Source organism: Chlorocebus sabaeus, chromosome 14, assembly GCF_047675955.1.
Source record: "Chlorocebus sabaeus isolate Y175 chromosome 14, mChlSab1.0.hap1, whole genome shotgun sequence".
Taxonomy (NCBI): domain Eukaryota; kingdom Metazoa; phylum Chordata; class Mammalia; order Primates; family Cercopithecidae; genus Chlorocebus; species Chlorocebus sabaeus.
Genome location: NC_132917.1, coordinates 103726073 through 103798161, shown reverse-complemented (window position 1 = coordinate 103798161; position 72089 = coordinate 103726073). Strand labels below are relative to the sequence as shown.

General features: G+C 37.6%; 2 long non-coding RNA genes across 2 annotated transcripts; one reads left to right on the top strand and one right to left on the bottom strand.

Moving 5' to 3' along the window:
- Positions 1–28059: 28059 nt before the first annotated feature.
- Positions 28060–29711, bottom strand: LOC103241158 (uncharacterized). Its single transcript, XR_005242153.2, has 3 exons — positions 29634–29711; positions 28662–28727; positions 28060–28425 (listed from the first exon to the last, which is right to left on the bottom strand). It is a non-coding gene; the product is annotated as an uncharacterized lncRNA (long non-coding RNA).
- Positions 29712–42216: 12505 nt separating this feature from the next.
- Positions 42217–50989, top strand: LOC140713450 (uncharacterized). Its single transcript, XR_012095526.1, has 3 exons — positions 42217–43316; positions 47497–47571; positions 50521–50989. It is a non-coding gene; the product is annotated as an uncharacterized lncRNA (long non-coding RNA).
- The last annotated feature ends 21100 nt before the right edge of the window (positions 50990–72089 follow it).

The following is a 72089-nucleotide window of genomic DNA, read 5'->3' as shown; positions in this document are numbered from 1 at the left end:
AAGCAAAAGGGGAGACCCCTTATAAAACCATCAGTCCTCATGAGATTTATTCACTACCATGATAACAGTAGAGGGGAACCACCCCCATGATTCAATTATCTCCCACAGGGTCCCTACTACAAAATGTAGGAATTATGGGAGCTACAATTCAAGATGAGATTTGAGTGAGGACACAGCCAAACCATATCAGGACCTGAACTTTTGAGTTAACACTGGAATGAGTTAAAACTTTCAGGTTTATGGAGATGGAATTAGGATATTTTGTATGTAAGAAGGATAGAAGTTTGTGGCAACTTGTGGTTAAATAGTCTGGTTTGAATGTATGTCCCCATCGAAACTCATGTTGAAATTTAATTACCATTATAATAGTTTTAAGAAGTGGGACCTTTAAGAGGTGATTAGGCTATGAGGGCTCCATCCTTTGAGTAAACTTATGCCATTATAAAAGGGCAGGCTCAGCCCCCTCTTTCACTTTCTCTTTGTCCTTCCACCTTTTGCCATGTTATGACTTAGCAAGAAAGCTCTCATAAGAGGCTGGCATCGTGATGTTGGACTTTCTGGTCTCCAGAATTGTAAGCTAATAAATTTCTGTTCATTATGAATTACCCAGTCTGTAGTATTCTCTTACAGCAACCAAAAACAGACTACTACAATAGTATTCTTAGTTTGACTTCTTCAAATTTGCAATTTTTAAAAATTTTCTATTTTTCCATAAGTTGTTGGGGTACAGGTGGAATTTGGTTACATAAGTAAGCTCTTTAGTGGTGATTTGTGAGATTTCGGTTGACCCATCATACAAGCAGTATACACTGCACCATATTTGTAGTATTTTATCCCTTGCTCCTCTCCCCGTCTTCCCCCCATGTCACCAAAATCTACTGTAATATTCTTATGCCTTTGCATCCTCATAGCTTAGCTCCCACATATCAGTGAGAACATACGATGTTTGGTTTTCCATTCCTCAGTTACATCACTTAGAACAATAGTCTCCATTCTCATCCAGGTCACTGCAAATGCTGTTAATTCATTCCTTTTTATGGCTGCATAGTATTCTATCATGTATGTATATCCCCAGTAGTGGGATAGCTGGATCAAATGGTAGTTCTATTTTTAGTTCTTTAAGGAATTCTACACTGTTTTCCATAGTGGCTGAACTAGTTTACATTCCCACTAGCACTGTAGAAGTATTCCCTGTTCACTGCATCCATGCCAACTTCTACTGTTTTTATGTTTTTTTATTATGGCCATTCTTGCGGGAGTAAAGTGGTATTGCATTGTGGTTTTGATTTGCATTTCCCTGATGATTAGTGATGTTGACCATTTTTTCATATGTTTGTTGGCCAATTGTATATCTTCTTTTGAGAAATGTCTATTTGTGTCCTTAACCCACTTTTCGATGGGATTGTTTGTTTTTTCCTTACTGATTTGTTTGAATTTATTGTAGATTCTGGATATTAGTCCTTTGTCAGAGGTATAGATTGTGATGATTTTCTCCCCCTCAGTGGGTTGTATGTTTACTCTGCTGACTGTCCCTTTTTCCATGAAAAAGCTTTTTAGTTTAATTAGGTCCCAGCTATTTATCTTTGTTTTTATTGCATTCGCTTTTGGGTTCCTGGTCATGAAATCTCTGCCTAAGCCATTGCAAAAGGGTTTTTCCAATGTTATCTTCTAGAATTTTTATAGTTTCAGGTCTCAGGTTTAAGTCCTTAATCCATCTTGACTTGATTTTTGTATAAGGTGAGAGATGAGAATCCAGTTTCATCCTCCTACATGTGACTAGCCAATTATCCCAGCACCATTTGCTGAAGAGTGTCCTTTCCTCACTTTATATTTTGGCTTCCTTTGTTGAAGATCAATTGGCTGTGAGTATTTGGGTTTATTTCTGGGTTTTGTATTCTACTCCATTGGCCTATGTGCCAATTTTTATACCAGTACCACAATGTTTTGGTGACTGTGACCTTATAGTATAGTTTGAAATCAGGTCATGTGATGTCTCAAGATGTGTTCTTTTTGCTTAGTCTTGCTTTGTCTATGCAGGCTCTTTTTTGGTTTCATATGAATTTTAAAATTGTTGTTTTCTAATTCCAGGAAGAATGATGGTGGTATTTTGATGGGGATTGCATTGAATTTGTAGATTGCTTTTGGCAGTGTTGTCATTTTCACAATATTGAATCTATCTACCAATCCATGAGCATGGGATGTGTTTCCATTTGTTTATGTGGTCTATGATTGCTTTCAGCAGTGTTTTGTAGTTTTTCTTGAAGAAGTCTTTCAACTCCTTGGTTAGGTATGTTCCTAAGCATTTTTTTTTTCTTGTAGCTATTGTAAAAGTGGTTGAGTTCTTGATTTTATTCTCTGCCTGGTCGCTGTTGGTGTATAGAAGAGCTACTGATTTGTGTACATTAATCTTGTATCCAAAAACTTTGCTGAATTCTTTTACCAGTTCTAGGAGCCTTCTGGTGGAGTACTGAGTGTTTTCAAGGTAAATAATCACATTGTCAGCAAACAGTGACGGTTCGATTTCCTCTTTACCGCTTTGGATGTCCTTTATTTCTTTCTCTTCTCTGACTGCTCTGGAAAGGACTTCCAGTACAATGTGGAAGAAGAGTGGTGAGAGTGGGCATCCTTGTCTTGTTCCAAAATTAAAAGGGAATGCTTTTAACTTTTCCCTATTCGGTATTATGTTGGCTGTGGGTTTGTCATAGATGATTTTTATTATATTAAGGTATGTTCCTTGTATGCAGATTTTGCTGAGAGTTTTACTCACAAGGTGATGCTGAATTTTGTCAGATGCTTTTTATGTACCTATTGAGATGATCATGTGATTTTTGTTTTTAATTCTGTCTCTGTGGTGTATCACATTTATTGACTTGTGTATGTTAAACCATCCCTGCATCTCTGGTATGAAACCCACTTGATCATGGCAGATTATCTTTTTGATATGTTGTTGGATTCAGTTAGCTAGTATTTTGTTAAGGATTTTAGCATCGATTTTCATCAAGGATGTTGGTCTGTCATTTTCTTTTTTGCTTATGTCCTCTCCTGGTTTTGGTATTATGGTGATGCTGGCTTTATAAAATGAATTACGTAGGGTTCCTTCTTTCTTTATCTTGTGTAATAGTGTCAAAAGTATTGGTACCAATTCTTCCTTGAATGTCTGGTAGAATTCTGCTGTGAATTTGTCTGGTCCTGGACTTTTATTTGTTGGTAACTTTTTTACTACCATTTCAATCTTACTGCATGTTATTGGTTGTTTAGGGCATGTAATTCTTCTTTATTTAAGGTATGAGGGTTATATTTTTGAGATTCATCCGTATTGCTTCATGTATTAATACATTGCTATTTTTTCATTACTGAGTAGTACTCAGATCTTGTTGATGAACCTCTTGAATTTTGGGGGGTCAATATGAATATTGCAATCATCACAAGCATTAGTGTGGACATGTGCTTTCATGTGTCTTGGTGAAATAACTTGAAGCAAAACTTAGGTTAAAACATGGATGATAAAGGCAATTATGATGATGTCTCAGAGACAAATGAGAAACATGTTATTGAACAATGGAGAAAAGGTCATATTTGTTTCAAAGTGGCAAACAACTTGGCTTAATTGAGTTTATTCCCTGGTGTTCTGTGTAAAGTAGAACTTGTGAGTGATGAAATTGGATATTTGGCTGAGGAAATAATCTAAGCTAAGTGTTAAGATGTGGTCTGGTTTCTCTTGATTGCTCATAGTAAGATGTGAGAAGACAGAAATCACTTAAAAATGGAACGGCTAATCAAAAGGAAGCAGAGCTTGAAGATGTGCAAAATTCTTAGCCTATTCATATTGTAAAGAATAAGAAAGTTGTTCAGTAGAAAAGACCAAGAGTGTGATCAAATGACCACCTCATAAGGAGGTTAGTTAGCCATCTAAATGGAAGCCAGAATTTGCTTTCTATGACAATAGAAAAAATGCCTCTGAAGGTAATTCAGAAATCAGAAGGGCTGTTCTTCTTATTACAAACCCAGAGTGATAAAGCCCAGTCAGCATGGAGCCATTGCAGAAACCCTCAGTTAAGGCACTATCCAACAAAATCATGGAGACATAGCTACCTTTCTGACTCATACTGGCAGGGACATGGCATGTGATTCCAGCCCAAGGGAGACACAATCACATGACCCAGGCATAGAACTGCTGCAGGGGCAGGGGTGCCCAGAGACGTGTAGACAGAGCCCCCACCACAGTGTGTCCAGAAGGTAAAACACCCTTAAATTCATATGGAATTGCAAGTGGTTCCAAATGGCCAAAACAATCTTGAAAATGAGTACAATTAAAGGATTTAATATTTCTCAATTTCAAAACTTAATACAAAACCGCTGTAATCAAAAGTACATGGTAAGTATAGACATATAGATCGATGGAATAGAATTGAGATTCCAAAAAATTAACATATACATCTATGGTCAATTGGTTTACAAGAAGAGTGTCAAGACCATTCAGTGGGGAAAGAATATTCTCTTCTGCATAAGTTGCTGGGACCACTGGATATACACATCCAAAACAATGAAGTTGAACCCTTTTTTTACACTCTATACAAACTTAACTCAAAATGAGTTAATTATCTAAATATTAAAGCAAAAACTATATAATTCTTACATGAAAATATAGGGGTTAATCTTCATGGTTGTGGATTAGGCCATGGATTGTTAGATATTATACCAAAACCACAAGTAACAAAAGATACAGATGTACATATATGTAAGTATTTACATATAGATACCTATATATGTACATCTGTATCTTTTGTTATAGAATAGTGGTTTTGCACAAATATATAATATGTGTGCATATGTGTGTATGTGTGTGTGCATATATATATATATATATATGTACACTGCAGATTAGTTGTTTCTATAGCCTGAGGTTAGGGAGTTAGGGAGGAGTTGGGAGTGACTGCTTAATAGATATAAGGTTTTATTTTGGGATGATGAAAACAGTTTTGAACTAGATGAAAGTAGTTGTTGAATCACATTATGAATGTACTAAATGCCACTGAGATATACATTGTTAAATGATTAATTTTATGTTATTGAAATTCATCCCCTTAAAAAAATATGGTTTATGGTAGGATAATAAATGAGATAGACAATTTGATATAAAAGTTAGTTTTAGCTGGGCATATAATTTTTAAAGATGTTTTTAAACACAATGTGCCCTTTATTACTATTTACTTCATTTCTGAAAACAATGGATTGATAACTCATTAAAATACTAATTTTATCAAATAAATACTTGTATAGACCAATCTTAGAAAAATAATTTTTAAAAAACCTGACACTGAAAAAAGTTAGATCAGCATCCATAGCCTCAGGCTGCATGTCCACTCCAGTGTCAGACTGTTCCTGGCAGCACAACAGTCCCAGTTTGCTTCTGCAGACCTAGGAAATAGGTCTGTTCCTACAATCCCAGTACCTAGGCCTTCACTAGTGGATCCAGTTTCCAGGCCCATAATTGCACATCCAGGCACTGAGGAAGGTCCTGTAGTCCCAGGTACCATGTCCACCCAACTTCTGACCTAGACACCAGGTCATCCAGCCCAAACAATTTCTGGCAGCAATCTCATCTCATGGACCCCATTAGCTGGCCTCCCCAAATTTTTAAACAGGCTGATGGGTGAAGGCCTTTCTCAGTCAAAGCCAGTGTGCAAAGACTTGAAGAGGTGCCTACATCTTTGAATGCACAGAGACTAATGCAAAATGAAAAGAATCACGGTCAGGAAAACATGAAACCTCCTAAGGAACAAAATAATGCACCAATGACCAACTCTAAACAAATGGAGATCTATAAACTGCATGAAAAGTACTCAAAATGATCATCATAAGTAGTGCAGTGAGCTTCATGAGAACAAAGATAAACAATTAAATGAAATCAGGAAAATAATAAATGAACAAAATTAGAAGTTGAACAAACAGATTAGATATCATTAAAGAAAGAATCAAACAAAAATTATGGCACAAAGAACACAATGACTAAACTAAACATTTCCATAGAGAACTTTAACAGCAGATTCAATCAAGCAAAAGAAAGAATCAGTGAGCTTAAAGACAGATGGGTCATATGAAATTATCCAATCAAAGGAACAGAAAGGAAAAAGAACAAAAGGGTAAAAAGTTGTTTACAGGAATTTGGGAGATCATCAAGTAAACCAATATACATATTATGAGAATCCTAAGAAAAGAAGAGAAAGAGAAAGGGGGAAAAACTTATTTAAAAAGATAATTACTAAACTTCCTAAATCTGGAGAGGAAAATGAACATCTAGAATGATGAATCACAAAGAGTACCAAAGACATCTTTCCAAAGACATATTATAATCAAATTCTCAAAAGTCAAAGATATAGAGAAAATTTAGAAAGCAGCAAGGTAAAAATGACTTATCACTTACAGAGGAACTTCTAATATATTATCAGTGGATTTCTAAGAAGAAATTTTGCAGGCCATGGGAGAGTGGAATAATATATTTATAGTTCTAAAAGAAAAAAAAATCTAACAACCAAGAATACTATGCAGAGAAACTTTCCTTCAAAAATGGAGGGGAGATAAAGACATTCCCAAACAAACAAAAACTGAGAGAGTTCATCAACACTATACCTGCATTGCAAGAAATAATCAAGGGAGCTCTTCAAGCTGAAACAAACAAAAACAACCTCACAAATGAGTAATACGAAGACATATGTAAATATAAAACTCACTAGCCAAAGTAAGTACATTGTCAAAATTAGAATATTTTAATACTGTAATGAAGGTTTGCAAATAAGTTTTAACTCTAGTATAAAACATAAAAGACTAGTATAAAGGTATTAAAAATAATTATAGTAGTTTGTTAATGGATACACATTATATAAATATATAAACTGTGACATCAAAAACAAAACATGAGAGGAGAAGAAATTAAATTGTAGAGATTTTATTCAAAGGTTATCAATTTAAAATAGAATGTTATGAATATAAGTTATTTTATGTTAGCCTCCTGGCAACTACAAAGAAAAAAACCTGCAGTAGGTGCACAAATGATAAAGAGAAAGAAACTAAATTCTACCTCTACAAAAAAATTACAAAGGAAGACAGCAAGAGGGGATGAAAGAAGCAAAGGAACTAAAAAACAGTAAGAAAACAATCAACAAATGGGTGTGGTGGCTCACACCTGTAATCACAGCACTTGGGAGACCAAGGCGGGTACATGACCTGAGGTCAGGAATTTGACACCAGGCTGGCCAACATGGCAAAACCCCCTCTCTACCAAAAATACAGAAATTAGCCTGGCTTGGCAGTATGTGCCTGTAATCCCAGCTACTTCGGAGGCTGAGGCAGGAGAATAACTTGAACCCAGGAGGCGGAGGTTGCAGTGAGCCAAGATTGAGCCACTGCACTCTGGTCTGAGCAACAGAGTGAGGCTCTGTCTCAAAAAAAAAAAAAAAAAAAAAAAAGCACTAAACATGGAAAGGAACAACCGGTACCAGCCATTGCAAAAACATGCCAAAATGTAAAGACCATCAAGGCTTGGAAGAAACTGCATCAACTAACGAGCAAAATAACCAGTTAATATCATAATGGCAGGATCAAGTTCACACATAACAATCTTAACCTTAAATGTAAATGGACTAAATGCTCCAATTAAAAGACACAGACTGGCAAACTGGATAAAGAGTCAAGATCCATCAGTCTGCTGTATTCAGGAGACCCATCTCACACGCAGAGACATACATAGGCTCAAAATAAAGGGATGGAGGAAGATTTACCAAGCAAATGGAGAACACAAAAAAGCGGGGGTTGCAATACTAGTCTCTGATAAAACAGACTTTAAACCATCAAAGATCAAAAGAGACAAAGAAGGCCATTACATAATGGTAAAGGGATCAATTCAACAGGAAGAGCTAACTATCCTAAATATATATGCACCCAATACAGGAGCACCCAGATTCATAAAGCAAGTCCTTAGAGACTTACAAAGAGACTTAGACTCCCATACAATAATAATGGGAGACTTCAACACTCCACTGTCAACATTAGACAGATCAACGAGACAGAAAGTTAACAAGGATATCCAGGAATTGAACTCATCTCTGCAGCAAGCAGACCTAATAGACATCTATAGAACTCTCCACCCCAAATCAACAGAATATACATTCTTCTCAGCACCACATCGTACTTACTCCAAAATTGACCACATAATTGGAAGTAAAGCACTCCTCAGCAAACGTACAAGAACAGAAATTATAACAAACTGTCTCTCAGACCACAGTGCAATCAAACTAGAACTCAGGACTAAGAAACTCAATCAAAACCGCTCAACTACATGGAAACTCAACAACCTGCTCCTGAATGACTACTGGGTACATAACGAAATGAAGGCAGAAATAAAGATGTTCTTTGAAACCAATGAGAACAAAGATACAACATACCAGAATCTCTGGGACACATTTAAAGCAGTGTGTAGAGGGAAATTTATAGCACTAAATGCCCACAAGAGAAAGCAGGAAAGATCTAAAATTGACACTCTAACATCGCAATTAAAAGAACTAGAGAAGCAAGAGCAAACACATTCGAAAGCTAGCAGAAGGCAAGAAATAACTAAGATCAGAGCAGAACTGAAGGAGATAGAGACACAAAAAACCCTCCAAAAAATCAATGAATCCAGGAGTTGGTTTTTTGAAAAGATCAACAAAATTGACAGACCACTAGCAAGACTAATAAAGAAGAAAAGAGAGAAGAATCAAATCGACGCAATTAAAAATGATAAAGGGGATATCACCACCGACCCCACAGAAATACAAACTACCATCAGAGAATACTATAAACACCTCTACGCAAATAAACTGGAAAATCTAGAAGAAATGGATAATTTCCTGGACACTTACACTCTTCCAAGACTAAACCAGGAAGAAGTTGAATCCCTGAATAGACCAATAGCAGGCTCTGAAATTGAGGCAATAATTAATAGCCTACCAACCAAAAAAGTCCAGGACCAGATGGATTCACAGCTGAATTCTACCAGAGGTACAAGGAGGAGCTGGTACCATTCCTTCTGAAACTATTCCAATCAATAGAAAAAGAGGGAATCCTCCCTAACTCATTTTATGAGGCCAACATCATCCTGATACCAAAGCCTGGCAGAGACACAACAAAAAAAGAGAATTTTAGACCAATATCCCTGATGAACATCGATGCAAAAATCCTCAATAAAATACTGGCAAACCGGATCCAGCAGCACATCAAAAAGCTTATCCACCATGATCAAGTGGGCTTCATCCCTGGGATGCAAGGCTGGTTCAACATTCACAAATCAATAAACATAATCCAGCATATAAACAGAACCAAAGACAAGAACCACATCATTATCTCAATAGATGCAGAAAAGGCTTTTGACAAAATTCAACAGCCCTTCATGCTAAAAACGCTCAATAAATTCGGCATTGATGGAACGTACCTCAAAATAATAAGAGCTATTTATGACAAACCCACAGCCAATATCATACTGAATGGGCAAAAACTGGAAAAATTCCCTTTGAAAACTGGCACAAGACAGGGATGCCCTCTCTCACCACTCCTATTCAACATAGTGTTGGAAGTTCTGGCTAGGGCAATCAGGCAAGAGAAAGAAATCAAGGGGATTCAGTTAGGAAAAGAAGAAGTCAAATTGTCCCTGTTTGCAGACGACATGATTGTATATTTAGAAAACCCCATTGTCTCAGCCCAAAATCTCCTTAAGCTGATAAGCAACTTCAGCAAAGTCTCAGGATACAAAATTAATGTGCAAAAATCACAAGCATTCTTATACACCAGTGACAGTCAAACAGAGAGCCAAATCAGGAATGAACTTCCATTCACAATTGCTTCAAAGAGAATAAAATACCTAGGAATCCAACTTCCAAGGGATGTAAAGGACCTCTTCAAGGAGAACTACAAACCACTGCTCAGTGAAATCAAAGAGGACACAAACAAATGGAAGAACATACCATGCTCATGGATAGGAAGAATCAATATCGTGAAAATGGCCATACTGCCCAAGGTAATTTATAGATTCAATGCCATCCCCATCAAGCTACCAATGAGCTTCTTCACAGAATTGGAAAAAACTGCTTTAAAGTTCATATGGAACCAAAAAAGAGCCCGCATCTCCAAGACAATCCTAAGTCAAAAGAACAAAGCTGGAGGCATCACGCTACCTGACTTCAAACTATACTACAAGGCTACAGTAACCAAAACAGCATGGTACTGGTACCAAAACAGAGATATAGACCAATGGAACAGAACAGAGTCCTCAGAAATAATACCACACATCTACAGCCATCTGATCTTTGACAAACCTGAGAGAAACAAGAAATGGGGAAAGGATTCCCTATTTAATAAATGGTGCTGGGAAAATTGGCTAGCCATAAGTAGAAAGCTGAAACTGGATCCTTTCCTTACTCCTTATACGAAAATTAATTCAAGATGGATTAGAGACTTAAATGTTAGACCTAATACCATAAAAATCCTAGAGGAAAACCTAGGTAGTACCATTCAGGACATAGGCATGGGCAGAGACTTCATGTCTAAAACACCAAAAGCAACGGCAGCAATAGCCAAAATTGACAAATGGGATCTCATTAAACTAAAGAGCTTCTGCACAGCAAAAGAAACTACCATCAGAGTGAACAGGCAACCTACAGAATGGGAGAGAATTTTTGCCATCTACTCATCTGACAAAGGGCTAATATCCAGAACCTATAAAGATCTCAAACAAATTTACAAGAAAAAAAAGCCCCATCAAAAAGTGGGCAAAGAATATGAACAGACACTTCTCAAAAGAAGACATTTATGCAGACAACAGACACATGAAAAAATGCTCATCATCACTGGCCATCAGAGAAATGCAAATCAAAACTACAATGAGATACCATCTCACACCAGTTAGAATGGCGATCATTAAAAAGTCAGGAAACAACAGGTGCTGGAGAGGATGTGGAGAAATAGGAACACTTTTACACTGTTGGTGGGATTGTAAACTAGTTCAACCATTATGGAAAACAGTATGGCGATTCCTCAAGGATCTAGAACTAGATGTACCATATGACCCAGCCATCCCATTACTAGGTATATACCCAAAGGATTATAAATTATGCTGCTATAAAGACACATGCATACGTATGTTTATTGCAGCACTATTCACAATAGCAAGGACTTGGAATCAGCCCAAATGTCCATCAGTGACAGATTGGATTAAGAAAATGTGGCACATATACACCATGGAATACTATGCAGCCATAAAAAAGGATGAGTTTGTGTCCTTTGTAGGGACATGGATGCAGCTGGAAACCATCATTCTTAGCAAACTATCACAAGAACAGAAAACCAAACACCGCATGTTCTCACTCATAGGCAGGAACTGAACAATGAGATCACTTGGACTCAGGAAGGGGAACATCACACACCGGGGCCTATCATGGGGAGGGGGGAGAGGGGAGGGACTGCATTGGGAGTTATACCTGATGTAAATGACGAGTTGATGGGTGCAGCACACCAACATGGCACAAGTATACATATGTAGCAAACCTGCACGTTGTGCACATGTACCCTACAACTTGAAGTTTAATAATAATAAATAAATTTAAAAAAAAAAAAAAAGAAAAGAAAAAAAGAAAAGAAAAAAGAAAATAATTAACAGAATGAAAGCCATAAATTCTCACCTATCAATAAGTGCTTTAAATATAAATGTACTAAATTCTCCAATGAAAAACATGAAGTGGCTGGAGAGATAAAAGCCATGATCCAACAATATGCTCCCTATGAATCACTTTAGCTTTAAGGATAAACACGGGCTGAAAATGAAGGAGTTATAAAAGCTATTTCATGCAAATGGTAACCAAAAGAGAGCATCGGTGGATATACTTACAGCAGACAAAATAGACTTCAAGTCAAAAACTATCCAAAAAGTCAAAAAATATCATTATATCAGGATCAAATCATCAAGAAAGTATAACAATTTAAGATATATATGTACCCAACATCAAAGTCCTTTATATATACATATCTAATACATATGTATAGTAACTATAATATATATAGCAAAAGTAAATGTTAGCAGAACTAAAGGGAGAAATAAACAGCAATATAATAATAGTGGTGGAATATAGTATTCCACTTTTTACAATGTGTAGGTTATCCAGACAGAAAACAGCAGACATGAAAAACACTATAGGTCAAATAGACCTAACAGATAGATACAGAACATTCCATCCAACGGCAGCAGAATATGCATTTTTTTCGAGCTCATATGGAACATTCTCCAGGATAAATCACATGTTAGGCTGCAAAACACGTCTCAGCAAGTTTTAAAAGATTAAAATTATACCAAATATCTTTTCTGACCACAATGGTATAAAACTAGAAATCAGTGACAGGAGGAAAATTGGAAAATTGACAAATATGTAGAAAATAAACAACCCACATCTGAAAAACCAATGGGTCAAAACAGAAATCAAAGAAAATTTTAAAAAAATTATGTTGAGACAAATGAAAATGGAAACACTACATACCCAAACTTATGGGATACAAGAGTTCTAGAGGATAGTTTTCAAAAATGCCTACATTAAGAAAAAAAGAAAACTCAAATAAGCAACCTATCTTTACACCCAAAGGAACAAGAAAAAAAAGAAGAAAATAGGCCCAAGTTTGGTAGAAGGAAAGCAATAATAAAAATGAGAGTCAAAATAAATATAATAGAGACAAAAATAAAAGACCCATAAAATTAAAAAAAAAAAAGATTTAAATTTTTGAAAAGACCAACAAAACTGACAACCCTTTAGCTAGACTAATAAAAAAGGGAAAATATTCAAATAAATTATAAATGAAAGAGAAGACATGACAACTGATGTCATAGGAATACAAGGGATCATGAGAGACTCCCATGAAAAACAATAGTTCAACAGATTTGAGAAACTAGAAAAATAGATAAATTCCCAGAAACATACAATCTACCAAGTCTGAATTATGAAGAAACATAAAATCCGAACAGACCAACAATGAGTAAGAAGATGGAGTCATTAATAATTTTTCTTTTTTTCCCAAAAAGCCCAAGACATAATGCCTTCACTAGTAAACCCTATCAAACATTTAAAGAATTAATTCCATTTCATATTAAATTCTTTCAAAAACTTAAAGAGTAGGAAGTATATCCAAGCTTATTTTATCAGGCAAGCATTATCCTGATACCAAAGCCAGACAGAGATACTAAAAGAAAAGAAAATCATAGGTACAAAAATCATAGATACTAAAATATTCAACAAAATGCTAGCAAATTGAATTCAACAGCTTATTAAAAGGATTATACACCGTCGTCAAGAGGAATTTATTCCTGAGATCTAAGGATGCTTCAAAATATGCAAATCAACAAATGTGGTACACCTCAATAACAGAATGTAGGATAAAATACATATGATTATCTCAATAGCTGCAGAAAAAGCATCTGACATCCTTTCATGATTAAAAACAAAGTTCTCAACAAATTGCATATAGAAGGAATCTACCTCAACACAATAAAGGCCATATTGGACAAGCCCACAGTTAACATCACACTCATTGGTGAAAAGCTGAAAATGGTTCCTGAAAGATCTGGGAACAGGAGAAAGATACATACTCTCACCACTTTTAATTTAAATAATACTGGAAGTCCTAACTAGAGTGAGGTAAGAGAAAAATACAAAGGGCATCCACATCAAAAAGGAAGAAGTAAAGTAGTTTTTGCATATGGATAACATGATCTTATATATGAAAACCTTAGATACCTACCAAATACTGTTAGAACTAATAAACCTATTTAGTGAAGTTACAAGGTACAAAATTAACACACCAAAACCAATTGCTATACAGTAGCAATTATCTAAAAAAAAAAAAAATTCCATTTACAATAGCATCCAAAAAAACTCACTTAGGAATAAATTTACCCAAGAAGATAAAATATCTATACATTGAAAACTATAAAATATTAATGAAATAAATTGAAGAAGACACAAATAAATGGAAAGATAGCCTAAGTTCACAGATAAAAAGAATTAATATTGTTAAAATGTTCACTACCCGGAGCAATTTACAGATTCAATGTAATCTCTATGAAAATTCCAATAGTATTTTTCAAAAAAACCTTTTTAAAAAATCCTAAAATTCATGTGGAACCAGAAAAGACACAGAATTACCAAAGTTATCTTTGGTAAAAAGAGCAAAGTTGGAGGCATCACATAACCTGATTTCAATATATAATATAAAACTATAGTATTTAAAATAGTATGATACCAGCATGAATAGACATACAGACCGACAGAACAGACTAGAGAACTCAAAAAGAAGCACGTGCTTTTGTGGTCCACTGATCATTGGCAAAAATACCAATAACACACATGGGGAAAGGATTATCTCTTAAATAAACTGATGGGCAGTTTAAAATAAAAATGAGTGTTGGGGAAGGTTAAAAGAATGAAATTGAACTCTTATTTCATACCATACACAAAAATCAACTCAGAATGGATTTAAGACTTAAATATAAGATCTTTAGCTGCAAAACTACTAGAAGAAAACTTTTGAAAAAAGCTTCTTAATATTAGTCTGGGCAATGATATTTATTTATTTATTTATTTATTTATTTATTGTACTTTAAGTTCTAGGGTACATGTGCACAATGTGCAGGTTTGTTACCTATGTATACATGTGCCATGTTGGTGTGCTGAACCCATTAACTGTTCATTTGCATTAGGTATATCTCATAATGCTATACCTCCCCCATTCCCCCACCCCACAATAGGCCCCAGTGTGTGATGTTCCCCTTCCTGTGTCCAAGTGTTCTCATTGTTCAATTCCCACCTATGAGTGAGAACATGCAGTGTTTGGTTTTCTGTTCTTGCGAGTTTGCTGAGAATGATGGTTTCCAGCTGCATTCATGTCCCTACAAAGGACATGAACTCATCCTTTTTTATGGCTGCATAGTATTCCATGGTGTATATGTGCCACATTTTCTTAATCCATTGTGTCACTGATAGACATTTGGGTTGGTTCCAAATCTTTGCTATTGTGAATAGTGCTGCAATAAACATATGTGTGCATGAGTCTTTAAAGGAGCATGACTTATAATCCTTTGGGTATATACCCAGTAATGGGATGGCTGGGTCAAATGGTATTTCTAGTTCTAGATCCTTGAGGGCTCGCCACACTGTCTTCCTCAATGGTTGAACTGTTTATAGTCCCACCAACAGTGTAAAAGTGTTCCTATTTCTCCACATCCTCTCCAGCATTCTAATGATCGCCATTCTAACTGGTGTAAGATGGTATCTCATTGTAGTTTTGATTTGCATTTCTCTGATGGCCAGTGATGATGAGCATTTTTTCATGTGTCTGTTGTCTGCATAAATGTCTTCTTTTGAGAAGTGTCTGTTCATATTCTTTGCCCACTTTTTGATGGGGCTTTTTTTTCTTGTAAATTTGTTTGAGATCTTTATAGGTTCTGGATATTAGCCCTTTGTCAGATGAGTAGATGGCAAAAATTCTCTCCCATTCTGTAGGTTGCCTGTTCACTCTGATGGTAGTTTCCTTTTCTGTGCAGAAGCTCTTTAGTTTAGTTAGATCCCATTTGTCAATTTTGGCATTTGTTGCCATTGCTTTTGGTGTTTTAGACATGAAGTCCTTGCCCATGCCTATGTCCTGAATGGTATTGCCTAGATTTTCTTCTAGGATTTTTATGGTTTTAGGTCTAAATTTAAGTCTCTAATCCATCTGGAATTAATTTTTGTATAAGGTGTAAGGAAGGGATCCAGTTTCAGCTTTCTACACATGGCTAGCCAGTATTCCCAGCACCATTTATTAAATAGGGAATCCTTTCCCCATTTCTTGTTCTTGTCAGGTTTGTCAAAGATCAGATGGTTGTAGATGTGTGGTATTATTTCTGAGGGCTCTGTTCTGTTCCATTGGTCTGTATCTCTGTTTTGTTACCAATATAATGCTGTTTTGGTTACTGTAGCCTTGTAGTATAGTTTGAAGTCAGGTAGCGTGATGACTCCAGCTTTATTCTTTTGGCTTAGGATTGTCTTGGCAATGCGGGCTCTTTTTTGGTTCCATATGAACTTTAAAGTAGTTTTTTTTCAATTATTTAAAGAAAGTCATTGGTAGCTTAATGGGGATGGCATTGAATCTATAAATTACTTTGGGCACTAGGGCAATTTTCACAATATTGATTCTTCCTATCCATGAGTATGGAATGTTCTTCCATTTGTTTGTGTCCTCTTTTATTTCATTGAGTACTGGTTTGTAGTTCTCCTTGAAGAGGTCCTTCACGTTCCTTCTAAGTTGGATTCCTAGGTATTTTATTCTCTTTGAAGCAATTGTGAATGGGAGTTCACTCATGATTTTTTTCTCTGTTTGTCTGTTATTGATGTATAAGAATGCTTGTGATTTTTGCACATTGATTTTGTATCTTGAGACTTTGCTGAAGTTGCTTATCAGCTTAAGGAGATTTTGGGCTGAGACAATGGGGTTTTCTAAATACACAATCATGTCATCTGCAAACAGGGACAATTTGACTTCCTCTTTTCCTGATCGAATACCCTTTATTTCTTTCTCCTACCTGATTGCCTGGCCAGAACTTCCAGCACTATGTTGAATAGGAGTAGTGAGAGAGGGCATCCTTGTCATGTGCCAGATTTCAAAGGGAATGCCTCCAGTTTTTGCCCATTGAGTATGATATTGGCTGTGGATTTGTCATAAGTAGCTCTTATTATTTTGAGATATGTTCCATCAATACCGAATTTATTGAGAGTTTTTAGCATGAAGGTTGTTGAATTTTGTCAAAGGTCTTTTCTGCATCTGTTGAGATAATCATGTGGTTTTTGTGTTTGGTTCTGTTTATATGCTGGATTACATTTATTGATTTGTATATGTTGAACCAGCCTTGCATCCCAGGGATGAAGCCCACTTGATCATGGTGGATAAGCTTTTTGATGTGCTGCTGGATTTGGTTTGCCGGTATTTTATTGAGGATTTTTGCATCAATGTTCATCGGGGATATTGGTCTAAAATTCTCTTTCTTTGTTGTGTCTCTGCCAGGCTTTGGTATCAGGATGATGTTGGCCTCATAAAATGAGTTAGGGAGGATTCCCTCTTTTTCTATTGATTGGAATAGTTTCAGAAGGAACAGTACCAGCTCCTACTTGTACCTCTGGTAGAATTCGGCTGTGAATCCGTCTGGTCCTGGACTTTTTTTGGTTGGTAGGCTATTAATTATTGCCTCAATTTCAGAGCCTGCTATTGGTCTATTCAGGGATTCAATTTCTTCCTGGTTTATGCTTGGGAGAGTGTATGTGTCCAGGAATTTATCCATTTCTTCTAGGTTTTCTAATTTATTTGCATAAAGGTGTTTATAGTATTCTCTGATGGTAGTTTGTATTTCTGTGGGGTCAGTGGTGATATCCCCTTTATCATTTTTTAGTGCATCTTTTTTATTCTTCTCTCTTTTCTTCTTTATTAGTCTTGCTAGTGGTCTATCAATTTTGTTGATCTTTTCAAAAAATCAGGTCCTGGATTCATTGATTTTTTTTGAAGGGTTTTTTTGTGTCTCTATCTCCTTCAGTTCTGCTCTGATCTTAGTTATTTCTTGCCTTCTGCTAGCTTTTGAATGTGTTTGCTCTTGCTTCTCTAGTTCTTTCAATTGTGATGTTAGGGTGTCAGTTTTTGATCTTTCCTGCTTTCTCTTGTGGGCATTTAGTGCTATAAATTTCCCTCTACATACTGCTTTAAATGTGTCCCAGAGATTCTGGTATGTTGTATCTTTGTTCTCATTGATTTCAAAGAACATCTTTATTTCTGCTTTCATTTTTTTATGTTCCCAGTAGTCATTCAGGAGCAGGTTATTCAGTTTCCATGTAGCTGAGTGGTTTTGAGTGAGTTTCTTAATCCTGAGTTCTAGTTTGATTGCACTGTGGTCTGAGAGACAGTTTGTTATATTTCTGTTCTTGTACATTTGCTGAGGAGTGCTTTACTTCCAACTATCTGGTCAGTTTTGGAATAAGTGCGATGTGGTGCTGAGAAGATTGTATATTCTGTTGATTTGAGTGGAGAGTTCTGTAGCTATCTATTAGGTCTGCTTGATGCAGAGCTGAGTTCAATTCCTGGATATCTTTGTTAACTTTCTGTCTCATTGATCTGTCTAATGTTGACAGTGGGGTGTTGAAGTCTCCCATTATTATTGTGTGGGAGTCTAAGTCTCTTTGTAAGTCTCTAAGGACTTGCTTTATGAATCTGGGTGCTCCTGTATTGGGTGCATATATATTTAGGATAGTTAGCTCTTCCTGTTGAATTGATCCCTTTACCATTATGTAATGACCTTCTTTGTCTCTTTTGATCTTTGTTGGTTTAAAGTCTGTTTTATCAGAGACTAGAATTGCAACCCCTGCCTTTTTTTGTTTTCCATTTGCTTGGTAGATCTTCCTCCATCCCTTTATTTTGAGCCTATGTGTGTCTCTACATGTGAGATGGGTCTCCTGAATACAGCAAAGTAATGGGTCTTGACTCTTTATCCAATTTGCCAGTCTGTGTCTTTTCATTGGAGCATTTAGCCCATTTACATTTAAGGATAATATTGTTATGTGTGAACTTGATCCTGTCATTATGATGTTAGCTGGTTATTTTGCTCATTAGTTGATGCAGTTTCTTCCTAGCATCAATGATCTTTACATTTTGGCATGTTATTGCAGTGGCTGGTACTGGTTGTTCCTTTCCATGTTTAGTGCTTCCTTCAGGATCTCTTGTAGGGCAGGCCTGGTGGTGACAAAATCTCTCAGCATTTGCTTCTCTGTAAAGGATTTTATTTCTCCTTCACTTATGAAACTTAGTTTGGCTGGATATGAAATTCTGGGTTGAAAATTCTTTTCTTTAAGAATGTTGAATATTGGCTCCCACTCTCTTCTGGCTTGGAGAGTTTCTGCTGAGACATCCGCTGTTAGTCTGATGGGCTTCCCTTTGTGGGTAACCCGACCTTTCTCCCTGGCTGCCCTTAACATTTTTTCCTTCTTTTCAACTTTGATGAATTTGACAATCATGTGTCTTGGAGTTGCTCTTCTCGAGGAGTATCTTTGTAGCATTATCTATATTTCCTGAATTTGAATGTTGGCCTGCCTTGCTAGGTTGGTGATGTTCTTCTGGATAATATCCTGCAGAGCATTTTCCAACTTGGTTCCATTCTCCCCGTCAATTTCAGGTACACCAATCAGATGTAGATTTGGTCTTTTCACATAGTCTCATATTTCTTGGAGGCTTTGTTTGTTTCTTTTTACCCTTTTCTCTAAACTTCTCTTCTCACTTTATTTCATTCATTTGATCTTCAATCAGTGATACCCTTTCTTCCAGTTGATCAAATCGGTTACTGAAGCTTGTGCATTTGTCAGTTCTTGTGCCATGTTTTTCAGCCCTATCAGGTCATTTAAGGACTTCTCTACATTGGTTATTCTAGTTAGCCATTCGTCTAATCTTTTTTCAAGGTTTTTAGCTTCTTTATGATGGGTTCGAACTTCCTCCTTTAGCTCAGAGAAGTTTGATAGTTTGAAACCTTCTTCTCTCAACTCATCAAAGTCATTCTCTGTCCAGCTTTGTTCCCTTGCTGGTGAGGAGCTGCATTCCTTTGGAGAGGGAGAGGCACTCTGATTTTTAGAATTTTCAGCTTTTCTGCTCTGTTTTTTCCCCATCTTTGTGGTTTTATCTACGTTTGGTCTTTGATGATGGTGATGTACACATGGGATTTTGGTGTGGATGTCCTTTCTGTTTGTTAGTTTTCCTTCTAACAGTCAGGACCTTCAGCTGCAGGTCTGTTGGAGTTTGCTGGAGGTCCACTCCAGACCCTGTTTGCCTGGGTATCAGCAGCGGAGGCTGCAGAAGAGTGAATATTGCTGAACAGCAAATGTTGCTGTCTGATTGTTCCTCTGGAAGCTTCATCTCACAGGGGTACCCGGCCATGTGAGATGTCAATCTGCCCCTACTATGGGGTGCCTCCCAGTTAGGCTACTCGGGAGTCAGGGACCCACTTGAGGAGGCAGTCTGTTCGTTCTCAGATCTCAAACTCCATGCTGGGAGATCCACTACTCTCTTCAAAGCTGTCAGACAGGGACATTTAAATCTGCAGAGGTTTCTGCTGCCTTTTGTTCGGCTATGCCCTGTCCCCAGAGGTGGAGTCTACAGAGGCAGGCAGGCCTCCTTGAACTGTGGTGGGATCCACCCAGTTCGAGCTTCCCAGCTACTTTGTTTACCTACTCAAGCTTCAGTAATGGCAGGTACCCCTACCCCAGCCTTGCTGCCGCCTTGCAGTTAGATCTCAGACTGCTGTGCTAGCAATGAGGGAGGCCCTGTGGGTGTAGGACCCTCCGAGCCAGGCATGGGATATAATCTCCTGGTGTGCCATTTGCTAAGACTCTTGAAAAAGTGCAGTATTAGGGTGGGAGTGACCCGATTTTCCAGTTGTTGTGTGTCACGGTTTCCCTTGGCTAGGAAAGGGAATTCCATCACCCCTTGCACTTCCTGGGTGAGGCAATGCCTTGCCCTGCTTCGGCTCTTGCGAGGTGGACTGCACCCACTGTCCTGCACCCACTGGCCAACACGCCCCAGTGAGATGAACCCGGTACCTCAGTTGGAAATGCAGAAATCATCCATCTTCTGTGTCGCTCGTGCTGGGGATTGTAGCCTGGAGCTGTTCCTGTTTGGCCATCTTGGAGATTTTGTTTGTTTGTTTGTTTGGATTAAACCTCCAAAGCATTGGCAACAAAAGCAAAACTAGACAAATGAGAAACTTCCATGACAAAAGAAACAATCAGTAGAGTGAAGGGAATGGGTAAAATATGTATAAACTATACATCTCACAAGGGTTTAATATCCAAAATATAGAAGGGACTCAGCTCAATAACAAGGAAACAAAGAACTCAGTTAAAAAACAGGCATAGAACATGAATTTAGATTGTCTAAAAGAAGACATACAAATGGGTGGAAAGTATGACAAAACACTCAATGTCACTAATCACCAGGGAGGTGGATGCAAACAAAACCACAGTGAGATATCACCTGATACCTGTTAGGATGGCTATTATCTAAAAGACAAATAGTACCAAGTCTTGGTGAAGATGTAAAGAAAAGGGAACATTTGTACACTGTTCATGGGAATGTAAAATAGTACAGTGATTATAAAAAACAGTCTGGACATGCCTTAGAAAAATAAAATAGAATTACCATATTATCTAGCAACCGCACTTCTGGGTATATATTCAAATCAAGTGATATCAGTATCTTGAAGAGATATCCTCTCTCTCATATTTGTTGCAGTATTACTCACAATATTCAAGATGTAGAATCAACCTAAGTGTTCATTGTCAGATAAATGGATAAAAGAAATGTGCTGTATATATACATATATAAAATGGAATACTATTCTGCCTTAAAATAGAAGGAAAACTCTGTCATTTGTAACAACATGAATGAACCTGGAGGACATTATGCCGAATGAATCAAACCAGGTACAAAAAGACAAACACTGCATGATATGACTTATGTAAGGAATCTAAAAAAGTCATACTTGGACCAGACGAGGTGGCTCACACTTGTAATCCCAGCACTTTGAGAGGCTGAGGTGGGTGGATCACGAGGTCAGGAGATCAAGACTAACCTGGCTAACACGGTGAAACTCCATCTCTACTTAAAATACAAAAAATTCGCCGGACATGGTGGTGGGCGCCTATAGTCCCAGCTACCCAGGAGGCTTAGGAAAGAGAATGGCATGAACCCAGGAAGCACAGCTTGCAGTGAGCCGAGATCACACTACTGCACTCCAGCCTGGGTGACATAGCAAGACTGTCTCAAAAAAAAAAAAAAAAAAAAAAATTCAAACTTGTAGAAACAGGGTAGAATGGTAGTTACAGGTGGGTAAGAAGAAGGGTAATAGTGAGATGTTGGTCAAAGTATCCAAACTTTCAGTTACAAGTATATTAGTTCTGAGGATTTGATATACAGCATAGTGATTACAATTAATAATATTGTATTGAATAGTTCAAATTTCCTGAGAGGATAGATCTTAAATGTTATTACCATACACACACATAAAGGCAACTATGTGAGATGATAAATATGCTTATTAGTTTGATAGTGGTAATCATTTCACAGTATATACATATCAAAACATCATGTTGCACACCATACATATATAAAATTTTTATTTGACAATTATATCTCAAAAAAGCTGGGGAAAAGATAATGAACAAAGTTATTTTAGGAAGTGAGAAGATATCATTATATATCATGGAAATATGTTATTCAATTTAATTATCAAACATTTGACTTCATATACAAGGATCTCTCATTTTGTAAAATATTAAGACTATTGGGCCGGGCGCGGTGGCTCAAGCCTGTAATCCCAGCACTTTGGGAGGCCGAGACGGGTGGATCACCAGGTCAGGAGATCGAGACCATCCTGGCTAACACGGTGAAACCCCGTCTCTACTAAAAAATACAAAAAACTACCCGGGTGAGGTGGCGGGCGCGTGTAGTCCCAGCTACTCCGGAGCCTGAGGCAGGAGAATGGCGTGAACCTGGGAGGCGGAGCTTGCAGTGAGCCGAGATTCGGCCACTGCACTCCAGCCTGGGCCACAGAGCGAGACTCCGTCTCAAAAAAAAAAAAAAAAAAAAAAAAAAAAAAAGACTATTTCTCTTTTTTTCAGAAAAAGTCATTGTACTGTGACAAACATTATAGATATTTAGAATCAGACAATGTAGGAAGGTGTATCCTATTTTGATCCAAAGATAGATCCAAAGTAGTAAAAAGTTCCTTGTAGGTTTCATCAGTGTTCTTTTATTTGGAAGAAAGTGGTCTAAATACTCACTCTTCTTTCAGTGTTCTTATCATTTTAAAATATATTAGAATAATGAGGCTAGCCCAACTATATTTTATCCAACACACTAATCTGGAATCATATTATTTAGGGAGCCATAAGGCCCAATGAAAGAAGACACTACCTATGTTTTCAAGAGGGGAAAGAAGAAAGTGAGAAGTAATTCAATTAAAGCATATATATATTTACAAATGTCATACCACATACCTGACAAGTTCATGGATATTCAGCTTCAGAGATGACTGATATTTCAGTGTCAATTGAAGTCAACAGGACTAGCATCTCTTCATTTCCCTTGATTCTGCTCTCTTGCATGTAGTGGCTATCAATTGCACCAGCCTACACCTATGCTTATTACTAGAAGAAAAACGCTGTCACTCCCATTCAAGTCCAGAATTCTAGAGGCTGGAAACCCTAGGAAATAAATCCCTAGATCCTCCAGAAAAGAACACAACCTACCACCCCCTAAATTTTGGCCAAAGTCACGTGAACGTCTCACCCACAGAATGGTAAGATAATAAATTTGTTTTGTTTTTTTTTATTTTATGCTTTAAAACATATCACTTTCATCTTATGTTCTTTAAGTAAGTGATAATTTGTTGTGGCAACAAGAAAAAAAGAAAGAAAAACCAACACAATAGTATTTTAGTCATTTATAGAGATATAAATTTGTATTGAAATTGGGAGTGGGTGGGTACGTATGAATGGGAGTACTAACAGTCTGGCCATTCATACGATAAATAGGGAGTCATGGGATAGTCACCCACAGCACTCCAGGTCCCTCCCAGCATTTGAATCCTTAGACTTTACTCATATGATCTCCTTTTGTTGATATTTTCCAAAAGATAACATCAAGAGAAAAAGAAAATAGTTTCAGGAAGAAATAGAAAGTTCAGGGTACAAATGGTCACTGGTTACTAGCACAGAAAGAGAATCAATATAAACATCATTTCCTTCTTACATGCTAGGACATATCCAATGCCTTATCTCATTTAATATTTCCAAAAACATTCAAGAAGGTTGTATTATTCGTACTTTTACCAGTAAATACGGAAACACAGAAAGACTCTTTTACCAATGTTACAAGCTAGTAAAGATTAGAGTCAAGTTTCAAATCCAGATTTTTCTGAATTCAAAATTCTTGCCAGATCTCCTCTACTAGAGCTGCCTTCCAGGGAAACTAAAGTGATGAACTTGTGACTCCATTTGATGTGATTATGCTTTTTCCTCAGACATGCTCACACCAAACAAGGAGTTAGTATACATGGAGAGGCAGATCTTTTCTAGTGCTTTAGAAATCTCCTTTTTCTCCACTCACAAACCAATCAACTTCACATACCCTCAGCACCATGCTAAGTGCTAAAGACAAGCATCTGAGAGAAAAACAAGGCACATTTTCTTCTTTAAGAGACCCGAAAATATTTGGAGAGACAAGAAAGGGGGGAACTTGAAGAATGTAATTGAACACTAAATAATACTGTGCTATCACCAAAATGGCAGATGTATACATATGTAACAAACCTGCACGTTGTGCACATGTATCCTAGACCTTGTAAAGTATTAAAAAAAAATTGAAAAATAAGATAAAAAACGAATCAGTACTGTGAATAATAATAATAATAATAATAATAATACTGTGCTATATGTTCCTAGAAGGAAGAAATTAGTGTGATCTGAGAGTATCAAGAAAGCCTGCACAGAGTGGGAAGGACTCGGCCGACTCCAGGTGAGGCTGAATCCCTGTTGTGCCTTCAGACAAGTGTGGAGCACACTTGCCTGAGAATCAGATGGATACTAAGCACTTGCTAAGTGGAGGGAGGCATTCCCTTGCCCTCAGGGCACTCAAGACACTCACAAACATTGTATGAGTTTGTGACAAACCAGAATTCATCTTGGGATGTGATATGTTTACATCAAATAATTTACATAAAAATTGGGGAAGAGAGAGTATTATCAATCCTGACGTTGTAGGACAGGTTCATTAGACTCAATATTATGTCATGGTTTGTCCTTTGTTTTTTAACAGTTTCATGCCTGCAATATTTCAAACTTTGTCAGTTTCATTGTGTTGTTCAAAAAGCACCAACTTGACAATTTCTATGTAAGCTGAAGCCCAGAGGCAGGCACCCCTGGGGTTCTGATGACTCAGAAGTAGTGCTTATTGGCAGAAATGAAGGGAATTGGCTAACCTTTATGCCATTCCAGTTTCACTTCCACATCCAGAGGATAATCCTTTGATGGTATGAAATCGATTTTGAATTTGTTCATTTGTAAATTCCTCTGTATAAACATTCAGAAACATCCTCATTGAATTTTACTCACCTAACTTGTGTATATTGGATATATTCAGCATCCTAATCTGAGAGTAGTTAATTTAACATGAAATGTATTTCAGAAAATTGGTCTCTTCATGCCTGTGGCCCTTACAGACTTCTGTCCGTTTCTTGTTTGATGGGTTTGATTCTATTTTTTTTTTCTAGGGGAACCAACCTCGTTTGTCTGTCAGTTGTCTCTCTTTTCCGCACAGCATCAAATCTAACATCTTCTGCTTTCTCTCATTTGGGATAATTTCACTGAAATACAGCTCATGCTTATTTTTTTATTACCTTGAAACAACAACAACAACAACAACAAAAAACCTGTTGCCCAAGAAGCTCAGCCTGCCTCCTGAGCCAGCCTTCCCCATGCACTCAGACCCAGAATACATGACATAAGAATGGAAGGTGCCAGTGACATGATGTATTCCCTGTGGGCAGCTATTCTACTTAATTTCCTTATCTAGAAAGACAAGTTTGCAGAAATTTTAGATCAGTCACAGCTAAAGCAGTTTATAGGCAGCCAAAGCCAGAAGGGGTTAAGAACAATCTCTGAAGTCTGGTTGGGCAATGGTGCAGGGAAAAAAAATAAAATAAAAAATAAAAAAACTTACAAAATGTTGAAGGTGTTTAAATTTGTTTAATACATGTCTTTTTCTTTGAGGTAACTGCTTTATATGTGGTTGATGTTTTAAAATTATGCCTATTGAAATGTAAAATAATCAGAATTTTCCTGCCCTATTCTTATTTGAATAAATCTTATTACACATTGCTTTTACCCATGACTAGGTTATTGCAGCGCCGAGTCAATATCATTCACATGATTTGGATTAAATTATAGCAGTGCAGGTCTCTTTTCTTTCTTTTCCTTCTCTCCTGAATATAAACTCACTGTGATTTTTCTTTGGCTGGCATTTGCTCCTTTGACTTTCCCCCATATTCAAGAGATGGTGTATGCTCCAAACACATAACATTATCAACTTTAAGGGCTGCAATTGATTGAATATTTTGACAAATATACCCCTCTAATTCCTGAAGCCATATGGACGTGCAGGATGCCATATGGAATAAAGTACTCTGCCTCATGAAATGATCCAAAAGCATTTTTTTTATTAGCGGTTATTTCCTTGAACTGAAAACTGATTAAATTTTGAATATTCCATCACTGGGGATAGTAATCTAGCCAACTCTGTATTCTTAGCAGCCTCTCTGGGGATGGAAGTATACTGCTGAAGTGAAAGTCCTTGACAGGGGTCGCCACATTTTTTAAAATGTCAGGGGAAAGGTTACTTCTGTATTATTTGTATATCCATTAAGATGTTTGCTGTAGGAAGCAACAGAAAACCCTCAATTAGCTGTCTTAAAAGTAGGAGGAAATGTGGTTGTTTTGTATAACAGGAAGCCTCAGGCATGGCAGTGAAAGGGTTGGTGAAATCTGAGGCTCCAGAATACCAAGAACCAGCACTCTGTCTGCCATGACTCTGTCCTCCCTGCCTGCCGGCTTCATTCTCCGGCTGGCTGCCCTCATGGTTGTGGGGAGGCTACAGCAATCTGGGCAGGAAACACACATGTGGCAGTGTCCAGTGGAAGCTAATTCATCAGCTCCTGCTGACAGTCTCTTTTATAAGAAAAAATTCCCAGAAATCATTCAACAGGAACACCCTCACAACTCCTTCTGTGTGTGTCACGTGCCTGTTCTGACCGTTAGCATGTCCAAGGGAGGTGGGATTCCCTTGACTAGCCTAATGTAGCATGTGGATGCAGAAGAAAGACGTTAGACAACCCCCCCCCCAATTAAATTGGTGGTCTCTTAGAAAGGAAGTTAGAAGCAAGAGCTCAATGTGGAGTCTTGTAACCAACAAAGTTTGCTACATGCTAATAATATTTCCTTGTACTTAAAAAATTGACTTGGCCATTCCACCTCCATGAGATCTACCAAGTAAATTCTTTTACATGGGAGAAATAAGTGGAGTCACCTCCAAAGACCATCAGGAAAATATTTCATTGAAATCTGAGGCTGCCCAGCCATGGATATTTGTTGAAGTCTACCTTTCCAGGACTCTGAGGACTATTTCTTAGAGAAAATCTTACTGAAAATAACTTGTAGTCTTTCTTCTTCATTGCTAAATGGCTGTAGAAGTATTTTCAAACCACTAATCTCTAATTCTAATTCTCTGCAATTCTATTTCTATTTATAGAATGTAATGCTTTTTTCTTCTACGAAGTATTAATGAAGATGGAAAAGCAAAATTAAGAGCATCTAATCCATTAGCCATTCAGAACTGAAGCTTGTTTCAAAAAAGTAGATACAGGACATCCCATGCAGCTTAGAACATGAATGTCCTGGTTTCATGTTGACCCCATTGAATCAGGAAAGTGGTGTCTTGAGCAGAATCCAGATTTTTTTCCTAACATTTGCAAATAGTTTGGACTGGCTTATCTCAGGCAATGAAAGGCCTGTATGTGGAATTCCTAATGTCTGCACAAGTTCTTTCTCTGATTTGCTGAGTGAACTACAGCAACTTACTCCATCAGAAACTCAGAGTTCTTATCCATCCGGTGGTGGTGAGTGAAAGTGGTATTCAGTGATTTCTAAAATTTCATTTAACTCTGACTCTGTGATTCTCAGTTGAGTTAAAATAAATTGAATCTCCAAAAAGGTCAGATGAAAGCGAATCATGGTGTCCAACCAAGTCTCAAAGCCATAGCTAATAATCATTGATATTAAATATTTAACTATAGCTCCTAAGCAAATATTGGAATAGAAATCAAATTTTCGGTGAACTACACTTCACAATTAATAGATTACAACCTGGAATGGATTTCTCAAGCCCATCTTTTCTCAAACATTAAAAGGTTATTGTTTTTTAATATCCCAAATCTGACTTCCTTATTGTTGGCTACAAAGTGTTCTCTGGTAGGAAGTCTAGGTTTTAGAGATAAATATACAAAACAAATAAGAAAAGGCATTAGAGTTTCTCTTTCCTTGTCTAAGATGCCATTGAACTTCAACCTCTAAAATCTAAAGTAACAAAGAGCATTTTTTATAAGTATATGAGAAAAAGAGGCAGTATGTTTATAACCTACTTACATCATCTGCTCTCAATTTTTCATTCGCAATTCATTTTGATTCATCTTCATCCTATGTATTGAAATTCTTTTAGCCCATTAACACTCTTTCTTTCAAAGGTCTGTAAATGAACATAATTAAGGAACATATTTTTGTAAGCCCTAGCTTCTGAAATATTCATTATTAACCTGCTGGCTACACTTGTCCTTTTTTATATTTATATAATTAATTAATTCTCTCTCTTCTAATCCACACAATTTCAAAAAAAAAACATTAATACTCTTCAGGTTTTGACTTGTCTGTTTCTCCTTTCTGCAGTTAAAGGAAATAGTTTTTGTGAATCAGAATTTCTCTCACCTTTCCATTTTCTAGTAGAGTTGAAGCACTTGAGGATAGTGACAGTTGGACAATTTTTCTAGTTTGCTAGAAAAAGAAAAAATGACAATACATTTAGAAGAGCTTGGGAAGAGAAGTAGTTCTAAATATAAATGTTCCATGATAGCAACATATAAGATGCATGGTCCAGACGTCAGTTCTAGGATATTCGTGGGGGCAGGTTAGTGCCAGATCCAAGTAATTTAAATTGCTGCTCTTATATAGCTTTGAATTCTGGCTGATGAGACCCACCCATTAGTTTTTCACAGATGAATTATATAAGAAAGTCTTATACAATTTCCAGATTGTAATTTTTCTGTGTTAGAAAACAAATTGCATCAAGGCTAGTAATGAAGTCACATACGAGCCAGGATCCACCAGTGAGCGGCAACTATTTAGTATCAGGATCCTCACAACCTAGAAGACATCCTAAACTGTCTAGAGTTACCAAGAAAGAATTGAAAGTTTGTTTTAGCTGTTTTTAGTAACAAATTATCTGCCTTTGATATTTTCAACCAAATAAAATAAATATTTTTTAAATGAAAATGAGAAGTAGAAAACTTGGCACCACTTTTTCAAAGTGTTCCCAGATCTCAAGTCTTCTGAAATGACTAAATTACAATGGAAAATCAATTTCATGCTGGTTTACTCTGCAAAAGGCCTTAACTGGATAGCTAAGAAACATAAAAACTGGAAATGGTCATGGTGACACCAAAAGCTGCAGCTGATTTTCCTGTGTAGGAGTTTCCATATTTATAAAAGTCAGTGAACTTTTACACAGATTTGCTGATTCTAATGAACTGCTTTGACAGAATTAGGTCTGAGAGTGGTTGTCAGAGAGCAATCTGAGGCTACCCACTGAAAGTTGGGCCTCTTGTTTAAAATCTCAAAAATAATATCCATGCTGAGAAAGCAGCTTGACACTGTGCATCTATTGTGTGTCAAAATACTTACAATGTTTTAAAAATTGTATATCTCTAAAAATGCCTGGAAGAGGCTTATGTTCTCTTTCCTTATTCCAACCAAATGTTCCACCTGTGGAAGACAACTGAAAAAAAAATAAAGGAGATAATATCAGATACGTAAAGTGTTCTTTAAAAAGGAAAACAGATTGATGTGATATAATGTATATGTGCTTGTTTGTTTCATTCGGATGGTGGTGGATCAGCTCCAGTTGCATGGCTGACCTTTGGACAAGGTGACAGGAGTGATGACACTTGAGCTGAGTCTTAAATGACAAAAATGAATAAGCAATTGGCATATCCAGACAAAGGGCTTTCCAAAAAAAAGGGAACAGCTGGTACAAAGACCTAAAGACTAGGAAAAAAATGTTGATGTGTTCAAAGGCAGCAAGAAAAACGGCGTGGAGTGAAGGTTGAACTTGAGGGAAGTGTTGTAGGAGAAAGAAAGGATGAGTCCACGTCCAGGTTGGTGAGTTTGAAAGCTCTGCAAAAGAGTTTGCTATAATTCTAAGAGTAGCAGTGAGCTGCAGGAAAGTATCAGGTAGGAGGATGAGTCATGTGTTCAAAAATACTTCTGACTTTATTGGGGAAAGTAACTTATAGAGGAGCAAAAATAAGAAGGGATTGGTTACAAGGCTATTGCCTATTACTGAGGGAAGAAATAATGGTGTGTTGGATTGGGTGGTAGAGGCAGAATTGATCAGACATAGATTCAGGACATATCCCAAAGATATTTTTGAAAGGACTTGCTGATGAGTTGAATGTGGAGAAATGGGAGGAGAGGTAGGATCATGCATGATTCAGAAGCTTTGTCTTGAGTACTCTCTGTGGAGGTGGTAGGTTAGTTGCTGTGGGGAAGGCTGAGCATGTTGGGAAGTGAGAATCGGGAGCTTTCTTTTGTATATACAAGGTTTAAGATGCTAATTTGACATCAGAGTAAACATTTCAAGTAAGTAGTTAGATATATGACTCTGGAAATTTAGAAAGAATTTAGGGCTAGAATTTTAAGTTTCCAAGTTTTCAATACTTAGAAGGAACGCACACTCAAGGAGCTGCTGGAAATGAGCTAGGACATGAAGGGTGATTGCACAACAAACTAAAAGCAAGATGACAGCAAAGGAGACAAACACAGACTGTCCTAGGCAAGAGGAGGGAAATCAGGTCACATGATAGTACAGCTAAGAGATGAAGGAGAGAATGGTCAACGAAATATCAACAAACAAGTGACCAATGGGTGGCAATGGGGGTCACCAATGGGTAGCAATGGGGGTCACCAATGCCCATGATGAGAGCACTTTTAGTGAAGTAGAGGGAACAGAAATTTGATGGAAATGAACTAAAGAGAGAATGTGAGGTAAGAAGATGGAGTGGACTACTATAGATCATTTTTGTAAGTTTTTGGTTTTATTCTTTTATTGTTTTGCTTATTTTAACTCAAAAAAGTATCCAAAATAAGGTTGTAGCTGGAGACAGGAAGTCTGGATTCAAGGGAGAGGTTTTGATTTTACTTTTAAAGACCAGCCATTATGGTAGATACATTTACATGCTGATGGGAGATATTAATAATGCACCAAATAAGAAGATACTTGCTGGTTCCTCCCTTTCAAAGGAAGAAAATAAAACTAAGTGACTTGGAGGGAAAAGGTACCGCAGTGGGTACTGGGTGCATTGCAAGATCAACCTGCAGCTGCATAGCCCTTCAGAGATGACACTGCAAATGATGGAAACACTCTGGAGACTGAGGGTTCTGGAGTAAGAGATTTTAAGGCCAAGCTTAGAGATACGTACAAGATACACACGGCACAACACAATTTTATCAACACAGCAAAATTTTCTGGTTGAATTCATCCGTTAATTCCTTGATTTAATTAATTCATTCAACAAATACACATTAAGTACCCAGTATGGTCCGTTTACTCTGTTAAATACTGAAGGTAGAATAGTAAAACAGACATAGTTCCTATCTTTTTAAATACATTTCATTATATTGCTTAAATGTGGACCATGTCTTATGATACACATACATGCATGCACTAAAACTATATATATTTCATATGTATAAACACTAAAACTATTTATAAAAATATAAATATATGTAATATATATGACTATATATAGTTTTATATATAAAACTAAAACTATATATATTATATCTATAAAACTATATATGTATGTGGCATTATTTTGGCTGAAATTCTGTAACAGCCTATGTGTCCTAAAATTTGAAAATGTGGATTTGCTTTAAATGCTTAGATCTAGGACTAATTATCATAGGCACTCACCAGATTACTATAGGAATTATTTGGATAGCCCATGAAAATTGAAAAGTTTGTCAAACTCTTGAATCTTAATCTAAATAATAAGGGACCTCAAAGTAAATTCAAGATGGAAATACATAAATATATGTTACCTGCGCTGTGAGGCCTCCTCTGCCAAACGTCCTTAATGGCAGAGGTAAGAAAGAGCTACACATTCACTCATTCCTGGTCAGGGGAGATGTACCACCTAGGTTCGGTCTGACTTCAGGGAGGTCCACAGAGTGCATAGTCTCACTGTGACCAAGAGTGAAACTGAATCTCCATGAGCAAAGGGGGTGAAGAGCTTGAGAAGCCAGTAAAAAGCCTATGGAAACTGCGTATTGGCAGGGATATGAGGTGACCTGAGATGTTATTTCTGGTGGCAACTGGGAAATTTTGGGAACTTGAGATCACCTGAGGCCTGTCGGTATCTACGATGTGCCTGTTGCAGATTCTTGATTTTCTGATGTTGCTTTCTCGGATGTAATTTTATGCTGAAAAAAAAAATAACTGCTGTCTCTTGTTCAAGTGCCTATTCATAACCACATACATGGTTATGAAACGATTAATCAGCAACCTGTGTTGCTGGGGCCAAGGAAAGTGTGTGTCGTGGAACACAGGGTGAACTATGCGAAGTGATTTGGAGGAACAGAAGGGAGGCTATTCAAAAGCCAACTTGCAACTGGAAGTTTTCGTTCTCTGACAAAAATAATCCTGTTTCCAAGGCCCTTCTGTACTCTTCTGTGTAGACAAAGAAAGAAACATTTCTACTTGCTAATTTGAAACTTGTTGTAGCAGAGAGGTATATTACTGTAGTTTCCAAAATTATAAGGGTACATGCAGAGGTTAACAGGAACAACAAGGTTAGACCTGCAGAAATAACTACAGTCCACAAAAGTCTTTGCTGTTAGAATAACAGCAGCCAGGGGCATGAAAACGAGAAGACATAAAACATAACGAAATATCAGAGACAATCACCAGCACAGTAATGAGAGAATCTCAGAAAGAAAAATGTGAGGATAGAGAAGAAAAAGAGACACAGCTCCTTTAGCTACTGTTCTCTAACTCTTTACCTAGTCTCTATCAGAGGACAGTTAACACCAGTATTGACAACATAAAATCTGCAGAGTATTCATGATGACCAGTTATTTCTGTATATGTCTATAGATATGTGTCACACTTCATCTTGTTATCCGTTAGTAAATTGTACTTGTTTCGCCATAGTTAGGTCAGTTATTCTCAAATGTGCCTTTAAAAAATAAGACATTGGCTAAAACCAACACTATTTTATTTTATAAAATACTTTGTTTATTTGGTAAGGAAGTTTGCTTTCTTCTTAGATATACTTATTATTGAAATGCACTTATTGGCTGGACGTGGTGGCTCAGGCCTGTAATCCCAGTACTTTGGGAGGCTCAGGCAGGAGGATCTCTTGAGCTCAGGAGTTCCAGACCAGCCTGGGCAACATAGTGAAACCCCATTTCTACTAAAAGACAAAAATTAGTCAGGCGTGGTGGCATGTGCCTGTAATCCCAGCTACTGAGGCTGGAGAATTGCTTTAACCCGGGAGGTGGAGGTTGCAGTGAGGCAAGATGGTGCCACTGCACTCCAGCCTGGCGACAGAGCAAGACTTCGTCTCAAAAAAAAAAAAAAAAAAATTTATTTATTAAATGCCTAATTGGAGAACTCTTTGGACTCCTACCTACTGAAAACTAGTAATTTAAGAATATATTAAATTAATACAATTTACCATTTTTAAGTTTACCTCCTCACTAACTCTTCCACAATGTTTATAAGAGTTTTGAATATTATTCATTTTGTTCAAATAATTGATAGTTATAAAAATAAAATATTGAATTTATAAAAACACTAAATTAAATGATAAGTATAAAATGAAAGGTAAATGCTACAAACTTTCTAATTTAAATAACACAAGCAAACAAACAGGCAAGCATTACATAGACACATAAGAAAAGCAGAGATAATCTATGTTCAATGTTGCTCTGGGCTTCCTGGTAGCAAAAGCAAAGGGGTCTATTAAAGAGGTGGTCTAATTTCTCTGTTCAATAATATAAAATGAATATAATCTGAGAGAGTTTCACACATCAGTGCATAAATGTGGGCCTCTGAGATGTATAATGAGGAAGACCTGTAAGCATGTTTTTCCAAGATGCAGAATTATTCTTATATGCCCTGTTTTTCTATCATCTCATTCTATTAAGCGTTTTCTGGTTTTAGTCTCAGTGAACAGAGAGCCACTCAAGTTTGCTTAAGTAAACAAAATTTAAGTTTGCTTAAGTACTGGCAAATTGAAAGTTGGCCTCACTGGTATCTAAAAATGTGAGACCTATACATATTTCAAAACATCATGTTGTACATAATTAACATATATATATATATATATATATATATATATATATTTTTTAGACAGAGTTTCGTTCTTGTTGCCCAGGCTAGAGTGCAATGGCATAATCTCAGCTCACCTCAACCTCTGCCTTCTGGGTTCAAGCAATTCTCCTGCCTCAGCCTCCCGAGTAGCTGGGATTACAGGCATGTGCCACCATGCCTGGCTAATTTTGTATTTTTAGTAGAGACAGGGTTTCTCCTTGTTGGTCAGGCTGATCTAGAACTCCCAACCTCAGGTGTTCCACCGGCCTCAGCTTCCCAAAGTGCTGGGATTACAGGCATGAGCCACCGCACCCAGCCTAACATATATACTTATTTGTCAATGAAAAAAAAAAATGAGGCAAATGTGGTTGGCTGTCCAGAGCCTGGACATTTAATTTGGTAACCAAGGTTAATGTCTTCACATAATGTCATCTCTGCATCTCTCTTTCTTCTGACTTCATTTCACTCTGTACATCTATCCATTTGTCACTCTCTAATCCAAGGGTATCTGATGTTTGATTATCTTACGCTTTGCTGAAAATCACTATTTCTATGGAGCCTCCAAATGACTCTTCAACTCAAGTAACTCTGTCTCTTTCAGTTCAAATTTCTGGGAGTCAGTGGTTTTATAGGATTTTATTGATTCAGGCACCCATTCCTGGTCCAATCAGCCATGGCTGAGGACTGGGGAATTAGAGGCCTTCGAAGTGGGATTACCTTTCTAGGGGCTGTAGAAAGAAGACAGAATAAGACATATCTAATAATAGCTTTCAGTAAAATATAATAACAATATAAGAAAAAGAGGGCATTTTTGGGAGTTGGTTAATCTTACATTGTTATTGAATTATTACTCCAAACACACTTTGCAGCATGAATTACTCTAGGAGCATAGTGCTGTTACATTTCTAGATTCTATGTGCAGCCTTTACGTAGTCTGCATGTTTTAATGTAATAGGCAATGTCACAAGACAGCAGGTCAGCTGAAGATGTGGCTGGACTCTAGGAGACGGTCTCTCTTCTCAAATCAACCTTTGGCAAAACCAATGAGTCACACTGGATTATTCACCTCCAGAAGCCTGGACAATGCTGTCTGCCTTGATCCCCATGTACACTCTACTAGCTATCAGCTCTGTTATTGCACCTCTGGCATTCATCAAAAGCAGGGGCGTTGAAGCTTGACCATCGTTAAATTGAAGGAGACAGCCGGCAATTCTATATTTCAAAAATCCTTATTGATGGTCTACTATGTGCTAAACTTTCTGCTAGGTTCTGGGATCACCAAGATAAACAAAACACAATTCCTTCTGAGTATCTCCCAGGTACTGAGCAGAGAGAAGTACCCAGATGATAAATGTTGTGTAATGTGATAAGTGTGGTAAAAGTACTGTGGACAAAGTGCCATGAGACAAGAGAGAGGAAATATAATTAAGAGAGACTCCTCTTCCTTTTGTGTATTGTTGTAGAAGAATTCAAAAAATAATTTCTAAATAGTTGAGGAATTATAAACTGAGTGATCATTAGAGAGGTTTTTAGTGTTTTCTATTTGTTTTGTAATGGGTTATTGAGTTTGTAGTACATATGGCTCCAAATTGAATCAGGACCTCCAAAACTTTCCTCAATTTATGTGTTTCTAAAATACTGTGATTTAGACCTATGTGTTTTAGAAAAAATACAATGCCTTTAAGAAGGCTGTGATTTTCTACGTGTTCTTTTATTTTTTGCTTTTGGAATAAGCTCTTATCTTTTAAGGGAGAAGAATTTAATTTACCAAATTTCAGAATATGAGTAACACCCAGGTACTGAGCAGATAATTTCGGAATATGAAATTTGGTAAATTAAATTTTGTGGCATCTTCTAGGGATAAGACGTTGACTTGTACACCTAGAAGTGTTCACATAAATATACAATTGTTTATATTTAAAATGCTATTCCTCAGATGTCTGAATGCACCTGGATTAAGTTATAGTATCGGGACCAATTCTATGTCCACTTAAAATTGTAATAATCATTTTGCAAAAAATACATACAGATACAGACTTCAGTCAAGGGATTAGGCTGAGGGTATGAGGTCTGCAGAAGAGGCTATGGTTCACAGCTGACTAATTTCAGGTTGTTAAGTGCTTATCGGGACGCCACCAGAACATGCTCCCTGGCTTCCAATCTCCTTTCCCATCACCATCTAGACAGATCCAGCCTCCAATATATGCTTTATTCACATGGCAATTTGAATCAGAGTGTTGCTTATCTTGGATTTTGTTTCTTACACACTAACTAGATGTGGGAAAAGAGGCAGACAGCCAAATGTCTGTGGGACTCAAATGCCCATCTGGAAAACGAGTGGTAGACTAAGCCAGTAGCCTGTAAAATTTTTATTTTTTTTTGATAGGCACCTCATCAGATTAATAAAAAGTGCATCCTCTTAAATGCAAACTTATTTATTCTAACTTGTGGGAAAGTACTACCACATAGCTACATTATATATATTATAAACTATATGTGAAACAGAAAATAAAATAATCCCGAGATACATGTACATGTAAATTGTTGGTAACATTTTAGTTCTTGCCTTGGGTGATTAATTCATGTATACTCATGAATCATGCCTGTTTCGTATATCACACAATAAAGTATAATTAAAATGAGAGGGGACCTTGCATGAACCAAGGTCGACAGAGAGTCCTGTATTTAAAATAAATTAACCTATTTCTATAGACTTGATTCTCTAAACTTAGATTTTTAAAAGCTTGAGATGATGAAAAAATTGTACAATATTTTTGAATGTCTTCCTAACCATGATTATGTCATCCTATTTTATCTAAAAGACAACACACACTTAGAGTGCAATTCAGCATTACTGAATTGGATGCAGATCCGTATGTTAAATAAAATTTTTAAAGACTTATTTATCTCCTTTTTTTGCAAGCCTCTTCATTTCACGTTTTAAAATGTCATGACTTATGCTATATGAGCTCTTTCCTCAATTGTTTCAAATGGGCTTATCTTACCAGTGGCATCTGAAATCAGTGACTTCTTTACAAGAATAATTTAAATCACTTGTCCATTTTGTGCTGGTTAGTCTAGCTGAAACTACATAATCTAGTTCCTAAATCTGCTTAACTAGGTGTACATAAACTCTACCATATAATGATATATAAGGCAATTCTGTGATTAAAATCATCCTGTACCTGGCTTCACATGGAAGAACTCCCTTTTTCTCCCTCAGTTTACCATGGGAACCACATGGGATTCATACAGCACTGATATGCAAATGGAAAGCAATAGTGTTGTTATACTGGTTGTTAAAGATTTGAATCACTTTCATACTAGATGTAAATAGTCACTTTCCCAAGCTCCTCAAAATAACCACCACTCTGACCCTTCCTCTAAACCCTCATGTCTCCCCAAGATACAGCAACTAAAGAATTAACATCTGCATCTCTGTGGGTGGTGTCCATCCTGATTGGTCTGATGAGTGTGCAAAGTTGGGGGAGACAGCCCTGGAGCTCTGACATTCAGACTAGGTGAGAGCCTCGGAGAGAGTTTATATAAAGTTTTCTTTATTTGTGTAAGTAAACATAAATAGATAAGAATTAACTATCATATCCTCTCCCCAAAAACCTTCTTTCAGACCTCCGGACTTGACAGTATCTAAGATTCCTTTGAGATTACCAAGGAAAAAAAAATCTCCTGTGTTTTTTATAATCGACAAATGGAACTCTTCAAATTCATAATTACATTTTTGCATAATGTTTCATACATAAACTTCTATTTTGGAGACAACTTTTCAGAAATATAGCTGTTCTAAACATATTTACTGATACTTTTGTTCATATAAACAGATGTAGGGAAACTAAAATATGATGTCTAAATTCACATCTAAGCTTTGTCACTTAGTCTTATCAACTTGATAAGAGGAAACTCAATGTCACATAATTAAGGGTAATATTGAATATGTGAATTCTTCAGCAGCTGATCATATTTATACATTTAGACTTTCTATTTGCCTGCACACTTCGTGGGCAATTTTTCTAATTCTTTTGAATTAATTTAATGTCACTGCTTGAAATAGCCTAGGATATAGAAAAATGTCAATGATTGGCATTTCATTTTCTTTAAACAAATAATAAAGCACTTGTATTGAAACACTCTACGTGATGGCTGCCAGGAATCAGTGCATTACTCCACAGGTAGAAACCAATTGATCCTCAAGTGGGCAAGTTGGTCTTACCCCAATTTTGAGCAGAAATATGTTGTATCATCAAAACCTTTGGGGCAGTTGTCATGACTTGAGCATAGCAGGATGAATAAAACGCTCCCAGAAAAAAATCATTATATTTGGAACTTTTTCTTTTTAGTGAAGGAATAGAAACAGGTTTATTGAAGTTCATCAAAACTTCTGGTTTTTTTTTTTTTTTTTAAGAAATACATGTTGCTGTATCCTATTGAATTCTGGCATCTTAAGAGAGGACTAATAAAGAGTATAAACATTTCTCTCTGTGCAAACATGTATGAGATTCAGAAAAATGATAGCTCCAAAAGCACTAAGAACATCAAAAGCAGTGTTTAGTCCACATAACAAAACAAAACAAAATCAAATGAAATCATTGATATCTAGAACAGTTTCGTTTTAATGAAACAAATCATATACATCGTCGTGGATTACATAGATTCTGGATTAGGTTTGCATTTTAGCTGCTATTTTGATATCCCTAAGCGGATGGATGAGAGAAAGTGTGGAGTGGTACCAAGCACCCACATGACAAAGGGAGGCTGGAGAAAAACAAAACGAAACAAAAATCCAAACCACAATGATAATAAAGAATGGATCTGCCAAATATCTTATTGCAGTATCTCACTTGGTCCTTTCAACTATTGTGTTAGGTATTATGATAGATCACATTTTATTAAGGTTCATGAAGACAAAATATATCAGTTGAGGGTCTAACAGGTAGTAAACGGTAGAACAGGGATTGAAATTCGGATCTATCACATCAAGGTTTCTGCCCCTAATCTGGATTGTATCCTGAAAGGGAAAGCAAGATATTTATGGGCACACTTTGTGCCAGAGACTTTGCATACAATGTTCCATTTCATCTCCACAGCATTCATCTTTCTCAACACTACTGGAAGTTAAAAAGTATATGTTGAAAGAATAAACGTAATAACAGAAAAGAGGGCATTTTATGTCTGGGAAAAATAATGGCGGAAGAGAAGGAAATAGGAACAAAAGGCAGAAGCCAAAGATCAGAACAGAGATAACTGCGCTAAATATAACATCACCATCCTCAGTCCAGGAGGAATATTATTTCTACTGTTTGTGGGATAAATATTCTAGAATTATTATTTAACGCTTAAGGGACAGGATTACCCCAGTAGATATGAAGATTTGGGGGAATACCCAAACCTCTGGGTTCAAAGAAAAAGACATCTAGGTGGCAAAAGTCTGACACACGTCTCCTCAGAGGCATTTTAATCATTGTGGTTCTGTTTTCTTTGACAAATAAAGCAATAAAGCATTTTCTCCTAATAAGTTCAATTGGAATTAACACAGGAGGTATCAACCCAAATTTCAGAATGACACTTTTTTTTTTTTTTTTCTTTTTTTGACAGAGTCTCACTCTGTCGCCCAGGCTGGAACAGAGTGTTGCGATCATGGCTCACTGCAACCTTAAACTGCTGGCCTCAAGTAAGTCTCTCTGCTGAGCCTCCTGAGTAGACAGGACTAGAGGCAAGGACCACCACACCCAGCTAATTTTCTTTTTAACTTTTTTTGTAGAGAGAAGGCCTCACTCTATTGCCCAGGCTGGTCTCAAACTCCTGGCTTTAAGTCATCTTCCCTCTTTGGCATCCCAAAGTGCTGGGATTACAAGCATGAGGAACTGTACCCACCCAGAATGACACATTTTTTAGAATAGTAGAGAATATCTAGAAAAATATTATTCTTCAAAGTAGTCAATTTTTTAAAAAGTACAGCAACATTGCAGGAGTTAATTGCAGATGCCATCTGGTTCCATTTCTGTATAGTATGACCTCCTATCGATTGTAGTAGTTAGGCTATGTTGGGTGCAAGTAACAAGAAAAGTAGAGCAGGCTAAACAGTCAGGAGCTTAGTTCTCGCCTTGACGAACCCAGTGGAAGGTAAGTGCTGGCACAAGTTTGTCAACCTCCTGATGCTACTGGGGGCCCACAGAACAGGGCAAGCTGCATGTCCAGCAGTGCATACATGCTCAACATCAAAAGAAGGAGACAGACAGAAAGACAAAGTGGTTTTGTCTGGAGAGATTTTTGTCTTTTTATCAGGAAGGAAACCTTCCTCCCACCCGTCTCCTGGAACACCACCCTTTGTTCCTCCATGCTTCTAGTGGATCTCGTCTTGAGTTCAAATTGTCCACACTGTCCCATGCTCACTTGTTACCCAGTCACTGGCCACAGGGAAGGAAATTTGGGTAACAGAGTGATATCATCAAGAATCCTCCCAGACCCGGCTCACCTTGGCTTCAAGGGATCTCAACCAGATGCCTAACAAATCAAAGGTGCATTGACGAGGATACCTGCAGGTGGGATAGGATAGCTGGCTGCGGTGAAACCACTAAGACGTCTGCATGTCGATGACAGAATTATTATTTCACAAGGAGGAGTTGTTTGATTGAAATCAGTGTAAGCCTCTTTATCCAAAATAATAGAACAAAAAACTTCATTTTAAAACATCCATATTTTCCTGTACAAGTAAAACAAATAATGAGGTCGCATTTATTGAGGGCAATTGGAATAAAAATGTAACTTAAGACTCGAGATTGTATTTCCTTTCAAATGACAATATGCGTATTTCAGACCACATTTTAATCTGCAGTTTTGAAATATGCAAAGTGCTTTTTGTACTAAGAAAATAGAATGATTAATATAACTACTACACATACTACATCCTTTTTCTAGTAAAACATCAGTTTTCTTCAATGTAGTCAGTGTTGCACCATTATTTTAAAGGCCATGGACAGTAACAATATGTTTTTGAAAACTAAATCCTAGATGGCGGTGACAATGTGTAAATGTACTCATTTATATATAATGAAATGTTGAATTCCTAAAAGGCAGCTCTAATTAAATGGAAGAGGGAGAAACTCCACTGTTTGGTCGCATTCATTTGTCATACATCTCAATAAGACACAATTACTTATTTAATGTTTTAACGATTTGGTTAATGCTGTGCCACCCTTATTATAAATAACTAACATGGTAACATCAGAGGACAATGTTAAGAAAAGGGAGAAATATTTCAAATTGCATGTATTTAAAACAATGCTAGTTATAATTTAATCATCTCAATTCTGTGACATTAATAATTTATCAGAAGCTGCAGCCTGGGTAGCAGCTCAATATGTGTAATTCATCTCATGGAGTCACTGCTGATGGTCAGTTAACCTAATAAGTACAGAGTGATTCAGCTTCCTAAAAGATAATTTAGTAACTGTCCAGCAGTTGGTTCCTTTAGAAATTTCATCATCTGTCATCTTCTGCATAAAGTTCCGGTAGAATTGTGCTAGGAATGGTGGGGCTTGGATTAAATACTGAACTGCATTCAGGTAGTTCTTGTGTAAATAGTCAGTGTCACTGTCAGACGTTTTCTGACAGCAGCATATCAAGAAGTCACAATTACCGGGCTCTGTTAGGGTAATATGGTTTTATTCTCAAACTATGTGAAAACATCTCCTTCTTCGAAGACCAAAACTGACTTGTTTTCTTAATCCCATAGCCCTCAGCTTCATAGAATTTCATGTGCTATTTATTCTGGGCATCAATCATCAAATGTCCCTTGTGATTTAGAAAGCATATGTATGTCAGAGTCAGAATTTTCTTATAATATCAAAAGCAAGGAGGTGGATGGTGGTCTACGTATTTCACTAGTAGACTTTGAGGCATAGGAGAGCATGAATCAGAGCGAGAAACCTAAACAGAAGGGAGGAACAATTCAAAACAGAAAACTAAACTTTAAGATTGTATGTGTGCGCTGGTGAGTGTGCGTGTCCATTTATAACATAGTATTCTACCTTGGTAACGAGTTGCCAATTAAGCAATTTTGCTACTAAGGAAACAGTCCTAACTTGGAAACATGTTACTTTCATTCCACAGCACAAGGGGAAATCTAAGTCAAGATCAGCAACAGCATCTTTCCTAGACTAAGATAATCATCAGGTAAATCTGCCATGAGAAATCACAGTGTATTACCATTTCTCATTCTTAAGCAAAGATCAGCAGCAAACAACAGGACACTATCTCATGTAGCGAGTTATTTGGGTTGGGTTTTACCTAATAGTCTGAAAAAAGCATTAATCCTTTGCTTCAGTCCTGAATTTAGTGGCTGGGTTGAGTTCCTGTTCTCTGGCATGAATACAGCATAACAGACAAGGCATCCTTCTCATCCCGACCTTTCCTGAGGCTGCAGGAGTAAAGGCGACTGTGAGCTGTGACTGCTTGATTGGTTGGGAGTATTTATGAATGGATTTTTTTTTTCTCAGTCCTTGAGCCAGTTCATTCACACCTGCGTGTTTCTAATCTCAGAAAACTGCTGAGTTTTGTTCTTAGAAACAAAGGTATCCCCTAGGACCATAAGTAGTTACTAAGTCATGACTTCTGTCATGCCCTTGAATACATCCATCGTTTTTCTTCCCATCACAGATCTGTGCTGTTTTTTAACTTGAGAGGCTGATCCATGAGAGTCCAATGATTTGGACTCTCAAATCATTTTCCTGTTGATTTACTTCCTTATGACTTGGGACCTATGCATAAATAACCCTTTTATTGTCATTAAAATCTTTTTCACGGCATTGTAGTATTTATAATCAATATGTTGTTTATGATTTAGAAAACTCTTTGGAATTATTTTATGAGATTTAAAGAGAAACCTCATGCCATTTTTTTTTTATTTGTCCAGAAAAAAAGAAAAAACAAAAAAGGAGACGGTGGGGGAAGGAGAGGATGCATACTTTAAAAATGTAAGTAGTTATATGGGAGAAAGGAAGTGCAGGAGCAGGGGAGAAATGTGTGAAATACAAACAAAAAGACAAAAATTGATTCTGTGAAGAATGAAGTGAATTAAAGCAAGCAAGGAGAGCCGCTTAGCAGAACAGGCTGTCCTCCACGTACGAGGATCTTGCCAGTGAACTTTGCAAGAGTCTCTAAAGTAAGAACAGAGATATAAATGCCCACCAGGAACCAGACACAAGGAAAACACTTTTTTTTTTTCCAGGCAGAAAAAGAAAGAAACGATATGTTTAACACGCACCGACCGTCTATACAGTGCCAACTGCGTTCAAAAGCTCGTCTCTCAAATGAAAACCATGCTTGCTTGGACTCTGCAGATCAAACAAAGCTGTTTGAAGATAATTATGCTCTAATCCATCTGTAGTCTCCTTGTAGGTGTTTGGGAAAGTGAACTCAATTTTCAATAGGAGAATCTTCCCTAATACCTCGGGTCAATAGGATTGCTGGCGAGAGACCCCATTTGAAAGGAACTGGGTACGGATCGAAGGCCCTTGCTAGGTGGTGGTGGATTTTTATGACGTTTGAGTCTTCACTTTACTTTTGCTTTTCTCTCAAAGCCAAGAACAGAAAGAGATCATGTCTCTTCGTTGTAACTGTATTTCTGTTGTGGGCACTTTGCACTCAAACATTCAAGTCTTATTTATAATCAACAAGGTTATGATTTTCCTTTCTCTGTTTCCTCTTTTATTTTTGCCATATTTGGCAACAGAAGATTGGCAAGGCATTCTCCTTTTCAGCATACATCCCTGCTCAAGGACTTGATTAGCACATTTTTGCCAATAAAGCAGGCAGTAATTAGTTTTTAATAATCAGTACATTTCTGCTATATCAGCATGCGATTCCGAAGCTTGAGATTATTTTAAAAACAGTACTCAATAGCACAGGATGTCACATATTAACTTTGGGGCAAATATAGCTTTTAGAATAATGTTTTGAAAAGCAGTCCCCTGTAAATATAAGGTGGTATGGCACCATCTGGAGACTGGTTTTCTGACATATGGCTTGAATTAACAAGTTTAAAACTGTTAGGATCAGTTTTTCTTTCACTGAAGGCAAAAACCACAAGATTCAGAAGTGAAATATGCTCCAGTCACTGATACAAAGGCTCACCAAACGCGGGGCCTCTTGGGCTAGATTTTTTTGTTGGCAGTCAGCGTGAGTTATCAATAGTAAGGCAAGTCGTAACACGACGAGAAATCACAAGGCTGCCAAGGCTTAAGATTTCACTTCAAATAGCGCTTCCATGGGCCCACACCACACTCCCTAGCAAAGGACACTGCCTTTTTTTTGAAAGTGGCTTTTGAATTATGATTATTACATCCTCAACATAAATTGTTGTTCTTGGGTTGACATGAAAGATATTTGAAAAGACAAACTTGAGTGACAGATGGAAACGGTGTCTTCTGATCTCTCCTAATTGAACTTTTGTACGATGAATTGAACAGGAGAAGTTCAAAGATCCAGGATCTGTATTACACAAATATTGTTTCATTTAATCAAAACTGTCTTTGAAGTGTGGTGCTTGTGGGCCACCTGTAGCTTTGAAATTTAAAGTCACATAAAGCCTTTGGTGATACTTGAAGAGGACAGGATGCAGCTAGAATAACTGCTGGACAAAAAAGGATAAAAAGTGAAGATGCGAATGAAGGCAGTTTTCATATTCATGATTCCTTTTATTGCCCTTTCATTTTTTCAGCAAGCTGAGCTCTCTAAAGTTGTAAAGAAAAGCATTCGTGCATTCAGACACTTACAGGGCTGATTTTCGTCATTGGAAATGTATTTGTTTGTGGTTCAGCATCTAAACTATAATTATTCCAGCTTTGAAATAGCCCATCAGGGTTAAGTTAAGCCCGGCTAATCTGATTCGACTTTCTCTGTCTGCAACTCCCTGTATGAAGATGATTATAAAATTTCTCTCATAGAGATCTGGAAATTCAGTTCTTTTTCAAATCTTGGCATCAAATACGTTTGTGGCCAGAATCGGAAACCTCTATTGAGATAGAATATTTTGCTAAAAAAGGGGAAGTGTTATTGAAATGATACTTTATATTTACACAGTTTGCAAAATACTATCAGGTGTGTTGTCACCACTTAATACACACAACAACTCTGGGACATAGTCATCTTGCCATTTTATAGATTAAAAACAGCAAAAACAAAAGCCCGAGGCTTAGAAGTCTTAAATGATTTGCCTAATAGGTCACAGTTAGTCAGCAGCAGGAGGGAGATGACCTTGAGATTGGAGTTCAGGCTCCCAGCTCTGTCCATCATGTCCCTTCCCACAGGCTGGTCTCTCCAGTCACTTTCCTTGCAGTGTGACGCTCCCCCGGAGTGGAAGGGAGCTACGTTTCAGGCCCTGTGGAAGCTGGTCCTTGGTCTCTTTGGTTGCCACTGTTATCTATGCCCTCTACCATATGAGGGCAGCAGGAAAGCAATGAGATGTGGGGAGGGGGAGCAGAGGCAGCAAGGCATTTGAGTCACATGAAAACTCAGTATCCTGGAGTCTTGCTTTATTAATCAACAGGGCACTCATTGCGCTTAAAAAATAGGTTTCATGGGAGCCCGAGATGGCGGATCACAAGGTCATGAGTTCAAGACCAACCAGACCAATATGGTGAGACCCCCATCTCTATTAAAAATACAAAAAAAAAAAAGAAACAAAAATCAACCAGGTGTGATGGCAGGCGCCCGCCGTCCCAGCTACTCGGGAGGCTGAGGCAGAAGAATTTCTTGAACCTAGGAGGTGGAAGCTGCAGTGAGCAGAGATCGTGCCATTGCACTCCAGCCTGGGTGACAGAGCAAGAATTGTCTCAAAAAAAAAAAAAAAAAAAAAAAAAGGTTTCAAGTGAATCCATGTTCTTGCTTTAAATAGGTATATAGGCCTTTCTGTAAAAGCATTCTAGAAAACCTTTTCACAATGTGCCCTCTTCATATAGATCAGATAGCAATTCCATGTGATTCCTCTGGATCCCCAGATACTGTTCTTCTATAAGTACTTTTAGATGTGTGGAGGCCTGTAGTGAATGTAGTAACGATTCTTTTCTTTATTTTTTTTTTTGAAGCATTGGTTTCTGCCCTGAGATGAGTCTTTTTGGCCTAGTTGGGGAAATTTCACTTAGTTAGTTTAAAAATCAGGAGAATCACAGAACAGACAGCAATCTTTGGGAGCATTTGGTTCAATACAGCTAGGTTACAAACAAGACAACTGAGGCTTAAGAAACGTTACTTATAGAAAATCGCAGAACTACTGAGGTTGGCACCCAGGCCTCCTGTCTCCCCTTTCCCTAGGCTTTTTTTTAGTCAAACTACCTGTCCTAAATGTTATCTACTAAAACAAAACAAAAAACAGACAAAAAGTACAATGTTTCAGGCATCTCAATCCATTATTCTCTCAATCTCCTGCTGTTTTTTATCCTTCTTCAGAGGACAGCCATCACCTATTTGACCTATCACATATTTATGGTTTATTATTTGTCTTCCCAGCCCCCAGGAGAATGTAACTGGTAAACATACTGGTAAATGCTTAACAACCAGCTCTCTGAAGAGAAGGAAAAACAATGACTTGCAGCATTTGCTGATTTTGTGGTGTGAATCCACCCACCAGTGGTCGATGTCAAGCTATGAATGTGGCTCAACACAAAGGTGAAGATATGAGTCTGCTAAACTTGCGGAGACACTCCAATTGTTTCACAAAGGCTCTGGCTGTATCCCCAATGTCTAGAACGGAGCCTGGCATGTACTGACTGCTTAATAAATATCTGGAACTGCCTTATGGGAGTCATGAGGCTAGTTTTCCAGAAACTACTGGAATTCTGCTGCTCTGAATTTCCCCCTAACGTGCAAGGCTACAGCATCCCTTCCTTGGGGAGAATGTTCATTTTCCCAGCTTGTCTCTTTCTGGTTGTTGGACATTGGCCAGATTCTGTTTTAACTTAAACTTTAAGTGGGGGAAAAAAAAAAAAAAGCATAAAGGGTTTGTCAGGTGAAATTTTAAAAGCAGATTGAGAAAAACTAGATTATCGTAATGAGACTCGTGTTTGGGAACATTGTGATAACAATGTGATTCTTTTTCTTTCTCTTTGTTTTTGAACACTTGGGATGACATCATTCATTCTCTCCTTGGGGGTGCAGGTCCAGCCCTCTGGCAAGCATTTCTACAACCTTTCCCTCTGCAGCCTCTGCCTAGAAGCCACTCGCAGGAAACTGGTAAGCTCTGACCAAGGCTTTAAGCACTCGGAGAATCAGTGTCTTTGTGGCGGATACTATAACCCATTATGAACTGAGTTGTATGCTTTAATAATGAGAAAAATAAATCCCAGTTCTGCTCTGGTAATTAGTGTAAGTGGAACTTATGTCGAAACCAAATGTGGGAGGGCTTTGTTCGGTCATATACTTTTGACATTTTTATGTGCAAAACACTGTAAGAAACGAGGCCACCATGAAAAACATGTCCAACCATTTTGGTAATCTTGAAGTTAAAATATCCACGAATGCACAAAGGAAGAAAAGGGATACAAAATGAAAAATTAAAACCACATCCTCCTCTCTTGTAGAAGAAAGGTGCATCTTCAAATACAGAGCAGCTCTCTCAAAGGGCAGTCATTTTTTAAACATGAATTTTCATGTTTTCTGTAGAGTTCCCAAAACATGACCAACAAGGCCTAACAGCAACTCTGTATATTTTTCACACAAATATATACGTTGCGCATGTGTATTTTATATAAATTATTAAGAGAGATGAGCGTCTTTTTGGACCTTTCTTACTGCAGCATGTAGTATAACTTATATTAAATTCCACAGGAACAGTGCAAATCAACAAGACATTTAGCCTTAAGATTTCAGTCCTAGCATAAGCAAACAGTCTACTGGAAATTGATGCATTCAGAAATTTCAGGAAATTTATACCTTTCAGAAATTCATATATCAGATATTTTATTTGGGGGGACACATTTAATTTCAAGCAAATGATTTGAGGGGAAACATCTTAACTATGGAAAACTCTTAACGAAATATAAAAGGCTGCAAAAAAAAAAAAAAAATGGCTTTGTGTTAGGGCACATTGAATACCTGAGTGATCATATACCCCTTGGAGGCAGCACTCATAGGCAGACAGCTTTGTGCACCATCCCCCCAACACACACTGTGTGCTCAGCCAACATACACTGATTAGGATGAGGGGAAATGATTCAAATGGACTCAAAAGCTAACTGAAAATGTACCCTTGTGATTCGTAATTGACAAGGGAAGACTTCATTTTGGATTGATTATTTACACGACACTTGTATGTCTCCTTATGAACACTCTGACTTCTACATTTATCAGAGTAATGTTGACTTAAAATAAAAAAGAAAATTTTAGGCACTGTGGTTCTTCAAAAGCAGCCCAATTTAGTTGCCTAATGTTGGTTCCAATGGAAAATATAATATTTGTATTTTTCTTTTTCCTCTAATGAATATCTTGAGGAAAATCTAAACCATGTTGGCCTGTTAAATGAAGAAAGTGATGGAAATACAGATATAGGAGGGGAGTGTTTTTTGGTTTTCTTTTTTTCCTATTTACATGAAACTGGCTAATAGCCAAGCAGTCTGGTGTTTCACTTTAAACATACAGTCGTTTACCCCACAGAGCATCAGTCAGCTGCCTTACCTGAGACAACCTGTTCCCTTCCAGAGCTGTTCTTTTAAGGAGGTTTGTTTTGAACTTATTCATAATCAGCCATCACAGGGACATTAATACAGTTATTTTAAGGCAAGGATCTGTTCAATGATTACTAGTCCGTCAAAACACAACTGGTAACTCCCAACTAAGAAGTGCAATAACTTATTTAATGTGCTGAATGAAACTCTTGAGAGCATTAAAAAATACTTTGTATTTTTAAAGTATACATAATCATAAAACCAGAGCTTAATTCTACATTCTACATACAGGTGCAAACCAAAACAAAGCCAAAAAAGAAAAGGGAAAAAAAAAAAATCCTCCAGGTTTTCTTACGAAAGGCATTAAGACTAAATTCCCTATCAACAATTGCACTGTCTTTCTTTTAAATGTGCTGATCTAGGAAGCTTGAAGAAATTTTTAAATTTAAAAATTAGAATGCAATGTATGAAGGAAAATATTTAGAATGGTAGGAATTTCTGCAGCCTAGAAAACTACTTTGTGAGGGTCAAGGACTGTCAGTAAACAAGGCAGAGCAGACCACCATTTATACCTTTAATTTCCCCTCCCTAACAGATAAATGTTATAATTCTTGAAAGCTTTCATTAGAGAACTTTCCAAGTGAAAAAGAAAAGTCTAGTCAAAAAAGGGGCATTAGCTTAGCTTTAAAATAAATGAGCTTTTATCACTCAGGTGAAGTGTGCTATATCTCTCTCTCTCCTCCCTACCCATCTCTCTCGCGCTCTCTCACTCTCCCCCTTCCATCCACCCCCTTCTCTCTGTCTTAGGCAAACAGGTATATTAATAGATCATAACCACAGCATTTTGCTAACAGTCACAAAGCTATATTTAAATGTAGAGTGCCTCTGCCATGAATTCTATAGTATCTTTATAATCTTATCTTAAAAATACTTGCTATGGCACAGCATCGGTGATCCCAGGTGTGTGACCGTGACCTAAGAGATCTAGCTACCGCCAACCTCTTTCTTCCTCACCCTCCAGGAGAGGCTGCAGGTGGAGGTGGCCCCAGGCTGACCCCTGCCCTTGAAAGAACAGGAGGTAAATCTAAATGGGCCCTTAGCTTTTTAGCTCCCAGGTGAGCTGATTTGGAGGAACTTTGCTCCTTTTAACCTGATAATTAAAACGCACAAGAGTTTGCATTGAAGGGGCCCAGAGGCGTTGACCCAGGTAGACTCAGGTTCCTTTCTGGCTTCCAGTGTCCATGAGACCCCCGCCCTGCCCCCAGTCACACATCCATTCACTGCAAGATAATTATGCAAATATATACTAACTAGGCTTAGTTCCCTACTTAGACTTCCTTCCCACTCCCTGCATCCTAGCATGGGTGCTGACAGTGTTTTGGAAGAGTTACTAAATAGCTGGAAGGCTTTCTGAATATATCTATCCTGGCCTGTCAAAGCTAGAACGGCGACGGTCCATCTGGGCCTGAAAGACAATTTCCATGGTGTAAAATACTCTTTCAATTCTTTCCTACCATAGACAACCAGCTGGTGCTGCAGTGAGACAGCCAAATCCACTGTGTGTAGACCTCCGCTCCAAGCTACAGAATGGCCTGGGATGACCCTGAGGCCGCATCTTCAGAGCAGTGAGCACAGGCCTTTCTGAGGGGAGAAGGCAGGTCTGGTATTAGCGCCACCGTCTAGCGCCGAGGCTGTGGAAGGCAACAATGGCAGGATATGCAAAACGGTTGAAACATTAATAAAAATGGTTGTTTTTTTTTTTTTTTCCAACTTTCTGGATATTAAGCACAGAAAAGGATTCATGGGGAAAAGAGCCTAAAGTTTTTCAAACAAATGCCTACTTTTCAAATGTCTATCTTACCCAGAAGCCCTATCTGGCACATTTCTGTTGTGTGATTCTGTATACCATTATAAAATCATAAACAGCATTTGAATCTGGCTATGTGGGCACAGTGGAGGAGACTGTTTCTTTCCCTGGAAGTCCTGGGATTCTGCTCACCCTTTCGTTCTTCTAAAAACATCATTTGCGAATGTGCTTCGGTACTGATGTATATAGAGTATTTATGAGCCATGTGGGCCTGAAAGTGATTCAGACTCCTCAGGAAGGATTTCTGGATACACATCTATTATTATTATTATTATTATTATTATACTTTAAGTTCTATACATGTGCACAGCATGCAGGTTTGTTACATATGTATACGTGTGCCATGTTGGTCTTTCATCCATATCACGTCTTCTGGGAAGGATGAGAAACATGATTCTTTTCTGAACCACCAGGTCAAGGTGAGTAAGACTCAATATTTAGTAAGGAGCCACAAAACACAGGCCAAATGATCAAGCAATGGAAGTCCTTAGGGCTCCATACTGCGCTGCCAGCCCAGAATCAAAGGCAAAGGCCTGGGAAAGCAGACAGAGCTAGCAGCAGCCTAGGGGAGAGTAAAGCCAGTCATTGCACTGTTCATTGGTCAAAAAGTCAGGAAGAGCAAGAACAACAAACAAACAGAGAACAAGTTGATTTTCTCAGGCAAGGTAAGAGTCAAAAAGGGTGGAAAAGTTTCTGGGGAAAGTGGTCATGGCACCCTGCGGGGGGTGGAATAATTCTTACGGACCTTGAATAAGCAGCTTTGACCTTGAATGAGTGACTTTGATAACCAATACTCATACAGCTTTTTCCCTAAACCTCAAGCCTTTGTTTTTATCAGGACCCCTGTGGAGACTGCAGGCCATAAGAGGTCAGTTGCTGACTGCCCTGGGCAGGGCCTTGCCTTCACAATTCTCAGTATTCAGAAACTTCTTGCTGGTGTCCCAGGAGCAGGCAACACCCCTGTCTCAATGACATCTGGTTTGGCAGCCCTCTGACTATGCTACTACAGCCAGGAGAAAAATCTCCAATCAGTATGTCCTGGTTTAATCATGAGCTTGGCCAGTTTAAATAGAACTTTGTCCTCTGCTAGTGTGACCAATGTATTCCTTGCCATCATTGGACAGGTAGGTCAGGGCCAGACTGCGCCCATGAGAACCTCACTAATGGGATGCCACAGAGGAAGAGAACACCATCTGGATTTATTCTGCGCTATTGCCAGGGTTGTAGAGAAAAGCAGTAGAGGTTGACAGTGTCCGTGTACCATTCTAGAATCCCTGATGATTAGAGTAGTGAGCCCTGTGATGGAAAAATGCGATTGAATCTCTCAAGCTAATGATGTCTCTGAACTTGGCAACATTGCTGTTTGTTGCTAAGAGCCCACCCTACTTATTCACATACAGTCAAGAACGTCCCTCACTTTTGTAAATGAGTTTCAGAAAAATACGGCTCCCTCAGGCATACTGACATCTCTGACATGTGACAAGCAATGTGTGTATCGACTGCTTAGAATTGACCTGAAAGGTAACCATACCCCAAGTCTGCCTGGGTGCCAGTAGTATCCTGGTACACAGTTTAAAAAGAGGCCTATGACAAATTAAAATTAAATGAGATGCCACTACGTACCAACTAGCATTGTTAAAATTAAAGCCTGATGATTCCAAGTGATGACAAGGCTGAGGAGCAACTGACTCTTAGAATACACTAACAATGGAAGTGTAAATTGATTGAAAATTTACACTACGACTGTGGGAAGCTTTGTAGATAGCAGATAGTAGCACTATCTACTAAAGTTGAAGACATCCATATCCTTTGAACCAGCAATGCCATTCTTGTGTATATAACCAATAGAACTACTCAGACATACTCATTAAGAGACTGATACATAAATGCTTACAGCAGTATTATTCATAATAGCATGAAATGTGGAAAAGCAAATAAATCTCCTTGATTGTCAAAATAGATAAATAGTTTCTGGTCTTACATTTAAGCCTCTAATCCATTTTGAGTTGATTTTTGTATATGGTGAGAGATAGGGGTCAAGCTTCATTCTTCTGCATGTGTATACTTAGTTTTGCTAGTGCCATTTTTTAAAAGGGCATTCTTTCCCTGATGTGTGTTCTTGGCATCTTTGTTGAAAATCATTAAGCTGTAAATATGTGAATTTACTTCTTGATTTTCTATTCTGTTCCATTGTCCTATGTGTCCGTTTTTATATCAATACCATGCTCTTTTGATTATTATGGCTTTATAGTAGGTTCTGAAGTCAGATAAAGTGATGCCTTCGGTTTTGTTCCTTTTATTCAGTATTGCTTTGGCTATTTGAAGTCTTTTGTGATTCCACATGAATTTTAAGATTATTTTTTCTATTTCTGTGAGAAATGCTGTTGGTATTTTGATAAGGATTTCCTTGAATCTGTAGATTGTTTTGGGTAGCATGATCATTTTAATAATATATATTTTTTTCAATCCATGACCATCTTATGCTTTTTCATTTGTTTGTGTAATCTTGGATTTATTTTTTCATCCATGATTTATAGTTTTAAAATTGTAGAGGTCTTTCACCTCCTTGGTTAGATTTATTATGAGTATTTTATTTTATTTTTGTAGCTATTTTAAATGGGATTGCTTTCTTGATTTCTTTTTCAGCAAGTTCACTATTGGTATATAAAAATGCTGCTGATTTTTATTTTTATTTTTATTTTTTGAGGCGGAGTGTCACTCTGTCACCCAGGCTGGAGTGCAGTGGCGTGATCTCAGCTCACTGCAACCTCGGCCTCCCGGGTTCAAGCGATTCTCCTGCCTCAGCCTCCCAAGTGGCTGGAATTACAGGTGCCTGCCACCACCCCCAGCTAGTTTTTGTATTTTTAGTAGAGACAGGGTTTCACCAGTTTGTCTAGGCTGGTCTCGAACTCCTGACCTCAGGTGATCCGCCCATCTTGGCCTCCCAAAGTGCTGGGATTACAGGCATGAGCAACCGCGCCTGGCTGCTAGTGATTTTTGTATGTTGATTTTGTATCCTGCAACTTTACTGACTTTGTTATCAATTTTAAGAGTTTTTTGGTGGAGTCTTCAGGGTTTTTTTCTATATAAGATCATTTAGTCTGTAAAGAGAATCACTTTGACTTCCTCTTTTCCTGTTTGGATGCCTTTTAGTTCTTTCTCTGCCTAATTGCACTTGCTAGTACTTCAGTGCTATGTTGAATCAGAATGGGTAAATAAATTATGCTATACTCATAGCGTAACTAACTATCCTAGTGTGTCCAGAACTAAGAAATTTCCAGGAACATAGAATTTCTAGTACTAAAACACAACTGTTTGGGTTTTAGACACAGTGTGTAAAAAGGTTAGAAGTTACCACTCCATCCTAAGAAATAAAAAGCAGATAAAACTGAAAAATCAACAACTCTTCTTAGATAAGTCAGAGAAATGAGGTCACAGGATAAACTTCCACCTCAAAATTGGACAAACAAACAGGTGAATACAGAGAATCACAACTTAACCTGAGCAGAAACCACAAGTTGAAACCAGTGCCAGGGTAGGGAAATTAAGCAACTAATTTCTGGAGGATCTGTGTGGACAAGTCTGAAAGTTAAAAAGTCCAGGGGGTTTGGCTGCAGTCACTCATGCCTGTAATCCCAGAACTTTGGGAGGCTAAGGCAGGATTGCTTTAAGCCAGGAGTTCCAGACCAGCCTGGGCAACAAAATGAAAGCCTGTCTCTGCAATTTTTTTTTTTTTTTTTTTTTTTTTTTTCTGACATGGTGGCATGTACCTGTAATCCCTGTTACTTTGGGGAGCAGAGGCAAGAGGATCTCCTTAACCCAGGAGTTTGAGATTGCATTGAGCTATGATCATGCCACTGCACTCCAGCTTGGGTGGCAGAGGAAGACCCTGCCTCTTAAAATGTTCTTTTCTTAATTTTAAAATTTTTTTAAAGATTTAAAAATTCTATCCCAGTTCTCACTACTCTAATCATCAGGGATTTCAGAATGGTACATGGACATTGTCAACCTCTGCTGTTTTTCTCTACAACCTTGGCAGTAGCACAAAATACATCCAGATTGTATGCTCTTCCTAAGTTTCTCTAAATTAAAAATTTTTTAATTAAAAAAAATCATGTGGGGCTCCCACACTTTTGTAGGTTTTACCTCCTGAGATACATTAAATTATCATACTGAATATCAGAGAAAAATATTCCCAGGATTCCAGCAGGGGCAGAGGTAAAGTAACCATTTTTGAAACACCCCAGAGCAGCAGTCCCCAACCTTTTTGGCACCAGGGACTGGTTTCCTAGAAGACAATTTTTCCACAGATGAGGTGGGGAGATGGTTTCAGGATGACACTGTTCCACCTCAGATCATCAGGCATTAGATTCTCATAAGAAGCACACCTCCTACATCCCTCGCATGAGCAGTTCACAATAGGGTTCACCTTCCTATGAGAATCTAATGCTGCTGCGGATCTGACAGGAGGCAGAGCTCAGGCAGTAATGCTCCCTTGTCCACCACTCACCTCTTGCTGTGCAGCCCCATTCCTAACAGGCCACGGACTGGTACCAGTCCATAGCCCAGTGTTTGGGGGTTCCTGCCCCAGAGTATACTGTGCTCCTTAACAAGGTATGCCCTCAGCAGAAACTACTTAGCACCAAACTTTCTGGAGTTTTATTAGAGCCTAACTTACCTGGGGAAAAGGAAATGTCACACTCCAGGCCCCGCTAGCCATCCCGTCCCACTTAAGGATGGGAGAGAACTGAGAAGAACTTGTGAAAATCACAGTCCAGAGATACAGCCTTATTAAAAGACTGAAACCTAGTCACAGGACTATAAAACACTTCCCCTCTCATACACCTTACCACTATATTGCTAAATGCCTATTCTTCTTTTACCAAGTATGTCATGTCCATCTTTCAACAGAAAATTACAAGGCGTATTAAAAAATAATGAATTCAGTTGAACAGCCTGAACAAGCATCAGAACAAGAGTCAGATACAGCAGGAATGTCAGAACTACCAAACCAGGAATTTTTTAAAGTTATAGTTAACATGCTAAGGGCTTTGAATGGAAAAAGTAGACGACATGGAAGAACAGATGGATAAGGTAAGCAGAGACATGACAATTCTAAAGATGAATAAAAAATACATGCTAGAGATCAAAAACACTATAACAAAAATAAAGACTTTGATGAGTTTATAAGTAGAATTATCACAACAAGGAAAGAAACTCTGAGTTTGAGGATATCACAATGGAAGCTTTCAATACTGAAAATAAGAGGGGAAAAACAAAATTCAGAGTATCTAAGAATTGCAGAGCAGCTACGAAAGATGTAGCAGATGACTAATGGGAACACCAGAAAAAGAATTAAGAGAGAAAGAAAGAGAAGCAACATTTAAAGCAATAACGACAAAATATTCCTAATTCCTCCTTTTGTCCCTGGATCATTGCTTTTATTCATTTCACTTACATATAAGCATATATGTTTACACTCATGCATTCACAAATGACACTGTGGTCAATGGCAGCCTACATACATAACAGTGATCCCATAAGCTCAACAAATTCCCCCAAAGGCCCAATTTTCCCAAATTAATAACAGACAGAACACCACAGGCCCAGGAACTCAGATAACATGAAGCATAAAACAAAACAAAACAAAACAAAACATTTTACCTATAGAGAAGCAAGGATTAGAATTATGTCTGGCTTCTCAAAAACCATGCAAATAAGACAACAGTGGAGTGAAATACTTAAAGCATGAAGAGAAAAAAATCTCACCAACCTAGAATTCTATACTTTATTAAATTATACTGTAAAATCAAGGAGAAACACTTTCTTAGACAAACAAACATGGAGCAAATTTTTTGCTAGTAGACCTGCCTTGCAATAAATGTTAAAATAATTCTTCAAAGAAAAGGAAGATGATATAAAAAAGAAACTGATGTGAATTTAAAAAGAAAGAACATCAGAGAATGAATAAGTGAAGGTAAAATAAAAACTTTTTGTTATTAATTGATCTAACAGACAACATTTTTTTTCAAACTAGAAGCAATAATGTTTACATTATTTAGTATATATGTGCATGTGTATACATATATGTTTGTAAATATATGTATATATACACACACACAGGCATATGTGTCATGTGTCACATAACAACAGGGATACATCTTGGGAAATGTGCTCTTAGTTGATTTCATCATTAAGTAAATATCATAGAATGTACTCATGCAAATCTAGATGGTACAACCTGCTATATACATAGGCTATATGATATTGCCTGTTACTCCTAGGTTACCGACCTGTACAGCATGGTACTGAATACTGTAGACAACTGTAACACAATGGTAAGTATGTATGTATCTAAATATATCCAAATGTAGAAAAGGTACAGCAAAAAATATGGTATTATATTTTTATGGGATCACTATCATACATGCAGTCTATTATTAACCGAAATGTCATTATGTGATGCATGAGTATATATACATATATGCCTATATGTAAGGGAAATGAAGGGAAGCAATGACACAGGGCACAAAGAAGGAAATTAGGAATATTTTGTTGTTATAATTACTTGCTCTACCTGTGAAATGGTACTTTGTTATTTGAAAGTAGACTTGGATTTGTTGTTAATGTATGTTCTAAAATCTAGGGCAACAACCCCAAAAAAGTAAATTATATATACATATATATACACATACACACACACATACACACACACATATACACACACATACATGTGTATATATATAAAATATGGTAAAGCAGCAGAGAAAATGATATCATATAAAATGCTCAAATGAAACCACAATAGGCAGAAAAGCTATGGAAGACAACAATAGGAACAAAAATTAGGGCAACAAATAGAGAACAATAACAAATATGACAGATATTAATCCGACTATATCAATAATCGTCTTAAACATCAGTGTTCTAAATACATGATTTGAAAGACAAAGATTGTCAGAGTGGATCAAAAAATAAGGTTCAACCTATTTTCTGTATGTTGTTGACAAGAAACCCACTTTATGTAAAGATATATAGAGAATAAAACTAGTGGAATAAAGAAAGAAAATGGGAGCAGCTATATTTCAGACTGAGTAGGTTTTAGGGCAAAGAAATTAGTTAGGGAAAAAGAGGGGCATTATATAATGATAAAGGGGTCAATACTCCCAGAAGACATACCAATTCTTAATGTGTATTTGCCTAATAATAGAGCATCCAAATACATGAGACCGAGCTGTAAGAAGAAACATTAATCCACAATCATAGTTGAAGACTTAAACATCCCTGTATCAGAAATGGGGAGATTTCAAAGCCAGAAGATCATAAAGAACATAGCTCAACTTACCAGCACCATCAACTGAATATAATTGATATTTATAGACCATTTCATTCAACAACAGCAGAAAACCCATACTCTTAAACTTACATGAAATAGTCACAAAGATAGACCACATTCTGATCCATAAAACAATCATAATCAGCTCAAAAAAATAGAAATCACACAATGTTTGCTCTCAAACCAAAACAGAATTAATCTAAATATCAATAACAGAAAGAGAGCTGAAACATCCCAAAATACTTGGAGATTTAATAACATACTTTTAAATAACACAGAAGTCAATGGAGACTATCAAGAGATATTTTAAAATATTTTGAACTAGATGAAAATGAAAATATAATTTATTGGAATATGTGGGATATACTGAATGCAGTGCTTAGAGGTAAATTTATAGCATTGAATGCATATATGAGAAAATCTAAAATCATTCTTCTAAGCTTTCACCTTCAGAAACTAGAAAAAAAAAGTAAATTAAATTTAAAGTAAATTTTTTTAAAAAAAGAAATAATAAAAATTAGACCAGAAATAAATGAAATTTAGAACAGGAAGTCAATGGAGAAAATTAACAAAACCTAAAGCTGTTTCTCTGAAAAGAGCAATAAATTGATAAACCTTTAGCCAGGCTAAGAAATGAAGTGAGAGAATACAAATTACTAATATCAGAAATTAAAGAGCAGATATTACTACATGGCCCATGGACATATAAAGGTAATAAAAGAGTACTGTTAACAACTCTATGCCCACAAATGTGAAAATCTAGGTGAAACAAAAGAATTTCTTGAAACACACAAGATGTCTAAACTCACACAAAAAATAGACAATATGAATAGGCCTATATTTTGTAAAAAATAAATTAATAACCTTCTAAAACAGGTGTCAGGCCCAAATGAGTTCACTGGGGAATTCTATCAAATACTTAAAGAAGAATTTATATAAATTGTCTACAATTTTTTCTAGAAGATAGAAGCAGAGGGAATACTGGCTAACTCATTCTTTGAGACCAGCATTACTTGCCAAAACCAAAGACACTACGAGAAAAGACAACTACCGACCAATATTGCTTATGTAGACGCAAAAATCCTCAACAAAATATTAGCAAATTGAATCCAACAATATTTAAAAATACTATATCCTGCAACCAAATGAGATTTATCCCAGGTACACAAGGCCAGTTCGATATTCAAAAATCAGTTAATGTAATCTATTACATTAACAGGGTAAAGAAGAAAAATCACATGATCATCTCAGTAAATACAGAAAAAGCTTACGACAAAATCCAACATCCATTTATGGTAAACACTCTCAGCAAAATAGGATGGAGGGGAACTTCCTTAAATTTAACAGAAGAACATCTTCAAGAAAAAAAACCTACAACTATATATTCAACAGTGAGAAATGTAAAGCTTTTCCACTAATCTCAGGACCAAGACAAGGATTTCCCCTCTTACCACTGCTCTTCAACCTCATACTAGAAGTCCTAGCTAATGCGATAAGACAAGAAAGTGAAATAAAAAATATATAGATTGAAGAGGCAGAGATAAAATCATCTTTGTTTGCAGAGTGCATGGTCATCTATGTAGAAAATGAAATGAAAAATCTTTAATAAGTGATTACAGCAAAGTTAAAAGATACAAGGCTTGTAATCAAAAGTCAATTGCTTTTGTATGTTCTAGAAATGAACAAGTGCAACTTGAAATAAAAAACACAATTCCATTTACATTAGCACCCCCTCAAAAATGAAATACTTGCATATAAATCTAACACTGTATGCATGAGATCTGCCTGAGGAAAAATACAAAGTTCTGATGAAAGATATCGAAGAAGAACTAAAGGTATTCTAATGTTTATATGAAGAAGTAAAAAGACTCAGAAAGGCAACTCAATACACAAGATCAGATTACTGACACTACCTGACTTCAAAACTTACTATAAGATCACAGTAATCAAGACAATGCGATATTAATGAAATAGTAGACAAATAAATTAGTGTAACGTAACAGGGAACCCAGAAATACACTCACATAACTAGAGTCAACTGATCTTTGACAAAGAAGCAAAGGCAGTACAATGGAGCAAATATAGACTTCAACAAATGGTGCTGGAGCAACTGGCTGTGCACATGAGAAAAAAAATACATCTAGACACAGACTTTACAATCTTCACAACAGCTTAATCAAAGTTGATCATAAATCTGAAGGTAAAAAATGCAAAACTATAAAACTTCTGAAAAATAACATAGGAGAAAATCTAGCTGACCTTGGATATCTTTATTACTTTTTAGATACAACAATAAAGGTACTAATAAGCTGGACTTCATTAAAACTAAAAACATTCACTCTATGAAAAACAGTGTCAGGAAAGTAGAGTACAAGCCATAGATAGGAGAAAATACTTGTAAAATGCATATCTGCTAAAAGATTCTACCCCAAATACACAAAGAACACTTAAAACTCAACAGTAAGAACACAGACAACCTGATATAAAAATAGATCAAAGATTTTAAGAGACACCTCAACAAAGAAGATATACAGATGACAAATACGCCTAGGAAAAGAAGCTCCACATTCTGTATCATCAGGGAAATGCCATCTAAAACAACAATGAAATATCATTAAACACCTATTTGTAAATCCAAAATCCAGAACGAAATGCTGGTGAGGATGTGGTGCAACAGGAACTCTTATTCGTTGCTTATAGGAACACATGATACAGCCACTTTGGAAGACACTTTGGAAGTCACTTTGGAAGTTTCTTACAAAACTAAATATACTCTTACCATACAATCCAGCAACTGAATTCCTTGGTCGTTATCAAAGGACGTGGAAACATGTCCACACAAAAACCTGCACATTATGTCTATAGAAGTTTTATTCATAATTGCTAAAACATGGAAACAATCAAGATGCCCTTCAGCAGGTAAACGGATGAATAAACAGTCTGTTTCTGGGAAAACTGGGATGATTGGTCTTTATACGGTAATGAAATAGGATGAATGAACATAATACCTTGAATGAATCTCATAAGCAAATCGTTTGATGGAAAGAAGTAAAACACCAAACAATGAGTTCTGTATTGTTCATTAATATAAGTCTCCTAAAGGAGGCAAAACTAAACTATGGTGATTGGAGGAACATACAAACTGAAAAAAAAAAAGATGGTTACTAATTGAGTGGCTCCCCTTTCTCCCAGTGGGCCTGGGAGATGTAATGAGGAAGTTTTCTGGAGTGGAGAAATGCTCTCATTCAGGAACAGAGTGGGAGTTTATCAGTATTAGTTGTATAACAAATCATTAAGATGTATTTGTGATTATTTCATATTTCTATATTTATGTTGTATTTTAGTTTTAAAAGGTTAAAACAAAAGATAGGGTGAGAAAGAATAGCTTTACACCACAGCAAAAAAGCCTTTCTCTGTCTATTCTGGAAGACCATACAATAGAGCAGAAACTGCATAGATCTTTGAATCAAAATACCTGGTTTAAATTTTGGTTTTACTCCATGACCTTGGGCAAGTTGAGCGTATCTCTTCCTCTAGGGGCAAAAATATATTGGTTTCATTTTCCTGAAGACATAGCTACACAGTATGCTTGGCACTTCACTTAAATACTCAGCGTCATCGAACAGGAAGACAATAGCACCTATTTCACAAGTTGCTGTGAAGAATAAAAGAGACAAAGAAAGTGAAATGTCCAGCGGGAACCCACCCATGTGAGTCAGTCAGTGGGTGGCAGGTCCCCACTCTGCATCCTCATTTCTCATGTTTTTAGGACTATTCACTGCAAATGCAGTTCTCCCACAGTGCCAGGAAATATGATGTTCTACATTTGATTTCAGTTCTGCAAGCGTAAAACTGCACATGTAGATGCAAATCGTTGGGAGCAGATGCTGCCATGTTGTGGAAAGGGTGGACCTCTGTCTCCTGCAAGAATGTCTTGTCTAACGTGAAGTCCCTACCAGCCAGCCCTCATCCACTCTTGCTTATGGGTCTGGAGAAGGGCCTCTGCCAAGAGGGAAGAACCCCCAGATATTTAACTAGAATGGCCAAGATAAGACTGTAACAAAAAGGGATAGCAAACACCAATTCCTATTATATATCACCATGTTTGAATCAGCGCTATCCCATGGCACAGCTTCAAGCAGACAACAGTGGCTCTCTATTGGGGGTTTAATGTTGAGTGAAGCATGGTCTCTACCTTGAAGGAGCTTAGAGGCATGGGGGGCTCATACATTAGGAGGGTAAGCTCAGATCATTGAACAAGAGCACATCTGACCTGCTGTCAAGGCATGCAAATGAGTTGGCCTTGCACTTGATTACATGGGACACATTCAGCCGCTCTTATGAAAACTATGCCAAGGACAGAGAAGCCAATGTAAGCTTGACCAACATCTATGCAATATCTCCTCCATGGCAGACACCTCACTGACTTGGTCCTTATATTGCCCTTATCTTAGAAGTGAAGAAATTGAAGCTTGGGAAAATTAAGTGGTTTATTTTTGGTGTCACTGGAATGAAGTATTAGAACCAATTTATACAGCTGGAGTTAAAGTAAAGCCCATTTTCTTTCTGCCATAACCAGAGAGCTATTTATGAAGACTTTTCCGTGGCATGTCACAGGTTAACATTTCTCACATGGTATTCCGTAATACATCAGTGTCCCACAAAATGTTAAAATAAAAGGCAAAATTTGGTCAGAAAAATTAGCTAAACAATTCTTCACCCTATAGGAGTTTTCATCACCTGAAGCATTTCTATTACCAATTATGACCCTCAAGGGAGAATATGTACTTCATTTTACAAATTTATGTATTTATTTTTTTGAGACAAAATCTCACTCTGTCACCCAGGTTGGAGTGCAGTGGCGCGATCTCATCTCACTACAACCTCTGCCTCCTGGGTTCAAGCGATTCTCCCACCTCAGCGCCCCCAGTAGCTGGGACTACAGGCCCACACCACCACATTCCGCTAATTTTTATATTTTTAGTAGAGATGGGGTTTTGAGATGTTGGCCAGGCTGGTCTCAAATTCCTGGCCTCAAGTGATTCTCCCCGCTTGGCCTCCCAAAGTGCTGTCATTACACGCATGAGCCACCATGCCTGGTCACAGATTTATTTTGACACTCAAATATTTTATTCTCCCTCAGTACACAAGTGTTCTATGGAACCCAGCTTGGGCAATGATGCCCATTCTCAGTGAGATGCTTCTCGGTGCTGAATTGGATATGTAACTGCACAGAGAAAATAATAAGCATCTCCCCATAAACCCAGTAGAATAAAGCTCACAAACTCGCCTATCATCCTCCATGTTTGAACATAAACTCAACTGTGTGCTTTGTGACAAGGCTAGGAGAAAACTCACGCTTCTAAGCAAACATCAGCAAGCTTGCATTTTTTGTTATCGCTTGTCCTTTAGAGGAGTTCAGAACTTTAACTAGAATTATAACCAAAGGACAAGAGACTTAGAAACAAAATGATTCTTAAATTCATAAAGACAAAACGATGTCTCCATGGCCTCATTAGTAAAAGGTTCTTAAAGTTGGATGTCCACCAGAATTATCTATGGAGACTTTTAATTTGTTGTAATTTTTTACATTTATTTTCTTTTATTTTTATAGATTTAGGGGGTACAAGTACAGTCTTGTTGCATGAATATATTGTGTTGTGGTGGAGTCTGGATTTTTAGTGTATCCATCACCTGAATCATGCACATAGTCCCCATTAGAAAATTTTTCATCCCTCACTCACCTCCCACTGACTGACTTTTCTGAGTCTCCAGTATCTATCATTCCATTCTCTGTGTCTAGGTGTACACACTATTTAACTTCCACTCGTAGATGAGAACAACAGTTTTTGACTTTCTATTTCTGAGTTATTTCACTCAAGATAATGGCCTCTAATTCTATCCATATTGGTGCAAAAGACATAATTTCATTCTTTTTTGATGGCTGAGTAGTTTTCCACAGTATATAAATATATATACCATGGAATATATATATATACACACACACACACACACACACACACCATGGAATACTATATATAGCATATATAGATATGGATATATATCATTTTCTTTATCCAGTTATCCATTGATGGGCACTTAGATTGAATCCATGACTCTGCTATTGTGCATAGTGCTGCAATAAATATACAAATGCAGGTATCATTTTGACATAATGATTTCTGTTCCTTTGGGTAGATAACTAGTAGAGGGATTGCTGGATTGGGCAGTAGTTGTATTTTTAGTTCTTTGAAAAATCTCCATACTGTTTTCCATAGAGATGGTACTAATTTACCTTCTCACCAACAGTGCAGCTCCCATCATCCATGGTTCTGATTCAGCAGGTCTGTTTTATGTTGTTTAGTTTCGTTTTTGTGTTCCATCAGTCTGGGCCACAGAGCCATTGCTCTCCAATGAAGTAACTCTACTTCGCTGATAACAAAGACAGAAAATTAAGTTTTCAAGTATTGCCTTGATGTTCTTGATTTAAAGTGTAATTTTGTGAAGAAACTGGAAATATCCTAATGCATAAGAATAAAGAATTTCTTGAATAAAATATGGCCCTTCCTTACAACTGAATACACTGTGGTTCAGTACATATCATATTATGGAAGGAATTTAGTACCTCTGCTGTCCCTGCTAAATGGCCCGCCCCACAGCCCTCAACTGCCAGTCGGTTTCTACTTTGCTGTGACATTCTTCTACCCCACCTGCCTAGTCAAGATCATAGACAAATGTCCCCTCATCCCTTGGGTGCACATGCAAAACTCAGCAACTTATAAGCAACTCAGAGAGGAGAGATGAGGACAGGTCCACCTAGGCACTACTTTTCACCCCTAATCTCTGCATCTGCATCTTCCCATTTGCTGAAAGGGAACGGAAGGCTTCCCTGCTCACATTCTATTCTGAGTTCCCCCTGTCCTTGACACGTGGTCAAACTCAAAGACAGAATCCATCAGTTCTTCCTCTTTGTGTAGGTTTTTGTCATTTAGAAATCCCTTCCTCTCCCCACAAAACTGGCTTTTAAAATGATCACTTTCTGAGAAAGTTGAGAAAGTGAGCTTTGAGACGTAATGAGCAACGGGCTTGTCCTCCAGGCTGCTGCTCATGCCAGGAGCTTCAAGATTCAGCCTTGGCTGTAGACAGTAATGAGGAAACCATGGAAAGAGGAAAAGTAAAAGACAGTCTTTCTATTTGCAAATATTGGATTTATTATGCTTAAAAAAAAAAAACCTTTCTTACTTTCAATTGTAACTTTACTTCTGCCTACCTGGTCACTTTCTCTCGTTCTTAGGGACCACCTCCTTCCCTCCTTGCCCATCACTTGGGCCACACCAGCTTATGGGGCTCTACTGGGACCCACGATTGAGAGGGACTGATTAGCCCAGCAGGGCAAGGGAGTTGGTCTCACACTGCGATTCAGGCAACCAGGGTGGGATCAGCCAAAGCTGGGACTAAGCCTGCAGTGCCCACAGCCACCTCCACTGCACAGGAGACAATGACTCACTGGGCTTCTGAGGGCAGACATAGAATCCCTGCTTATACTCATATCATGTCCCAGCCCTTTGATAGAGATGCTTGAAATGAATCAATAGCTCTAGCAGGGATCATTAAACCTACCAGCAGTATTTGCTTCTGTGTTCAATGATCCACTTTTTCTGCCCCCAAACATTCAAACATTTCTTTTCCTTACTGGGTTATTTTTATCTCTCTCTTCTTATCTCTTCCATCTGTCCCCCCCCACCCCGCACCCGCCCCACAGCACCAATACATATATGTAGCTCCATTGTCATAGGACAGACTTGGCATATTCTTGAACACTCTAACAAAATCACTACCTTTTATAGCTTGAGCATAACTCAAGAAGATATCAAGACCAATTCCTTTATTTCGTCAGTGACACCAAGAGATGTTATCAGTCATCTCCAGGATTACACAGCCAGGTAGCAATGGTATGGAAACTAGAAATCAGGTCTAATATTGCACCTCTCCAGTTCTCCTGAAGTGTATTCATAAAAGGCAAATCTGTTTTAATGTTAACTCAAGAAATGCACAGAATGCTAAATCTGTGTACACACACACAAACTCACACATAGCTCTCAACACCACACATAAATGCTTTTGATTATCTGTCTTTCTTTTTTTAAAAAAGTACTTTCCTTGCTTATCCCTTGCAGTTTCAATAGCTCGGAGAGCTAAAAGTTGACTCAGTATCTACATTTTTTAAAGCTCTCCTTTTCAGAAGCAATGCCCATTTTGAAACAAGCTTACACATATGTGAAAAAAATGTCGTGCTTTATATCACGTTGTGCCTCTGGACATTTTGTCAAATTCTTTTCTTTTTTTTTTTACTTTGGGTCCTAATGATCCCAGACACTCACTATGCAAGGGAGTGTAATATGTTGCTCGCCTCCCTCCCCTTGAAATATTCAAGTAAGAAGGTGCTCTGAGGCTCTGTGTCCTCTGCTCAGATGGATCGCCCACGTCCTCTATTCATATTTGCGCCTGCATCCTTGCTGTTACCCTCATCTACATACATGCCCTGATCATTTGCAGGCTGTCTTTTCTCCTTTGAAACAATCTCTGTTCTTTATATCCAAGCAGTCAAACTCACGCATTCATTTTACTGTTTCCACTGCTACTTTGCTATGTAGGTATTTGTATCGATGATTGGGAGCAACTGGCAGTACATAAAATACATTTGTTCAGCATTTTTTTTCCACGGAAACAAAAGCAGGACCACCTCCGTGTCTCATGCAAGAGCTCCATTGAAAAAGATCTCCACCGGGTGCCAAAGGAAAAGTCATGCCTACCAGGACCAATTTGGCGACAAGAGCGATAGGCATGTTCTTCCTTGAATTCTAAGCTTTTCTTGCTCTGTTAGCATTTTCTACAGATCTTTGAGAGGGGACAAAAATCAACATAATCCTTTCCCAGGCTGCGATGGGTCTTATGATGCATGAGGCACCATCATGACCTAGTTTACAAATCTTCATTACCTGGGCATATGCTCAGAGCTTCTGCTGCTTGCCAGCCCTGGGTCTGGGGTTGGTTCTAATAAGGACCACTTTCCATTAAAAGTCCTGGCTGTCCCCTCAAACTCAGAAGACAGCCTGACTTTCTTTAGGACTTATTAGAGTGTCCACTAAAGAGTTCATTTAATGCAAAATGTTTATAATTTATTAGGATCATTAGAGCCTCAAAAATCAGATACAACATTTCAGCAATGGGAAAGTCCAAAATCACAGAAAGCAGTTCATTAGGAAAATAAAATATACCATTGTGCTTAAATTAGAGAATATTTTCTCATTAGTAAAATAGGATAATGCAAGATATCTGAGAAGGAATGAGGGAGAGCTTGCTAGCCTTGAAGACATAACAAATCATCGTGACACTATTTTTTATACAGATAAGTGATTCTCGTACCTTCAGCCTCCTGTGATGCTTACTGATGCTTTCTTGAAGAGAGATTCTGCCCAGGGACACAAGACAGCTGCCCACGGGAGATAATATGAGGCTCCCAGAAGGCTTTGCAGCTGGCAAGGGGAGATAGAAGAATGTCCTTCCAGCCACTGATGGGAGCCTGAAATTTCCCTTATAGTGAATCATGAGGTTTTTTACTCAAAGATTTGGGCTCTGATAAAAATACGAATGTCCCCATGAGGAAGGAGTCTTCTGAGCCACCATTGTCTGCTTATACCTCAGAATGAAATATTTGTCAAAACGTTTCTTGGGAGTGGGCTTTGATAGGGCAAGGGATGTGTTAAGGAGAAAGTTTTTAGATAGCATTGGTTTAAGAAGATGGGGAAGGGTGCTAACCACTGAATACACCATGGAAAATTGCGTATTCAGTTGTTCACACCTTTCCCCTTTAGCAACTGAATGCCCTGGAGGCAAAAGGAAGAATGGGAAGATGAAAAACTAGCAGTTTTGTCTTGAGTCACCTCCGCCCTGGTTACTATATCCAGAGTTGAGTTCCCTGTCAGTAGAGATGTTCTAGAACAGGATGAACAAGGGTTTGGCTGGCAAGAGGTAGCTATAGACAAGATCGAAATATCAAATGCATGGCTGGACTCAATCCATGTAATCATTAATTTTGCAGGCACCTACTGTGTCCCTTCTACAGACACTGTGATAGGATGTATATGGCATTGTTGTAGCTTCAAGGAGCTCACTATGTCAAAGGTAAATCCAACCAGCTCTGCTTGCCAGTCTAATGCCTCTGCTTTGTGAACTCTGCAGAGGGTAATAAAATTTTTACTTGAGCAATAATATTAACTAAAGGCTTTGCCCAAGTGTGTGTGTGTGTGTGTGTGTGTGTGTGTTTAAGCCAGTTAAGTGGCACACCGAGCTTCTCACCCTGCAGTGGCTGCCAATACAGCAGTTCATCATTTCTTAGGAGAACTGCCTAAGCCTACAGGACTCTGTGTAAAGAGATCTGATTAGGGATTGCAACATATGACTCATAAAGGAATGTTGTACCTTAGATGTTCAAAGCATTCCTTTTAAACAGAATTCCGAAGAGCTGTTTCTTAAGAACTATTTAAATAAATAATTTGCTGAACAGGAAAGACAAATATTCACTAGAAGTAATTGGCTTTTAAAAAGTAACTGATTCAAGGGAAAAATCAAAGTCAAACCAGCCTCTTTCATTTTTGTTTACAACATCATTGAGGGACTCCCCAATCACCAGTGTCCGTGTTCTCGGCTGCCTCCCAGAGCCCTCCCACAGGGAACAGGGGATAGAAGCTCAACTCAAGTGCATAAGAGCAGCAGTTTGATCTGAGAAGAACCAATGAATTGTACTTACTTGTCTTTTTTTTTTTCTTTTATAAGAATCTTTCCTCTTCCCATTTCAGTTTTTGAGGCCAGGAACTTGTATAAGTACTTCTCTTTCGATGTGGGATCTGAATGTGCCCATACGAGTAAGACAGTCATGATCATCTTCCCAGTGGAACAGTAGTTAACAGTTTTGAATCAATAATACACCTGCAAATGAGAAATGAAACAGTACACAGGTCTCAGCAGTGGAATCATTTCTTCAAAACTAAATATTATCCAGTTATGATATAAGGATTGTGGTAATACTAAAAAGGTAAACCAGAAATTCATCTTGACACTATTTCTTATAAAGATAAAATTCCCTGTAATAGTAATACTTTCCAAAGCATTTTCACATACATTATTGAATTCAGTCCTCAAGAAAAGAATAAGCAAATATATTATCTTTATTTTTAAAATGAGCAAACTGACAATAAAAAGTTAAATTTCTAGTCCAAAGTTAACAGATGAGTAGGTGAAAGACCTAATATTTTAACCAAAGTCTTAATACTTTACGGTCATGATTCCTTTAGTTGAAATGTACATTCCCTAACATACTGTCTTTTTGACAGTCTCCACGATTTTTAGCTATGCAAATATAGGAAGTTCTTTCTTTATTCTGTAACTCAATCAATCTATCTATTAACAGATATTGTGCATCAGGGCTGACATGTGGAGGTTACAGGGAAATCTCAGAGGTGATCTCTACCTTCAAAGAGGCAAATCTCATACAAAGGAAAATATAATGCATACTTAAGGAAAATAATAAGAAGCAAAAGATCAATGATGATTGTAATAATTAAGGGAGGCTGTGGAAGTAGATTGGAATTAATAAGTAGTTTGTGAAAAAGCTTCAAAGGAAGCTGGATGGAGTGGATATAGATATGTATAGGAGGGGGTAGGTGATGTCTGCAGTCAAGTAGGCTTGTAGAATGCCATACACTTCTAGGATATCAGTCTGAAGGATAATGGGGGTTGTGTCCTGGGTGGAGACTGTCCAGTAAGTTCCAGACACACATAAACTGAGTTTTGAGACAAGGATACAGTAACAGTAAGGATCTCAGAGACTTGAACAGGGCAAACCAAAGCAGTGACCATTGCCCACTGTGCAATGACTTTGTGGGCACCAAGAATAATCCGAGTGCAAATGTTCAGTCTACAGCTTGGTCAATATCCTGCCAGTGGCTGCTCGCTCTGAACCCACTGAAATAGTGTGTTTTCTCAAGCTTGGTTCAAAAATGCAGATACTCCTTGACATACAACGAATTTACAATCCAACAAACTCGTCATAAACTGAATAATTCTAAGTCAAATCATGGAAGGTCAGGGACCATCTGTTCAGGTTAGATGAAATTGTCACTCAGTGTCAAAAGTGGAGCAGGGTGCAGAAGTCAGGCTGTGGCGGATAGATAGAGAACTAAAAAAGTTAAGGACAACAAATAAAGTCAATGATGGTGGAAAATGCACGAAACTCCATTGAGAGGGAACTGGGAACCTACACTAAATATGGTACCATTAATTTAGAAAGCAGAATGTGTGGTTAATTTCCATGTCATCAGAAGACCTCTATCTTGCAATATAGTTGATGAAAGGGCTGTAATGGGTAAGAGTCAACAATAATTACTAGAATTGCAATATCAATAGTATTATACACATAACAGCTAATATATATGGAGTACTGACTCTGTGAAGGACTTGGCTAAGCATGACACACACAGTCTTCTAGTTAACTGGCAATACTACTGAACGACATGCAAACTGTCCACTCACTCTATACATGTGAAAACTGAGTCTGTGACTTTCCCAAAGACTTCACTAAGGAGTAGCAAACCCAGTGTTCTTAACCCACTTGATCTGATGCAGAAACCAAGTTATATATGTACTGAAGGTGTCCTTTGCATGAAAGATTAACTTGTAGATGCCAAAGTATTCATGGAGAAGAATTCCACTGTGCATTTATGAAATAAGTAAATAGCCATGTATGATTCAATGAGGAACACCAGGTCAGAAAAATCCAGAAAGCAAATGAGAATGTGTCCGATGCCCTGTTACTAAAGTTTGCATTTCTCTAGGTTAGGGAGAAAGAACCCCTTCTTGAAACCCTGCCTTGTGCCCTAATGTCATGAGTCTTCCCAGCCCCCTTTGGGGATGTTCTCAAGCTCATGGAGGGAATTCTTCTCTCATCTTGTGGTTGAATATGCTGAGACAGAGGATACTATCCTACTTTCCACCTCATTCAAGAAGTAAGTCTCCTGCACTTCCCAGCCCCAGCCTCAGGACCTTACCCCAACCACAAGTCCATGGGATTTTAATTAAGAATATGAAAGCCTAAACCCTTATGCATTATTTTCTTTTAAAAATGTCCTCTCAACCTGGCATGTGTGGTAGAGAAATGAAACAATTCATTTTGACAAGCTGCACTAAACTGAGGCCTGAAGCATACTGTGAGAGCCTCTCTGTGGATCCCATAAAGTACTCAGGAAATATGCACTTGACATCTGGTTTGCTGGATTCCTGCTGAGAAATGGAGGCTTTGGTGTGAGGCTGTCGGTCCGGACTGGCAGATTGGCTGTGCATATAACTGTGCATGAATCCACACAAAGGGGTCATGTTCAGGCAATACTTGGGCATGTTCCAACAGAATCTCAAGAAGGCACATGAGCAGAGATTGAACAGTTGGATTCGTGTACAGAAAAGGCAGTGGTAACTTACGGATGGGAATGTTAGGCATGCACCTCTAAGACATAGCGAACATGAGGTGCGTGCTGCGGAATATGATTCAAATACCAAGATACTTTAAAGTACATATACTTGGAGGAAAGGGGGAAAAATAATAAGACCTTGGTAATTGTTCGCAGAATTGCAAAATTGCACTTCTCAGTGCTTTTTGGATAGATCACAATAAAATATTTTTAAATATTTTTAAATATTTTAAATTTTGATGTGAGTTTCAATGTATAGCCACAAAATAGAAATGAAACATATGAAGACTAGCTTACCATACTTAAAGTCCAGTGGCAAAAAGACTGTTAAATAACAAATCTAACTGAATTTTTTACAACTT